Source organism: Benincasa hispida, chromosome 1 (assembly GCF_009727055.1).
Source record: "Benincasa hispida cultivar B227 chromosome 1, ASM972705v1, whole genome shotgun sequence".
NCBI lineage: Eukaryota > Viridiplantae > Streptophyta > Magnoliopsida > Cucurbitales > Cucurbitaceae > Benincasa > Benincasa hispida.
Window position 1 is genome coordinate 66,203,101 of NC_052349.1, and position 72,089 is coordinate 66,275,189.

A 72,089-nucleotide genomic window follows, 5' to 3' on the forward strand; every position below is an offset into this window, starting at 1 on the left:
TCCTCTTCAGCAAATGGTTCAGGGCTTCAAATGTTTTGTTGCAAAAATGGTTTAAGAGGAGCCTCTGGTTGGAAAATATAAGAAAAATTTGCAATAACTGTGAGATTGAAAGGAAGAAAAAAAAAAGAGAGAGGGTGCAAAATAACAATTAAAAAAAAGAAATCAAATCTTATGAAAAGCTTAAGTATACTCAACACTATCAAACCAAATCTATCCTTCAACTCAGATCGATCAATACAACTACAAATGGAAAACGACGTAACGATTTGAAAGAAACTCAATACTAAATAATGTTTTTTTGTGTGAAACCTAACTCGAAGAAGAACCTATATCGCCCAGAACCACTATGTTCGAAGAACAATCTTCGCCACCCAGAACCACTCGGTTGGTACTAGATCTGTTGTCTAGACCAACTCTTCTCCGTTGTTCGTCACTTCCTCCATTAAGCCGCTGTAATATCTACATTGTCTCCTGTCGCTGAGAGTCCACTGCCACCAAATCAGATCTGCAACTGGTCTCTACCTTCCGTTCACCGTCGTGGATCTTCATATCTCATTGTTTCAAAAAGTACCCAAATTTTGATGCTATGAAACAAACATTTTTAGATCTAACAAAAGACAGAGTTAAAAGAAGAGAAAGAAATGGAGAGGAAGGGGAGAGAGAGAGAAAAAAAAATGTAGGGTAAGAGAAACAGAGAAAGCAAAAAAAAAAAAAAAAACAAAACAAAACAAAACAAAAAATAGAATTTTTTTTTTCCTTTCAATTTCATAGTCTAGTTTGAAAAAGGCTATATCCAAAGGCTATAGAAAGACTTTTTCTTGTAGCGTTCATCTTTGTCTTCTTCACCCTTTTTTTCCTCTTATTTTCTTTAAGGGTGTCATGTATATAAGATTTTTAGTTGACACCTCTTTTTGTGGACACAAATGTTTGGTAACTTCGAGTTGATGACCTATTTTTAAGGGCCAAACAAAAAAGACAAATTTTTTTAAGAAAAGCATGTTTTCTTTTCTTTTTTTTATAAGGTAAAATTATCATAACAATCCTTCGAAGCGTGCATGGTATCCCTTAATGCTTGATTCTCGCTACTCACTCTCGATGACTCAATACTTACTCGCTCTTGTTACTCATTCTCGATTCTCGCTCTAATATAGAGAGAGTTAAAAGATGAACAATCAATAGAGGAGAAATGAGTATCGAAGTGAGCGAGTGAATAGCAAGAATCAAACATCAAGGGTCACCTCGCATGCTTCACGTGATTGTCATAGTAATTTTATATGATGATGCAAGCCAAATGTAAAAAAATATATGTACGTAGTTCTGTAAAAAGATTGTCTTTTCTCATTTTGGCCGTGAAAAGGGGGTGTCGGTACAAAAATCCCAAAGGTTCTTGAATTGCAAACTTGGAGAATCTGAGAGGAGAAAATATGGGGGAATTGTTGCGGAGCTTTGCTGTAGAGGAAGTGTTGAAGAAGACAGTAAAGCTTGTAGCACAGCAAATGGGGCTGGCATGGGGGTTTAAGAAGGAGCTTTCAAAGCTGAGGGACTCTTTACTCATGGTAGAAGCCATTCTACTTGATGCTAACAAAATCAAGGCAGAGCATCAAGACTTGAAACTATGGGTGGAGAAGCTTGAAGATATCATTTTCGAAATCGATGTCTTACTCGACGAGCTCTCTTAAGAAAATCTTCGACACAAGGTGGAAACCGGGCTGGTACGCAGTTTCGTTTCATTTTGGAAACTCTTGATAAAAATTGTGGTGGCTTAGACAATAAGGAAGCTATACTTCAAGCGCTCCAAAAATTGTTTAGGGACAAAAAGTATTTTCTCATGGTTGATGATGTTTGGAATGAAAATCCCAATCTATGGAATGAGTTAAGGGCTTTCAATAAAAAAAATTTGGAAGTGTTATTTTGTGAGTACTAGGAGTGATGAAGTTGCTAATATTGTAGAGACAAGTCATCATAAAATTATCAAATGATCATTGTTGGACTTTTTTTCAAAAATGTGTATTTGGAAGTGGTTTGCCAATGATTCCAAGAATTGATCATGTAGTTCAAGAAGAGCTTGTTAAAAAATTTGGTGGCATACCATTGGTTGTGAAATTGTTTGGAGGAATGGTGAAATTAGACGATACTTGTGAAGAATTTCAATCAACTTTGGAAAATCTAATAAGAATTCTATTACAAGATGAAAATCATATTTTATCTATCATAAAATTGTGTGTGTGGACTGTCTGCCATGATCCTCATTAAAACAATTATTTGCCTATTGTTCAAACTTTCCACTCTTATTTATAAGAGAAGCACTCGTTCAAATATGGATAACACAGGGGTTTATTAAACTAACTAGTGGGAGCAATGTGATGATGGAGGATATTGGAGCAAATTACTTCAACATCTTGTTGTCTCGCTCCTTGTTTCAAGATGCCGTCAAGGATAATGGAGGGAGAATTATATATTGCAAGATGCACGATGTTATACACGATGTTGCATGTGTTATTTTAAATGCTCAGAAATTGAGGTTGGGTTATTCTATGGATGGAAATTCTCAGGGACACGAGGTTCTTTCAATCGGCCATGGAATACGAACACTTTATTGAAGTGAAATGATAGACCTTCCTACAAAATTGAGAAAATTGGTCAATTTAAGGTATCTAGGATTCTCTCTTTCAAGTTCAAACTAAACAAATGCCTCAACATTTGAGTCGATTGATTCAACTTCAAAAATTTTTGAGTTTTATAGTCGGGTTCAAGGAAGGATTTAAGATAGGAGGAGCTTGGTCCATTGAAAAATCTCAAAGGTGAATTAAGCCTTTCTCGTCTTGAGCGTCGGAAGTAAAATCGATGCCATGGCTGCAAATTTGGCAGAGAAGGATAACATTTCTGATCCATATTTTCAATAAAGCATTGTTTGTTGTTGGAAATTGGTGAATGTTCTTCCTTTTTTTAAGGTCCTCCAAAGCTTCGATCTTTAATATTTTTTTTTAGTGTAAATATTGGTTAATGTTCAAGGTCCTTCAACCCCTTTTCATCTCGATCTCTAAAGGGTAAGGAGTGGAACTATGAACTTCATGGAGTTATGACATCTGAAGAATTGTGAACTCCTGAGACTCACAATGTAAAGAGTTACTAGAGATAAAATAATTGATGTTTTTAGTATTCAGACTCAAACTCCTTAGACCAAACACCCTCTAATTGTGTGCAAGAAACAAAGAATTTTTGTGTTGAGACCTACTTTTGATTGAACCACGGTTAATCCTGGTTCCATTCTTCTTTCTCTACACATTTTATGATTGTTACTTTCTATTCAACTTATTGTCTATGGTATTGCTTGGTATTGTGTTGTTGCGGTTGATCTTAGGTTATTTTAAAGGTATTAATTGATTAACGACTGGTATTAAATGGAATATTATTCATCATTTATTTCTTTTTTACTTTTCTCATTATCAAGATGACAACGAAGTTTGAGGTGGATAGATTTATATAAGGATATTCTCTATAGTCGTGTTGATATTTCGATATCAAAACAATAATTACAATGGCAAATGTAGATACCATATTTTGTTCGACTTTTTCATATATTTATATTTGATATTTTCTTTCTTTTTTCTAATTTTCCTTCGATGACTATTATTATTGCTTGCAAAGTTGAGTAAAATAAAATAAGAAAACTGGTAAGAGAGTTTTGAATTCAAATAGAAGATATTTATTAAAAACAAATTATTTTTTAAATTAAGAAATTTTAATTGATCTTACAAAGATCTAATTTTTCACTCTTTTTTTCTCTCCCTGCTCTCTCCCTGCTCTCTCCACGTAGACGATAGCAATAGACAGATTTAATTATCAATAGACAATAGACATGACTCCTTGGATAGATAGCAAGATCAGGCAAAAAAAATATGGCAAAAATTGCATATAACCTAAAACTATTTGCAAAATAGTAAAATTAGTTTTTAAAACCCCTAAATTTACTAAAGTGCTCTCTGTACTTCACAATTTCAAAAAAAAAAAAATTAGTGATATAAAATTTGTGATTCATTGATATCATAGATACATGGATATTATTGATAACTACCTAAGTTTTATCATCGTTATCACTAATATCACTTATATCATCCATATACGGAAATCTTTGATATCTATACCTAAGTTTCATTGTTGATCTCACTGATATCACCGATAAACAATCATTGATATCTACCAAAGTTCTATCACTAATATCACTCAAGTTGCTTATATCATCGATACATGAATATCGCTAATATCTACCTGAGTTCTATCATCAATATCACTCAATGGCGGATCCAGGATTTTATGTAAAGGAGGCAGAAGTTCATATAAATATAATTTTAGATGTATCGATATAATATTCAAATTATATAATATCGTCAAAACGAAAATAATTAACTTATATAGGAACAATGGCATATCCAAAATTTTATGTTAAAGATCACAACTTTATATAAGATTAAAATTTTAGCCCATTAACTTCTCGATTTGTATCATATATAGTTTTGAACTTTGAAAAATATATACTACATCACTGACATCTCGATTGTGTTTCTAATATGTAGTCCCAGATTTAAAAAAAAATAAATAAATAATGCAACTATTGATTACAAAATTGATAATTTGAGGTGCAATTAGAAACAAAAACAATTTTTTGTCTAATACAATGGTTAATTTCTAAGCATTTTGTATATGTTATAAGATTCTTATTGTTGGGAATGTCTTAAAACTCACCGTTCGTAATATTAGAAACATATTCTACTTTGTAATAGAAGTATTATTGGGATTTCATTCAATAAAAGTGTTACTAAAATTGTATACTGTTATAAAATCCAATAAACGAACTCATGGCTATAGTATGAATACTTTAATTTTGTGTAGAGACATAAAGAAGGATCAAGTTATAGTATATAGCCTAAAAGGTCTATAAGTATATGGATGAGATTGGGTACCTCATCCTAGGGACATTATGGATGCGGCTCACTTTGTATATTGATACAAACAATGTGATCCCAAAATCGTTTGTGTGAAGACATGCGCGTAGAGGCATCCAATGCAAAAGACATTTGCATAAGACCTGACCACGAAATAGTCATTTTTCTTTATAACAACCGATTACTATTAAAACTAATTATTTCAAATTGATGACCTAAGGTAACTCGATTTTAATCCTAAGCTAACTATGAACTCCTTTTATTCTGGATTATCCTTTGATCTGCATAGGTGAGAGTGGTTCAACATCATCGCTCAATAAGCCTCCCATTTTAGGGATAAAATCGGATAGATAGTTAAGGACATAGTCCTGCAAGATAGAATTTACTCCTACCCAATTTAGGGTTAGCAGATAGGTTGTTCTCTTAAGTACGGATTCTTGGTCTTGAACAAAGGAGTCCCGCCCTCTCATGATAGAGAGGTACATGGTTTATTAGTTAGACTATAAATTAATTATTCAATTGAGAATCAATAGTGAATAAAAGAGAAAGATGTATTTATAGGGATAAAATGATAATTTTGACCTAGCTGTAAATACGAATGATCTATGAAGGATCGACTTACTGATCATGGTTAAATCAAGTGAACAAAAATATATCTATAGTGAGAAGAGTGCAACTATCGAGCTATAATGGTATGTCTCGGTAGTTAATGAATATTGATTAATTCGAATTAAATAGTTTAACCAATTAATTCAAATTGTTATGGAGCTCATGACCTGTAAGTTCATAAGGTCCCTCTACTAGCTCGTGAAAGATTAAACCTTGAAATATTCAAATTCAATTTTAGAGTTTGTATTTGAAATGCTCAAATTCAATTTTAGGGTTTTGATAATTATATTCGATATAATTAACCTTTAAATTTATTTAAATTAAACATATTTGGAGAGTTAAATATATTTAAATTATGATTTAAATATTCATTACATGTACAGGATTCATGTTTGAATTAGGTGTTTTATTAATTTTGTTGGGATTGGGGTCCTAATTCTCCCGGAGTCTCGTTGTTTATAATGATACACATTGTTTGATGAATAAAATAACTGATTTCATTCTAGCATTTACTCATATCCAATAAACAAAGTTTCATAGTTGTCTTGTGTAAACTTAAGCATGTATATGTGATATATAAGTGGATCATGCCTTAAGTGATAACCTAAATAGTCTGTAGTATAAAGATTAAAGTGGGATATCTGATCCTGGTGACACTACAGATACGGCCCGCTTTGTAGAGATTTGTAAGTGTTGTAAACTACTACAAATGGTAGATCCTGACCATTCATGTGNGTGACACTACAGATACGGCCCGCTTTGTAGAGATTTGTAAGTGTTGTAAACTACTACAAATGGTAGATCCTGACCATTCATGTGGAGACGTACGAGCGAGGGTGTCCTATACAAAGAGTTTGTATAAGACCGGACCACGAGATGACTAGACTCTGTATATAATATCGTTGATACTAGAGACTTGCATCTCACCTAAATGATCGTAGGTGACACGACCTTAATCCTGAGTGTTTTGGGAACTCCTGCCTTTGAGGGCGGTCCTTTGATTAGTATGAGTGAGAGTGGCCAGATTTTTCAACTCAACATGCCTACCTTTTTGGTGACTTGTCTAATCTAGGAGCTGAGAACTCACTTACACAAGATGGAATTCACTTCTTTCCCGAAGCAAGGATAAGTAAAGAGATTACTTCCTTAAGGTCTAATTCCAGGGCTTGAACATAATGGCCACAACTTCTCTTTGGAAGAGAGGACTCAGTCATAGTAGAACTATGACTTATGTTCATTAGAGGGATCAGTGGTACATAAGAAGTTAGATGTAACTAAAGGGTTATAATGATTATTGGTCGAGTTGTACTTACAAGCGATCTATGAAGGGTTGTCACACTACTGATTGGTTAAGATGAACACATAATATATCTATAGTAAGAAGAGTTCAGCTGCCAGTCTTTAGTGGAGTGTCTAGCAGTTAACGGATGGTGGATATGTGGCTAAAGAGTTTAATCAGTTATTCACATACTATTGGAGCTTCGAGCTACAGGTCCATAAGATCCTCTTAGTAGCTCAATGGATTCAATTGAGGATCAGTTCTTTGTTGGGTTTTATGTCCTAAAACTCGTGGTATATAAACAATGGAAATTATTCTGAAAATTCAATAAAGGTGTTATTGAATAGATCTATTGCTTGAATAGAAATCCAATAAACCTAAAATTCCCTTGACTATTGGATGAGTACTTGAACTTTGTGTGGAGATATAAAAGTGGATCAGGTTCGAATAAATAGTCAAAATGATCTATAGTATATAGATAAGATTGGGTACCTTATTCTGGTAACACTATTTGATATGGCCTACTCTATAATTGTTATAAGGAGTTGTAAAGTGCTACAAACAAAGTGATTCTAATTCGTTCATGTTAGACATGAGAAGTGGGGGTGTCCTTGTGCAAAAGAGTTTGTACAAGATCGGACCACGAAATGAGTCACTCTTACTTTATAACATTGTTTACTGTTTAAGGCTGACTATTTCAAAGCGATGACCTAGGTAACTTGACCTTAATTCTGAGCTAACTATGAACTCCTGTTTATCGGGATTGCCCTTAAATTTGCATAGGTGGGCGTTGGCTGAGCGCCGGTTCAATAAGACTGTCATTTCAGGGGTAAGACTGGATAGATAGCTGGGAACATAGGGTGCAAGAGAGAATTCACTCCTACCCGCTTTAGGGATAGTAGAGAGGTTGTTTCTTTAAGTACTGATTCTAGGGTTTGAACAAGAGATCCCCCCTCTCATTTGGCATGAGAGGGACTCAGTTTTATGATTGGAGCACAAAACAATAGTTCATTAGGGATTAGTGGGGATTTAAGAAGCAAGAGGTAATTTTGGGGGTAAAACAGAGATTTGACCCAACCATTATTACGAACAACTTGTTAAGTTTAATTATGGTTATATCAAGTGGACATAATATATCTACAGTGAAGGGAGTTCAACTATGAGCTTTAATGGAATGACCCATTAGTTAATGAATGGGGGTTAGATCGGTCTAATGAGTTTAGCTGATTAATCTCGGATCGTTAGAACCCATGATCAATAGGTCCATGAAGTCCCCGTACTAGCTCGAAAATAGATTAGCTCTAGAGTAGCGTGATAAGTTAATTTGAAACGTTCAAATTAGAATCAAATGGAATTGGAGAAAATATATTTAAATATATGAAGATGAATTTATGTAAAAATTAATTTAATATTAGATATTAAATTAATTAGAATTATTTAAATTGTTTAAATAATTATTTATTAATTTTATTAGAAAATTAATTTATGAAATTAATTTGTAAAATTAATAAATTTTTGATTTTAGAAATAAAATTTGTTTTTTTAAAATCAATTTTAGTTTTGGAAATTGAAAATTATCAAAACTTTGAAAAATGGGTTTTTTTCAAGTTCATCTTAACTAGCTTACAAGGAACCCATCACCTCTTCCTTGATTTACTCCAAGCATGAGTTGCATCTCAGCAGCTCATCTCTTTGCATGATAGTCTACAATATAATTGAAGAGATTGGAGTGAAGAAATGATTGATGAACCGATAGAATTTTTCAAAAAAAATTCTTGAGAAGAAGGTTTTTCTTCAATGGGTTGGTTCAGTGAGCTTTCTCCATATTCCCTTTGGTTTCAACTTATTTTGAGTCCCACAATTCAATCTAGAGCACCTAGAGGATAGTAGGGAAGATCTTGTGGTGGTCTACACAAGGATTCAGAGTATTAGCAGCTGGAAATAGAGATTTCGATGGTTCGGCCAAGGTTATGTTTTTGAAACCCATTAAACTCTGTTTTTTGCATGTTTTTTTTCTACCAAAAATTAAATCAATTAGAGTGCTTATGGTTCCTAACTCTTTTGCTACATGCTGGTTGCGATCCAACATTCCTTGATGTTGATTTGAAATGTTCAAATTGACAAGAGGTAATTTTATAAATTAATATGTATATATGATATGCATCGGTTTGAGTGTAATGAAATACATCTAGCAGAGGATTAATGTAAATTGGATTACATTATAGTGCCATGAATAGAAAAAATAGTAGTTTTATGTTATATTTCATCTGAGATGAAATATTAAAACTATAGGTATAAAATATAGTATGAATAAAGTTGGTTTATCATTTATATTTATAATAATATTAATTATTGGATAATTAACTCTTTTTCTCTAATAACCAATTAGTGGGAGGTTATTGGTGGTTCATGGTAACCCTGAGATTAAAGGAAAAATGCTTTCCTAATTTTAGTAATGCTGAATTTTGTTAAATTTGAGATTTTCCTCTCTCGAAAATATTCTCACAGAAATTATCAAATAAATAGGATTTACTAAGCGACAGCTTAGATAAGGTAAACGATCGTGGAGTGGTTGTAGGCGACAGGGGTACTTAGCTAAGCGATGAGCTAAACGATCGCATAGCTTTTGCTAGACGATTGTTTTAGCTTTTTGATCAACTCGACACCGTCGAGGTTCTGTGGAGGTTGTTCGTTGTTGTTGGGGTGTTCGTGACCTAGGCAATCGCTGAGTTCAAATGTGCGGTGTTTGTGCTCTGTAGCGATCATGATGGACGAATGTTCGTGGTTGCTATGTTGCTGTGATTGAGCATTCGTGATCAAAAAGCTTGGCGATGAGTCTACAAAAGTGTGTAGCTTTTGTCCTTGATCTTTTGATGATCATGCTGTAATTTCTGTACTTAATGCATAACCGTATGTTTCTCTTTGTGACTGTAATTGTAAAGTTCATATATGATTGTAATTTGGAATGATTTTTCCACTGCTCATGGAAATTCTCGTGTCCGATTTCCTTCAAATTTAATATTTGATATTAAATTATTATTATTATTATTTAATTAATTAAATTAATTTTAATTTTGAGAAAATTCAATTTTCAAATATTGAATTTAAATTATCTTTAATTTAAGTATAATTAAAGATTGGAAATTAATTTGAAAGTGGGTTAATCCAATTTCATCTTATGAGTGGATTTCTCCAACAAACAACACATATCTCACTAATTAAGTGCAATTTGAAGTGTCAATTTGCTAAAGATTGGTGCTTGCATGGTTAGTTTGAATATATACATCTAACTTGATCAGATTTATTGGCATGCAATCTGAGGATTTGAGAAATTGAATCTTTATATACTTATTAGACATTTTTAAGAGACTAATTAAATTGAAATTGAAATTGAAATTGAAATTAATTTTAAAATAATGGTAAAGTAAATTAAAAAAAATTATATATGAAATTGGTATTTATATTCCTTAATTTTAAAAAATTAAAAACCAAAAACTTAAAATATAAAAATTAAAAAAAATTATATAAAAACATGAACGAATATTGGGAAGGAAAAAATGGGTGGAATTTCGTTTTTTAACCGGCTATATATATATATTTAAAATTTTAAGCAACAAAAATTGGTTAAAAGAAAAAAACGAAAAAAAACTTACGTCCCAGTAGATTTGAGCTCTAATGCTAGTGAAATAAAGATCATCATTTCACCGTGAAATAAAGATCACCATTTTACCAACAAGAGCATAGTTCAAGTGGCATAATGTAATATATTTATATGTAAAACGACACGATATAAGGGGAATATGTGCTCTCCCTTGTCTTTTCATAGATCCACCCGAATAGTGAGCTCCATGTGGCTATGAGATCTAAGGAGTTATGATTGTAAACTCTTAAGGTCCATAGTATAAAGAGTTGATGAGGTATAAAATTAATGTATTTATAGAAATCACATATATACATATTAATGATATTATAAAATGTGCCTAATATCCGTAAAATATAAGGATCGCGATAAGATGCTTGGAGGAAAATACGTGGAAACTCCAACCAAATTGGAATTAATGAAAAAAATAAAATAAAATTATCAATATTGCCATATGTTTAAATTATTTGTTATTTTCTATTTAATTAAAAATCAAAATAAAATTATCATTTAGTACAATTCCCCAATAAAGTAGTAAACTTTTAGGACTTTCTCAATCATTATTTATTAATATTTCAATTTTTATTTATTTTATGACCATGATTGGAATGAACTAGTATAAATCCATCAGTCATTTAACAAAAATATATTGATTGAGATATAATCAAATTTAGGTGCTTTTTAAATATAAAAAAATATTTAAAATTATTTACACTTTACAACAAAAAGTTTCAATTGTTATAAAAGGTAAATATTTTTGGAATTTTTTATTTATAAAAATTTTTCTCAAATTTATGCTATTTGATTTTTTGTTCAGGTAAATATAAGCATAAAAAGATCATTTGTACCTTAGATATATAGATATATATTTCCACGTTTTCATAGGTTCGATAATTATATCGTAGAAAAAATCTACGAAATACAAAAAATAAGCATCTAAATGTCACTGATATAAATATAATATAAATAATATATATGTTAACTTGTTCGAAATTATAAAATGTTTATCTACTTATTTAAATTATTTGAATTTTTTGCTTTTGTAATTTTTTAAAAAATGTCCATCGAAATCGACATTTTATCGATATTTCTATCGATTTTTTTTTTGTAAAATTAGGATATCGATATTTACATCGATATTGACATTTTAAACCTTCTCAGTACTCTATGCTCCATCAAAATATCTAAGCTTAAGAAACAAAAATAATTTTTTAAAAACTAAAATATTAAGACATTTGGGTAATTATTTTAAAGGACAAAACTGTTTGAAATATTTTTAAAGAGCTTCTTACAGATTTCGTAATATAAGTTTCAAAAATTAGACTCATAGTCCAAACTTATTACTTTTGAAAAAAAAAAAAAAAAAAACTCAACCACGTGATACATTTGATATACTTATACTATTGATATGCTTGATACACTTGATACACTCTTGATATACACTTGATACATTACTAGTATATATCTGATACACTTTATATAATTTTGATACACGGTTGATAATGACTAATTATTTAAGTGTTTAAAAAATCATAAAAAATATTTTTTTTGAAAAACATTTTTTTCTCTAGTTATTTCAAATACGCACAAATTATCAAAATGGTATATTAAATTAATTGTTGGTGAGTTTTAAGTTGATCTCCCGACCTATTTGTACATTTGTACGTAAAAATGAAAGAAACAACATCATTTAAAAGGAAAAAAAAACTACAATAAAAAATGTAGCAAATACAAAAATCAAAGTGAATAATAACTCATATTGCTGCAAACAAAAAATACAAAAGTATATATATCAATAGAAAAAATTACACCATTGATATACTTTAAATGTGGTGCATTAGTTAACTGATATACCGAAAAACATGAGTTTGTTAAAAAGATAAAATTGAAATACGGAATAAACAAAAAATTTAAATTTGAGAATTTTACTATATCTATTATTTTCCATACGTTAAAAGAGGAGTTTTTTTTTAATATTGTGAATAGGAAAACAATTTAGGGAAATATAGTGGTTCTGAAACTATTTACAAATTTATGGTTGTTTTGGAGTTTTCAAGGGCGGGGATATTGTGTAAAATATTTTGTTGAAGGTTCAACCATCGACCTATTGGAGGAAATTAAAGAAGACGACAAAATTTGAAGAAGAGGTCAAGGGTTCACCCTCGACCTGTCGAAAGACCTAAAGGAAATTAAAGAAGAGGTCAAGGGTTCAACCGGTCATTCGGAAATATTTTATTTAGTTTATTTCCCCTGTACGCTGCATTAATCGCACACAATCGCTTAATAAACTATGCGATGTTTAGTAATTATACACGATCACACACAATCGTTTAGTAAATTAATATGCGATCGTTTAGTAATTATACACGATCGCACACAATCGTTTAGTAGATTATTATGCGAATGTTTAATAATTCTTTATTAACGTAACAATAGGTGCAAACTTCCAGAAAGAACAAATGAACGATCAACAACTTCTTTATTAGACGATAGAAATCAAACAAGATTAATCGGTCGGTTACGAGGCGCTAAACGATCGTTTACGATCTCTCCACGATCGCTTACTAAATCCTCTGTGATCACCCACAAACTCCTACACGATCGCTTAACTATTACTATTACACGATCGCCTTCTCAAAACCTATACGATCGTCTACCAAGTGCTACATGATCGCTGAGCTTTACTACACGATCGCCTAGTGGAAGAAGACGATGAGCGGCACGCTACGATAGCTTCTCCATGACAGCGTCTTCCGAACTCCCACTCTCGAGAGCTCTCTTTCCTCACTTCTGATATTCAGACTTTTCTATCTCTCTTTCCGTTTCCTTCTCCTTTTAAACCTCCATTTCTCCCAACATAATTGAAAAAGACATTCTTAACAGATTCAACCACCTCTCCTCTATTCTTTCTTTCTTAATGTTGCCATATAATTAGGATCCTATCATTATTAACGTAATTATCTAAATGATCGCTTATTATTAGGACATTGATTCTTGAATTCTTTATTAACGTAACAATAGGTGCAAACTTCCAAAAAGAACAAGTGAACGATGAGCAACTTCTTTATTAGACGATAGGAATCAAACAAGATTAATCGGTCGCTTACGAGACGCTAAAAGATCGTTTGCAATCTCTCCACGATCGCTCAGTATGACTAAATGATCGCTTACTAAATCCTCTACGATTGCCCACAAACTCCTACACGATCGCTTAGTTATTACTATTACACGATCGTCTTCTCAGAACCTATACGATCGCCTACCTTTTACTATACGATCGTCTACCAAGTGTTACACGATCGTTGAGCTTTACTATACGATCGCCTAGTGGAAGTAGACGATGAGCTGCACGCTGTGATGGCTTCTTCACGACAGTATCTTTTGAACTCCCACTCTCTAGAGCTCTCTTTCCTCACTACACAATCTCCTTCTCAAAACCTAAACGATCGCTTAGTATTATCTAAACGATCGCTTAGTATTAGCCTCATACGCCGCATTTAAAAAGAAATTAAATCGATCACGCGCGCGTCAGAGTAAGTTGAACCCTCGACGTCCTTTAAAATGAATCTGAATCTCTGCAGCGTGTCAGCATCTTGTCCCATCCCATCCATTTAATTTTCCCAACGTTGAACGCCCGTGGGTCAAGGTATTATGGTGGTTTGTCATCATAAAAAACGGGGGAGATTGTTAGCTTTAGGGCTTCAATCAAACCAAGTATTTTGATGATAACAAACTCAAATTTTTTGTACTAACATTTTCAGTATTTTAGAGTCACTATCTTGTAGAGCTCGGAAAGACGATTCCAATGCAATTTGAATCACTCAAATCGGAGTTCAAACGAGAAAGTTACAAGCAAACGAAGACTGGAGAGGGAATCCAACGTGGCAATGACACGTGGCACCTTGCTGACGTGGCATCTGACGTGGCGGCTGAGTGGCACACAAAAGATCAATATTGATGATGTGGCAGATGGCGTGACGCTCCAACCGGTCACTTTTTTGCGGACATGGCACATGATGTTGGCAATTGACGTGGCGACCGTGGACGAATGAGATAATGACAAGTGGCGGTCACCCAGCTTCATGCGCGTGCGCCATACGTGCCTGCAGTTTCTTCACAGAATGTGGCGCGTGACGCTCAATCTCCTCTCTATGGTGCTTATATCATCCGGGCTAATTTTTTATTTTCATTTTTATTTTCTTATTTTCCTTTAATTTCCTCAATCCATTTTTCTCAATTCTCACAAATTTCAACCTTTTCAATTTGATTTCCTTCCTAAATTGTCATCCTTCAAATCCTTTTATTCTCAAAATCTCAATAATTCTAATCTTTCAAAATTCCTCTCTTAATATTACAAATCACCTTTCTTTTTCTATTTTTATTCAATCTTCACCTTTCATTTGCATCATATCCAATGGCAAAAGTTATCCTTTCGCTTTATAAATTCGACTTGATTTTACTCTTTATAGACACACACCAAAAACTATTCAAGTCTTAAGCTCTTTAAGTTCTCTCTACTATCAAATTCTTGTCCTCCTTGCATCCTAAATTGGCCTAGCAGTTATTTTTTAATGAGTTTTTTTTTTAGTGCTCAATTAATTGTGTAGTTTAGCTTCAAGGTAATATTGTGGAAGTTTTCTTTTAATTTTTTGGGAATTGTTATTTAAGGTATTGGATACACCTTGGGTTGTGAGAAAAATGAAATTGGTTTGATCCTTGAACCTAGTAAAAAAGATCTTGGGTGGTTCTTTTAGTCTAGGAAAAAGAGGGTCTGTGTGTCGGTTTGGTCCTCACCTGCAAGAGGACCACTTAGTGAGAAATACCCAAGAAGGACGTCCTTAAGAGTGGAGTAGGCAATTTCCACACCACTATAATTTCCGGTGTTTTCTCTTCCTCTCTCTCTTTTATTTCTTGTTTTCAAATTTTTTGCTTCTTGTCTTAATTATTTTTTTAATCTTTCCAAATTGCATGATTTAATTTTTAGTGTGTTATTTAAATTTAATCATTGATTAAATTGTCTTTAAATTTGAAGTTATCATAGCTTGCATGATTGGAGTTTTGTCTTGCATAAATTTTCTTTAATCAAATTAGTGAGTTAACTTATTAAGCATTGTTTGAAGATAAATATTATTTTTAAAAAAAAATTGGTAGTCAACCCTATTCACCCCCCTCTAGGTTGCCTTTAGATCTTACCGTAAACATTATTAGATGCGGCCCACTCTGTAGTTGTTACAAGAAGTTGTAAGGTGCTACAAATGATGTGATCCACAAATCGTTCATGTTGAGACATGAGAGTGTGGGCATCCTATGCAATGAGTTTACATATAAATTTGGACCACGAAAATAGTCATTTTTCTTTATAACGACCGTTTACTATTAAAACTGACTATTTCATTTATTATATAACCTAGGTAACTCGATCTTAATCCTGAGCTAGCTATGAACTCATGTTTGTTTGGGATTATCCTTTAATCTACAAACGTGAGAGTAGTCCAACAGCACTGCTCAATAAGCTTACCATTTTGGGAATAAGACTGGATAAATAGCTAGGGACATAGCCTTGCGAGATGGAATTCACTGCTAGCCTAATAAGGGTTAGTAGATAGGTTGTTCTCTTAAGTACTAACTCCAGGTCTTGAAGAATCGGGCCCCGCCTTCTCTAATAGAGAAGGATTTTGATTCATAGAGATTATGAATCAGAATTATTCATTAGAGGATCAGTAGGAACTTAAGGAACAAGATGTGGGTCACAGGGGTAAAACGGTATTTTTGACCTAGCTGTGATTACGAACAACCTGTGAAGGATCGACTTACTGATTATGGTTATTAGTGGACATAATAATAATCTAACAATGAGGGAAGTTCAACTATGGGCTATAGTGGAGTGTCCCATTAGTTAACGAATGAGGGTTAGATTGGACTAATGAGTTTAGCCGATTAATCTCGAATCGTTAAAGCCCATGATCTGTAGGTCCGCGAGGTCCCCTTACTAGCTCGCAAATGGATAAGCTTTAGGGTAGCTTTAAAGATTAATTTGAAATGTTCAAATTAAACGGAACAAGAGAATAAATATTTAAATATGATTTAAATATATAAAGATGATTATTGTGCAAAAATTAATTTAATATTTGATATTAAATTAATTATTTTTTAAAATTAATTTAAGAAAATCAAATTATGAATTAAAATGATTTAATATCATTTTTTGTTTTAAAAAGAAAATAGAATTTCGTTTGCATGTTGCACAAAAATGGAAAATGGGTTTTTTTCCATTACCATCATCTCTATGTTCACAAAAAAAACATTATCTTCTCTACTTTAATTCTCCAAGCATGAGCTGCAAGTCATGCACTCCATCTCTTTGCATGTTTATCAAATATATACAAAGAAGATTGGAGTTGTTGAGAAGTGATAATACAGAATTTCGAGAGAAATTTTTTCTGAAGACGAAGATGTCTTCTTCAGTCAAGCTGATGTGAGTTTCTCTGGTTTCTTCACATCTTCAAGTTGTTCTTGAGTCCCACAACTCTGCTTAAAGCTCCAAGAGCATAGTAAGGAAGGCTTTGAGGTGGTTCACGTTGATAACAAGTGAAGACCGCAGCTGAACAGGCGTTTTCTTGGAGAGTTCATCAAAGATATGTTCAGAAAACCCACTTTTTGAGACTTTTTGAGAAGAGCATGCTTTAGTTTTTGCTAAAATTAGTGAATAGAAAGCTTATGGATCCTTGATACTTCCGTTGCATGTTGTTTTACTCTTTCAGTGTTAATCTTATTTATATTATGTTATATCAACATGTTAATCTTATTTATATTTTGTTTGTTTGTGTTTGTTTTTGTTTGTATTTAAGTATAATTTATTGTTATATTTAAAAGTTGATGTTTATGCTTTAATATTTTTAGTTTAATACAAAATTATCATGATTTTTTGAACTATATTTCTTATGATATTTTATTTTTTTAGTACTAACTTTGAAAATATAGTTTAAAATAGTTTGAAAAAGTTTAATTTGTTGTTATATTTAAAAATTATTATAAAAAGTTTAATTTATTGTTATGTTTAAAAAGTTGATGTTCATAAACCTTAAAAAGTTGATGTTTATAATTTAAAAAGTTTAATACAAAATTATTGTGATTTTTTTAATATACTTCTTATAATATTTTACTTTATTTTATTTTTGTATTAAATTTGAAAAATTAGTTTTAAAAAGTTTACCTAATTGTAATGTTTAAAAAATTGATGTTTATAATTTAAACTTTAATATTTTTAGTTTAATACAAAATTATTGAGATTTTTTGTGTAAATTTCTTATGATATTTGAAAAGTTAATTTATTGTTATGTTTAAAAATAAAAAGTTCAATTTATTGTTATGTTTAAAAATAGTTTTAAAAAGTTTACCTTATTGTGATTTTTATTATGATTTTTTAAATATATTTCTTATATTTCTTATATATATTTCTTATTGTGATTTTTATTTTGGTTTGTTTTTGTTTTTTTTTTTTAAGTTTGATAATTAGTAGAACAATTAGTAATGTATTGTTTGTCTTTTTTTTAAAAAAAAAAAAAATGGGAGACAAATACTTGGGATTTATGTTGTTTACAAATGGTAATATGATTGATGGTATTGATGGAGTTGACTATCACCAACCACCAAGGGGGTTTTAGTATAAATGTGAACAGTGTAATTATATTTGAACAATTCATTGAAATGGTTGGGATGTCACTTAGTGCAGATATGAGAACAAATCAGTTAGAAATAATATATAGACATTCTAACCTAGAACCATCGGATCAATAAGGTTTACGTCATTCCCTATTCCGAATGCACAAGCTATGAACTTGATATTCTCAATCACGATGTCACTGCTGAATTTAGTGCATTTATATGTAAATGTAAATAGGATAGGGTTGGATATAAACTTGAAATGTATATGTAAATGTAAATAGGATGGGGTTGGATATAAACTTGAAATGCACCATTTCGTCAGTTTGAAGATCCAACTGATGTATGGGATATAAACTAAAGTTGTACATTATTCTTCTAATTGAAAAATAAATATTCTTTTAATTGAAAAATAAATATTTTTTTTTCTTTCAGATCATGGCTTTAAACCCAGGACCTGTTGATCCCGATGTTTTGTACGACTAGTCCATCCATTGATCATCTATTGTATGGCGAGATCGTACTACTGGAGAAATATCTTGCAGGCGTCGAGAGACAGTTCTCTAGCGCACTATCCCACTCCACCCTCGAATACTACCGCTACTCCGCATATCTGGATTCTATGGGATTGCTAGATTGGGATTTATTCAGTTGGACTGGCATCTGATCACAGCCTTGGTTGAGAGATGTAGGTCTGAGACGAATACATTTCATATGTCTGTTGGAGAGTGCACTATCACTCTACAAGACATAGAAGTGTTGTTGGGGTTACCTGTTGACGGTGAGCCGATCACCGGAGTGATGTACGATGACTGGTCACAAGTTTTTCAACTATACCTCGGTGTGACCCCACCTGCCGACAAAATTAAAGGATCGAGGTTAAGTTTAATATGGTTAGGAACACAATTTCGTGAGCTCACAGATGATGCAGACGAGGAAACCGTCATAAGATATGCGCGAGCATATATACTACAAATGATGGGTGGAAGTCTCTTTTCCGACAAATCAAGTCATTTTGTTTACTTGATGTTCCTGCCACTATTAGCTAACCTCTATGATGCGGGGCGGTATTCGTGGGGTGGAGCATGTTTGGCATGGTTGTATAGACAACTATGCAAAGCAACAAGACCTGAGGTTCGTGAGATAGCTGGGCCTCTCATACTTTTGCAACTATGGGCTTGGGAGCGATTTCCAACAATGGCTCCATAGCTACAACATGTCAATGACGCTTAGTTAGCTGGACGAGTCTACAGTTCTCGATATATTATTTTTATTCAATTTAATTTTTATATCAACGATCTAGTTCATTTAGAATATAAATTATCAATTTAAAAATTTAGGTGAAGAGACAAATTTTGTATAACTAGAACAACCACACATGTAGTCAGCTAGTACAGATACATGTTTGATCTGCTTCAACCTGATCAGGTACATTAACACTGACCAAATTGATTATTTTATACATATGTTTATTGTATTTGTCTTTAATGTTCTCAAATATAATATTTTGTGTTTCAGGTTATTTGGGAGCCGTACAAAATTATTATGTATACTTTGCCCAATTTCTGTACGAATGATCAAAACATATGGTAGATGATGACTTCTCTCATGTGTTTTCACATTGGTGAGTGGCATCTTCCTGACAAGGTGATGAGACAATTCGGTTTTTAGCAGGATGTCCAATCGCCTTGTAATACTGAACCCCTACTACATGATATCGATGTAAGGACGGTAGATTGGTCCGAAAAGTTGCACATTTGGTAGTGTGATGGCATTATCGTGCAAGGTTTATTACAGTGGAGGTTTCTATTGAACAGTTTGATAGGGATGTCACTCAAGACTATATTCATTGGTATAATAATATCATAAGGCGCTACATCACTCGTCCGAGAGCAGCTATGGGTCATCTGGTAAATGAATGAATATTATCTAATTATTTTTAATTATTTTATTTTAAATATTATCTAATTGTTTTATAATTCACAGAGATCGAACAACAGTAGACTCTGTGATGTTGTAAATGATCCGAATCAAGTTCTTGCTATATGTAGTGACAACCAAAGCTATATGAAAGAGATACATTAGATGTACAATATACCTATTGTTCCTCCAACAACTCCTAGACGTAGAGGATCTATTCGGGAAGAGGATGATTGATGAGGTTGCCCATAATGTGGAAGAGTTGTCTCATGTGATGCAGATGTAGAGTCAAACTAATTATGTTAGTCTGATGATGATGATGCTAGCTTTGGTTCAAGACATTATGACTCAGAGGCTGGTCCTTCGTCTTCATACGTGCATGGACATGGTCGGGGTCGTAGAGAGCATAATGAATATTTATATTATGAAGCGCCTGTAAAGATACTAGAGTAACATCAAGAAGAACCAAAACAACCTCAAGTTCGAAGTGGACGACGACAACCAACTCGAAATCGACGACGTCCGCCTTGTGGGACACATTGACTTTTGTAATTATTTTTATATAAATGAGATATTTTAATTTTCACTTCTTTATTTTTATGAGATATTATTATTTTTTTAATTTGTTCTTTTTAGAATTAAGTTAAATAAAATAATAAAATATTTTTAGAAATTGCTTTTATAAAATGGAAAATTTAAAAAAAGGTGAAAGATTCGACCTTGATTGATCGACTTTTGAAGACTCGACACGTTAAAAAAAACAACCATATTTTTATAAAGAATTTCAAAACAACAATACTTTTATAAATTATTTTTAAAACAGCAATATTATTTAAATTTTTCCGTTAAAAGACACGCTCGTAATTTTGGATTTACGACTTATTTTATAATATTTGACCAAACATTTTTTTAAAAAAAACATATTTTTGGACTTTTTCTATAATTGAATGTAAAGACGGAATAACTGACCGATCTCGTGCACAAATATCCTCACTGTTTGAAAATGGACCTTGTCTCCTTCTTCGGCTGCTGACTTTGGAGAGCCGAAGAAGATAACTATGGTGGAATTCCTGTGGACTTTTGCTGTACAAGAAATCTTGAAGAAGACAGTCAAACTTGCAGCAGAGCAAATCGGCTTGGGATGGGGTTTCAAGAAGGATCTCTCGAAAATGAGAGACTCTTTACTCATGGTTCAAGCCATCCTTCGCGACGTCGACAGAATAAAGTCCGAGTATCCTGACGTGAAGCCATGGGTGGAGAAGCTTGAGGATATTGTTTTCGAAGCCGATGTTTTACTCGACGAGCTTGCTTACGAAGATCTTCGACTCAAGGTGGAAATCGGAAAAGATCTCGGAAAGAAGGTACACAATTTCATTTCAGCTTCTGAAAATCCTCTTTTTTTTCGTCTCAAAATGGCAAATCGAATTAAAGCCATTTCTAGAATGTTGCAAGAGCATTATGCTGCTGCTAGTGTTGTTGGACTTGTTGCTATAACATCCAAAGAAATTGAACCTGATCTTAGTCAGGTTCATGAGACTGACTCATTTCTTGATGAGTTTGGAGTTATTGGAAGGGATGAAGAAGTTTTGGAGATCGTGAATAAGTTGATTGAACTTAGCAATGGAGAAATGCCTCTGTCTGTTCTACCCATTGTTGGGATGGGTGGATTAGGGAAAACAGCTTTGGCTAAGGTAATCTTCAATCATGAAGTGATAAAGGAGAATTTTGATAGATTTATATGGGTGTGTGTATCTGATCCTTTTGTCATCAACAAGATTTTGAGAGCAATTTTAGAAACTCTTAATCCCAATTCTGGTGGATTGGAGAGTAAGGAAGCTTTACTCCAAGAGATCCAGAAATTGTTGCATGACAAAAATTATTTTCTTGTGTTGGACGATGTTTGGAATGAGAATCTTAGTCTATGGAATGAGTTGAAGGCTTGTTTGTTAAAGGTTACTCGGAAATTCGGAAATGTTGTTATTGTGACTTCTAGGAGTGATGAAGTTGCAAAAATCATGGAGACACATCCGAGGCATTATTTGAAAAAATTATCAAATGATCATTGTTGGTTATTATTTGAGAAATGTGCATTTGGAAGTGATTTGCCAACAATTCCAAAGCTCGACAAGATCCGGAGAGAGCTTGTTGAAAACTTTGGTGGCATACCATTGGTTGTAAAAGTGTTGGGAGGAACGGTGAAATTAGACAAAAATTATGAGAGATTGCAATCACCATTGACAAATTTAATGAGAATTCCATTGCAAGATGAGAATCGTGTTTTATCCACAATAAAATTAAGTGTGGATCGCCTACCATCACCTTCTTTAAAACAATGTTTTGCCTATTGTTCAAATTTTCCTCGTGATTTTGAGTTTAGAAAGGATGCACTTATTCAAATGTGGATAGCACAAGGATTCATTCAACCATCTGAAGAAAGGAATATAACAATGGAGGATGTTGGGGACAAATATTTCAACATTTTGTTGTCTCGCTCTTTGTTTCAAGATGTTGTCAAGGATAAGAGAGGACGAACTGTACATTGTAAGATGCATGATTTTATACATGACGTCGCATGTGCTATTTCGACTTATAGAAGAAGAACATTTGATTATAGTGACAAAGCTGCTAGAAAGTTGCACATGTTAACATTTAGCAGACGTGTGTTTCACCATGAGATTGCAAACTGTATCTACCTGCGTGTTTTAATTGCAGATTCTTATGTTATATGTGAATTACCAAATTCAATTGCTGCGTTGAAGCATTTGAGGTACATTGACATTTCAAATTCTTTAATAAGGAAGCTCCCAGAATCTATTGTTTTGCTTTATAATTTGCAAACGTTGAGGCTTGGAAGATTTGTCGAAGACCTTCCAAATGATTTGAGAAAATTGGTCAGTTTAAGACATTTAGAATTTTACATTGATCGTTCAAATCAATTTAAGCAAATGCCTAAACACTTGGGTCAATTGATTCAACTTCAAACGTTATCTAGTTTTGTAGTTGGGTTACATGAGGGATATAAAATAGAGGAACTTGGATTCTTGAAAAACCTCAAAGGAAAATTAAGCCTTTTCTGTCTTGAAAGAGTCAAAAATAAAAAGGAGGCCATGGCTGCAAAATTGGTGGAGAAAGAGAATATTTTTCATCTAGATTTCCAATGGGGTTGGAAACATGTAAGAGAAGGTAGTAGTTACAATGATTTGGATGTGTTGGACGGGCTTCAACCACACAAAAATCTTCAAGCCTTGACTATTCAAAACTTTGCAGGTGAACTTCTACCAAGTAGAATTTTTGTTGAAAACTTGGTTGAGATATATTTACAGGACTGTGAACGATGTGAAACTTTACCGATGCTTGGGCAGTTATTAAAACTCGAGGTACTTGAAATTCGTAATTTACACAGTGTAAGAAGTATTGGGGATGAATTCTATGGGAATTATTGCAAAGAAAGGACTTTGTTTCCGGAATTGAAAACATTTCATATTTTTGAAATGAAAAGTCTAGAGCATTGGGAAGAAATAGCAAGTATATCAAACGGCATCATGTTCCCTCATCTTGAAAGCTTGAGCATTATTTCTTGTGTGAAATTAATGAACATTCCAAACATTTTTGCATCTGGTTGGAAAAGGTTGGAAGTTGATGCTGATTCAGTGTCATTTTCGAGTTTCCGAAGTCATGGAAAGCTTAGATCTCTAAAGATTTTGGGATGCGAAAAATTGACAAAACTACCGTGGTTAGAATTCTGCAGCTCTCTTGAAAACTTGTGGATAAGCAGTTGTTCAAATCTTAATTTGCAGAATATGCATAGCTTGTCTTGTTTAAGCATAAGAGATTTGCAGAAGTTGCCAAATGGGATTGCCAACCTCCTTAACTTGAAAGACTTGAGCATTCATGGGGACTTGCAAGTTTATGATTGGAATCCTCTCATCCATCTCGGATCACTTGAAAGTCTTGTGTTGGTCGACTCAGGAAGTGGTGCAGCACAACTTCCTCAACAACTTGAGCAACTCACAGGTTTGAGATCGCTGCATATTTCTCATTTTAACCACATTGAAGCTCTACCAGAGTGGTTCAGAAACTTCACATCTTTGGAAATGTTGAACCTTTACAATTGCAGAAATTTGAAAAACTTGCCTTCCCAGAAAGCCATGTCAAATCTCGTCAAATTAAGCAGTCTACGAGTTTATGGATGTTCACAGCTAGAACTCGGCAATGGTCGTTTTAAGCCGGTTAAAACTTCCAATGGGAGCATCCAGTTTCTTCATGAAATTCATACCCCTTTTTACTGGTAGCTTTTACTTGGGAAAAAAAATTGTAAATATTTTGCCGTTCTTTCAGTTATTTAAACATGTTAGGATGTGACCTCTTTATACGATCATTAATGTATGTAATGGAATGAGTTATTTATCTGGGGCTTTGGCATATTTTATTTGAGCACATTTTGTATTCCCTGGGAGCTTCCAAAATCAATAGTTTCCGTTAGATGTTTTAGTACTCTGTAGCTTGTGTTATTTCTTTAAATGTGTTTTGGTGAAGGTTCAACTGATAGTTTTTGATAATGACTAAGAACATTCTGACATGTCTCGTGAGAAGTAGAGATCTCTGGACTTCACATTTTTGTTTTAGGACTCAAGAATTTGTTCATACTTAAATTTTCATTCTTATAATAATGGACCTGACTATACTCTAGTTAAGCCATGTAAGATTGAATATTCATTTTGGAAAAATATGAGCTATTACACAACTTAACGTTGACTTGCAGTTGCCAAAAGCTGAAGTTGATCATTCGATTGTATTTCTCAACAACAAACATCAATTAAGCTTATAAATTTGACATATTTACTTCATGCTCCTAGCATGTAGCAAATCTAGGAATATTGAACAAGGTTATATTCACCACACTATAGCTTGTTTCAAGAAGTCTTTTTTATGTAAATATTCATACAATGTTGCAACGGAAAAGCATACAAAGATTTTGAGAAACTACAAATCTAAAAGCTCTAATACTATTTGTTAGGAACAAATCTTCCAATTCTATGATAGGAATAAAAAGAAAATAACAATTACCAAATAACACAAGAATTTATGTAAAAAATTTCTAACACAGAAAAATACGATCCATCCAAAAGAAACTCTACTATGTGAAAATTAATATAATTACATGATTTTTCCAAATTAACTTTCTCAAAGCTTTTCTCCTAACTTGCTCATTTCCGAAATGGGTTTAATCAATGAATGATATGCTCTTTACTATGGAAATAAATAACCAATTTTACTATAATTAAAACTCCAATATATCCTGCCAAAGTAAACATAACTCAATGGCAATGGATGTATACTGAATCTCTTAAGATCAAAAGTTCAAATCTTTCCTACCTCATTTGTTGAACTTTTAATATATCCTTTTCATAATTTTGAAACGTAGACTAAATCAAAATAGAGGTTTTCCCCCATATAATTTAGCCTAGGGATGAAAATAAATTTGCTTGTAAATAATCAATGAAATAGTTAAGGAGGAAAAAAAATCACTTTTTTCACATTAAAGTATAGACCTTTGCAAATAAATTGTTCATTTTTGTCAACAAATTGCAATAGAATAGAGAGTTGGAGCCTTTAAATAATACAGTCGGCAAATGGTCCAAACACTAGACGATAAGTTAGTCAGATTTGAACCCAAAAAAATGGCAAGGAGTTATGAAAAGACAAAGAGTTATGTGTTTAAAAAACAAAGAAAAACTATGAATCGTTACATTAATTAAAAAAAATTACAATATGGATGAACATGTCTTTAGAAATAGGAAATTTGTATATTACAAGATCTACTAGAATGCATTTGACTAATCTCTTTGTTAGAGTGCCTTAATCTATTATCTGGTACTTCAAACGATCAAGTATGGGGTCTCGCTAATAAAATTGTTCTCCCTCTATTTTGTGGACATAAGCAACACACTGTTAGTAAACCATGTAAATTGTGGGTTGATTTTTTATTATTTTATGCTTTTTACATTCTTTGTTTGTCGATTTTGCAACACTAATAGAAAAATCTCTATTTTCCTCAAGAAACGACGACTGCAAGCTTGGAGAGTCTCTTTTAAGACAAGAATGGCAGAATTCTGCCATTCTTGTGGATTTTTTCTATGTAGGAGTGGTTGAAGAAGACAGTGAAACTAGCAGCATAGCGAATTCGACTGACATGGAGTTCCAAGAAGGAGCTCTCAAAGCTGAGGCACTCTTCCCACATGGTTGAAGCCATTCTACGTCAACAACTAAACCCTAATCTTAATTTACCACTCAAATACAATTTTCCTTTTTCAAATATTATTGAAAAATGAGAAAGGAAAAAATAAACATCAGGTTTACGTAGAAAACCCTAGTTCAGGGAGAAAAAACCACGATAGGAGAATTTTTATTAATTTTTGTCATACTTACAAGCACCAAAGACTTAGATATAAATAGATTTGTAGAAACCTAAAAATAGCAAGAACACGTAAAAAGACTAAAACTCCCCTAAGACAAATACTCCTTATTTCAACACTCCCCTCAAGTTGGGGCATAAATATGAATAAGACTCAACTTGCTAACACAAGTGTCGAAGCTCTGTCTTAGTAACCCTTTGGTGAGAATGTCAGCAACCTGTTGACTTGAAGGAAGGTAGGGAATACAAATGTTGCCATTGTCTAGTTTCTCTTTAATAAAGCATCTGTCAATCTCCACATGTTTGGTTCTATCATGTTGCACTGGATTGTTGGCAATACTAATAGCTGCCTTTTTATCACAATAAAGTTTCATGAGACCCTGATTGTCCTGGTGAAGATCAGACAAAACTTTCTTCAACCATATCTCTTTGCATATTCCCAGACTCATAGCCCTGTATTCTGCCTCAGCGCTACTTGCAACCTCACCTTGTTTCTCACTTCGCCAGGTAACAAGATTACCCCACACAAAGGTACAATATCCTGAAGTCGATTTTCTATCTGTAACGGACCTTGTCCAATCTGAGTCAATATAAGCTTCAATGCACCTATTATCACGTTTTCTGAACATTAAGCCTTTTTCCAGGAGTAGACTTCAAATACCCCATAATTCGAGTAATAGCTTTCATATGTTTCTCGTATGAAGCCTGTATGAACTAACTGATCAAGCTAATAGCATAAGATATGTCCAGTCTAGTATGAGACAAGTAGATCAATTTCCCTACGAGACGCTGGTACCTTTCTATATTCACTGGAACTTCTTCAACAAAATCTCTTAGTTTAATATTGACTTCAATGGGAGTGTCAACAAGTTTACACCCCGTCATCCTTCTTTCCCTCAACAGGTCCAGAGTGTATTTCCATTAAAACACAGATATTCCGTCCTTCGATCCTGCTACCTCTATACCAAGAAAATATTTTAGACTACCAAGGTCTTTAATCTCGAATTCACCTACCATTCTCTGCTTTAGTCTGTCAATCTCTGTTATATCGTCTCCTGACAAAACTATATCATCAATGTTACAATCAGAACAACAATTTTTCCAAATTCGGATCTCTTCATGAATGAAATATGATCAGAATGTCCTTGAACAAACCCTTGGGACTCAACGAAGGTATTGAATCTGTCGAACCACGCTCTCGGAGACTATTTTAAACCATATAAGGACTTCCTGAGTTTGCAAACTCGATTGCCAAAATTTGCTTCAAACCCAGGAGGAGAGCTTATATAGACCTCTTCTTCTAACTCACTATTCAGGAAAGTATTCTTTACGTCAAGTTGATGGAGGAGCTAGTCTATGTTAACTACAACTGAGAGAAGGACCCGAATTGTATTCAGCTTTGCTACTGGAGAGAACGTTTCTGAGTAATCAATCTCATATGTCTGAGCGAACCCTTTAGCAACCAGTCTGGCCTTGTATTTATCGAAAGTCCCATCAGAATTATACTTGACAGTGAACACCAATTTGCATCCAACTGTTTTGTGACCCTTGGGAAGAGTAACAAGATCCCATGTCTCATTTGTTTCGAGAGCTTTCATTTCTTCCATGACAGTAGCTCTCCACTCGGGAACTTCCATGGCCACATGCATACTAGTTGGTATTGTTACAGTATCCAAATTGGTGGTAAAAGCTTTAAACCCAGGCGACAAGTTACTGTAAGATAGAAAACTATGTATAGAATGTTTGGTACACGATCTAGTCCCTTTTTGTAGGGCAATTGGTATATAAAGAGAGGCATCATAATCTCCTTTTTTTCCAGACTCCTCATTAATACAGGGATGGTGATCATGCTTGCTTATTTATGGCAAGACCTCAATCTCTTGAGTTTCTCCTAGTGACTTATTACAATCTGTAGGTTTGTCCTCATATGGAATCAACCCATTAATTTCACCCTTCTATGTTATATCACCTTCAATATACTCATTTTTACTTCCAAAAGCATCATTAGAAACAGGGGACGCTTGAATTTGAGCAGGTACTGGTTCCGATTCTTGGACATTTCCCAGTGAAGTAACATGAGCCACTATTATCTTTCCAAAATTCTTCTTGTAGTATGTTATCCAAGGTACTTGTTTTGTAGGAAGGATCGGGTCAGACACAAGAGGGATAGGGTTTATATCAGGAACAGGCTCAAAGTTTATAGGGATAGAGTAGGTAGATGAGTTAGCCTCTTCGTTAGAGTTCTCCCCTTGAAGAGGACTAACGGGAAAAAAGGGTTGATCCTCAAGAAACATAACATCCATAGTGACAAAATACTTCCTTGATGATGGATAGAAACACTTATAGCCCCGTTGGTGAAGAGGATATCCCACAAAGATACACTTTTGAGCATGAGGGGCAAACTTTGTTTGGTGAGGGTCGTGGCTATGAACAAAGGCAGGGCACCTGAACACACGAAGATGGATATCTGGAAAGAGACGCATAGACATGAAAAATTATTTAAAGTAATTTAGAGGTGTTTGAAACTTAAGGACATTGGATGACGATTGATAAGGTGAGTTGCAGTAAGAACAACGTCTCCCCAAAGGTACAAAGGAAGGGATGCCAGAAGCATGAGAGATCGAGCAACTTCTATAAGGTGGCGATTTTTCCATTCAGCTACTCTGTTTTGCTGAGTGATGGATAGTTCCTTTTCAATTCAAGAACTCACGAAGGGTGTTATTAACAAACTCCCGCCTATTATCACTCCGAAGGATAACAATCTTAGTATTAAACTAGGTTTTGACTGTAGTATACAACTCTTGGAAAACTAATGATACTTTGGACATATTAGCAAGAAGAAATACCCATGTAAGATGGGTGTGGTTGACAATGAAGGTGACAAACCATCACTTGTCGGATAAGGTAGTAATGTTCGATGACACCCAAACATCACTATGAACCAAGTGGAAAGGTTGGGAAGATTTATAAGGTTGTGAGGGAAAGGTTACCCTGGGTTGTTTAGCACGTATATAGACTTCACAAGACAAAGAGGAAATATCCACATTAGAAAATAAATGGGGAAACAAATATTCATATATTGAAGTTCGAATGACTAAGGCGAAAAATGCCATAACAAATTGTAAACGGCGATAACAAACTAGTTCTAAACGAGCTTCTAGAGGTAGTATCTTCATAAATGAAATAGAGCCCCCTATCATGTCGGGCAGTGCCAATCGTCATCCCCGAGCTCAAGTTCTAAAATAAAACATCATCATGTGAGAAGATAACTTTACAGTTCAAATCCCTCGTTATTTTACTTATAGACAACAAATGATAAGAAACTTTAGCACGTGTAGAACATTTTGTAAAACCAACCCTGGAAAAGACAAACGACTTTTTTCAACAATCGGAGCAAAGGACCCATCTGCAATTTGAATCCTCTCATTTTTAGTGCACGGAGAGTACGAGAGGAATCGATCATATGAGCCAGTCAGATGTTATGTCGCTCTTAAATCTAGTATCCAAGTATCTTTTCCCTCAATAAGAAAACTAGAAGATTGAGTGGTACTTGATTGAGCAACTGTACTGATTCCAATAGTACCTAGGTCACTTGAGACTGGGAGGCATCATCAGCAGTTTCACTCACAAGGGCTCGGCTAGACATTGATTTGTCATTGGAAGACCGATGTTTGCCATTCGGGGGTTGACCATGTAGTTTCCAACATTGATCCTTCGTGTGCCATGGTTTCTTACAATGTTCACATATCGGAGGCGATTTTCCACCCTGCTTGTCATTCTATGATCTGGATGATTTTGCCCCAAATGCAGCAAAGTCCACAGTTGTAATCACAAAACCGTTCGTGACACTTGTCCTGTCTTCCTCCAATCGAACTTCAGAGCAAACCTTCATAAGGGACAGTATTGGCCTCTGTCCCAGTATTCTACTGCGAACTGCATCAAATTATGAATTCATCCCAGCAAGAAAGTCATAGACACGATCGGTCTCCTCAATCTTTAAATACTAGACCCCACCACATGAGCAATTCTAGACAATCTTCCGATATAAATCCATCTCTTGCCATAATAAAGACAGCTTATTGAAGTACAAGGTCACGTCCATGATTCCTTGTTTGTATTCATACACTTTTTTTCGCAATGCATATAGAAGCGAGGCATTCTATCTTTTTTAATATAGTTTCTGGACCGCATCCCAGATGTCTTGAGCAGTGGTAGAATATAGCAAGGGCTTTCCGATCTGAGATTCCATGTTGCTAATCAACATCGAGCGAAGTAGGGAGTCTTCACCCTTCTAAACCCATTCTTGAGGGTCCCCAGGGTTTGGCCTTGGTATTTCGCTAGTTAGATATTCGAATTTATGTCGTCCTTCGAAAACCATTTGTATAGATTGAGACCAAGAAAAATAATTTTGAGAATTTAGTTGCTCTACTGTGATTATTCCTGCAGAACTCCTTACAGACCCAAATAAAATGTTTGTAGTAGGTAAATTAGGGAAGGCTATTACCAGAGTTTTCGCGTATAAAGGAAAACTTGAAGACAAATCTGGATTAGGATTTGTCTGTGGGTTGGATGTGGTCCCAAAAAATTACCCAAGTGTTGCGATCTGTTGTTGGAGACTAGAATATTTGTTGTTGAATTCCAATCGAAGAGACACTCATTGGTCCTAAACCTCCATAACTAATCGATCCATAAGTTGTAGGAGATTGCTACCTATTTGAACTTAAAGAATGAAGCTGACCCATAGGCTCAGTGGCTTGGGTGCGAGGCTGCCCGATTGGAGGCTACACGGGTCGCGGCTGAAGCCCTATATGAGCCGCTACTTGGAGGGCGTTAAGCATGGTAGGGGTTGCACTGGAACTTGAACTCGATGCTCATTGGGTTAGAGTTGCGCTGGTGGACAGGTCGGCCTGCCCTAAGTAATGCCCAATCGGCTCGGCGCTGAGCGGCTGCACGATCGGCAGCTGAGTCTGGGTCAACTCGGTCGCCGACTGGGTCTGAGTCTAGATCGACGGTTGGAGTTGTTGGGTCACGAGGCTAGCATACTGCCCTCTGAACGACTGCTGGACATCAATCGACTGCTGGGCAAGTTGGGTTTGGAGTTGAATCGGCTGCTGGATACCGAAAAGTGATTGAAGGACACACAGTACAAGATCACCAAAACAAATCAAGAAAAATTGGTTAAACTCACATATGGCTTAGAAAAGGTTGGGTCTGGAGTTGGGTCTAGTGAAGGACACACACACCTAATTCATTCTCGAAAGACAATCCTAGGTTTCCCTAAGACTTTGAAATCTTCTTATTCAATGGTGATTTTCACGGCGAATCTAAAAAACAAAGACAACTCTTAATCACACTGTAACAAACAACCTCCACATGCAGCACAATATCACCAAAACAAATCAAGAAATACGGCAACCCCAATAAAACAAGAACTTCCAAATAAATAAGCACGGCGAAGAAAAAGGAAAAACATCCCAACCAAAATCGACAGGCCAATAAGAAAGGAAAAAATCCATGGAAAACATTCTACAGAATATTCCACATAAGGAAAAAAATAATTTTGCAGAAGTAGCAACTTGTGTGACATCTTTTGTAAGTTCTGTGACACCACCTGTTTATCATAAAAAACCAAAGGCCTTAAATAAATATTCAGCCAACAAAAAAATCTCTAACAGTGAACAAAGTGATTCAGCTTAGCAATGGGAGGTTTATCTGTTCTACCAATTTTTGGTATGGGTGGATTAGGGAAAACAGCTTTGGCTAAGGTAATCTTCAATCATGGACTGATAAGGGGGAATTTTGGTAGAGCTATATGGGTGTGTGTCCCAACCTTTTCTAATCAAGAAGATTCTAAGAGCAATTCTGGAAACTATTAATCCAAATTATTGTGCCTTGAAGACTAGGGAAGTTATTTTAGAAAAATTTAAAGTATTTGACAATCATTCAAAAAAACTTTTAAAACACTTTCAAAGTATATTTTGAACAAATTTTACCAAAAGAGTTCGAATACTAATAAATTTTATTAAAAACTCTAGTCAATCCAAACGGCCCTTAGCCTATGGAATGATTTCAAAGCTGGTTTGTTAAAGATTAATCAAAATTTTGAGAGTGTTGTATTTCTGAGTCTGTGACCACTAGAAGTGATGAAGCTACAACAATGATGGAGACACATTCTAGGTACTATTTGAGAAAATTACCAAAAGATCACTGTTGGTTTTTATTTAAGAAATGTGTATTTGGAAATGATCAGCCAATCATTGGAAAGTTCGATAAGGTTCAGGAAGAACTTGTTCAAAAGTTTGGTGGCAATGGCATACCATTGGTCCTAAAAGTATTAGGAGGAACAATGAAATTGGACGAAAATTATGAGCAATTGGAGGTACCTTTGAAAAATCTAATGAGATATCCATTGCAAGATAAAAATGTTGTTTTATCCAAAAAAAAAATTAATTGTTGATCGCCTATCATTATCGTCATTGACGATGTTTTGTCTATTGTTCAAATTTTTTTCAAGAATATGAAGGAAATGAATACTTCATCCTACAGCAGAAGCATTTGTTTTTATTTAGAATTAAACATATTTTAAAAGAGTTAAGCAAATAAATACGTCGAAAAAGGTTTGCACTCCAACTTTGTGAGGTTGAATCTTCATCTCCTTACCACAAATTCTTTCTTGGCCTTGGAGAATTCTATAGAGAACTCTTCTATGCAGTCTTGGGTTATGATCAACATCAATCTACTTCACCTCATAAATATCTAACCTAAATAGGGCAACCCTAACCAATAATGTATTTATATTTTAATTTCTTATATTAAAATGAATATATTAAATTATTTGAATCATATTCAAATATTTTAAATTTTCTAATATATAATTTTTATTTGAATCTCATATATAATGGTACCATTTTTCCTCATCTCAATAAAGCTCAAGCATTGTCAATTTTGGGGATTTTTTCAATATTCCAAATTTATTTGCATCTTTTTGCAAGAGGCTGGAAGTTGACAATGCAAATGTTTCTCCAAAGTTACAATCTTTTAAGAGGCATCTATGGCGGGTTGGTTATTATAGTTCGAGTCTGTATTTTGGGTGCAGATTATTTTAATTTAGATAAAAAATAGTAAACACTATAACAAAAAGGAAGAGAGAGGATGAGTAATAAATAACAAACATTGTAACAAATATGAAGTAGGTTATAAATAGTTATACTAGTTAACAAATATGAAGTAGGATTTCAAGTAATACTAGTTAATTATAGATTATAAATAGTTATATATGTCATTATTATATTTGGAGGTCTAAACATAAAGTAGGTTATAATAGTCCACTCCACCAATTTCCAGTCGGAGGTCCAAACAGCCCTAAAGATCTTGGAATATGAAAAATTGGTTAAACACACATATGGGTTAGAATTCTGCAAAGCTAGCTTGTCTTGTTTAAGCATAAGAGATTTCAAAAGTTGCCAAATAGGGATTGCCAATTTTTGTTTTAACTCACTACTACATCGTTTCACCTTTCGGTTTTCGTCCAACATTCCAATGTATATCTATTCTAAGAGTGGTTTTAAACCGTTTATAAAATGTTGAGGACAATGTTACAACTTTTGAAAGAATGTTAATATTTTTTTTAAATAAATGAATAAGAATGAACGTATCATAATTTTTGTATTGTAAGAGATTTGTTGGCTTTATTCACCTGCCCATATTTCATGTAGACTGGATCATGATCAAGTCCGAAACAAACAAAATTGTCAAAAGACTTGATCATACAAAAAAAAAAAATTAAAAAAATCATTTTTATTTAAATTCTTTTGATAAAAAATTTTAAATTCACTTTGAAATGTTTCAAAAGTGGTTATCAAACACTTCAATTTTTTTTAGAATGACTTATTTTCAAAATTAGACACTTGAAAAGTTAAACCAAACACACCCTTTGTAGAAGGACCAAAATGACTTTGGTTCTAATACTTTCTTTAAAAAAAAAAATTAGTTGAGATTGGAATTTAATTGATGGTAGGTACATGGGAAATGTTCACCCACTCAAAGTCACCTTCATTAAGCTCGAGCTGCGAACATCCATAAACTCGTAGACTCTTTAATCTGGTGAGCTTTGACATAGCTTCTTTCGATGGCATGTTTTTCAACTTTACACAATTGTAAAGCTTCAATACTTCCAAAGACGTAAAGTTTCCGAAACATTCTGGTAAATCTTCAACGCCATTAAAATGCGAAATATGCAGTGATCTTAAAGAAGTGAGTTGTGCGAGTTGTTGAGGAAGTTGTACTGCACCACTTCCCTCCAAGTCAACTAACATAAGATTTTCGAGTGAACCGAGATGTACGAGGGGACTCCAATCGTAACCTTGCAAGTAACCATGAACACTCAATTTTTTCAACTTCCGAAGCTGGGCTAACCCGTCTGGCAGCTTTCGAAACTCTGTCATGCTTAAAGAAGTTAAATTCTGCATATTCTGCAACCTTGGAGGGGAATTCAACTTAGAAGAGTTGCTTATCCTCATGTTTTCAAGGGAGCTGCAGAATTCTAAGTCATTCGGTAGTTTTCGCAAATTTTCACATCCCAAAATCTTTAGAGATCGAAGCTTTGTCGAACCTTGAAAGCTTGGGAATGAACTCTCGTGATGAGATGCAAAAAAGTTTGGAATATTCGTTAATCTTGGACAACAAACAATGCTCAAGCTTTCAAGATGAGGAAAGATTGTACCATTTGATACAACCATTATTTCTTCCCAATTCTCTAGACTGATCATTTCATTGATATGAAATGCTTTCAATTTTGGGAATAAAGTCCTCTTCTCACGGTAATTCCCATAAAATTCTTCTCCAATACTTCCTACACTATGTAAGCAACGAAGTTCAAGTACTTCGAGCTTTGATAACTGCCCAAGCATCGGTAAAGCTTCACATATTTCGCAATCGTGTAGATATATTTCGACCAAATTTTCAACAAAAATACCATTGGGCAGAAGTTTTCCTAAAAAGTTATGAATTCTCAAGGCTTGAAGATTTTTATGTGGTTGAAGTCCTTCTAACACATTCAAATCATTATAGTTGCTTCCTTCTGATCTTTCACATCTCAAAGTCCAATGAAAATACAGAAATGAAATATTCCCCTTCTCCACCAAATTTGCAGCCATGGCTTCTTTTTTACTTTTCACTCGCTCAAGACATAAAAGATTTAATTTACCTTTAAGGTTTCTCAAAGGTCCAAGCTCTTCGATCTTACATCCATCATCAAACCCAACTACAAAACTGGACAACGTTTGAAGTTGAATCAATTTACCCAAATGTTGAGGCATTTGTTTAGTATCACAAGGATCGGCGAAAAATTCTAAATGCCTTAAACTAACCAACTTCCTCAAATTTTTTGGAAGGTCATTAAGAAATCTTGAAAGCTTCAATGTTTGCAAATTATAAAGCAAAAAAAGGGATTCCGGTAGCTCCCTTATGGTAGAATATGAAATGTCAAGATACCTCAAATGCTTCAACTTAGCAATTGAATTTGGTAATTTACATATAAACCATGAATGTGCAATTAAAACCCGCAAGTAGATGAAGTCTGTGATCTTATTGTGAAACACATGACTATCAAATGTCAACATGTGCAACTTTCTAGAATGATTTTCATTACAATCTGGTGTTCTTATTTTATGACTAGCAGAGCAAGCTTCACGTCTCCAAGGTTCTCCATCCAGCAAATCTAAAGGATCCAATATCAATTCTTGAGAATTTGAAATAGCCAATGCAACATCATGTATAAGATCATGCATCTTACAGAATACAATTCTCCCTCTATTATCCTTGACGATATCTTGAAACAAGAGGCGAGACAACAAAACATTGAAGTACTTCTCACCAATATCCTCCATCATTTCATCACTTCCCTCAGGTGGTTGAATAAATCCTTGTGCTATCCACATCTGAATAAGGGCTTCTTTTCTGAACTTGAAGTCTTTTGGAAAATTTGAACAATAGGCAAAACATTGTTTTAACGAGGACAATGGTAGGCGATCCACAGTTAATTTTATCGTGGATACAACATGGTTTTCATCTTGCAATTGAATTTTCATTAGATTCTCCAAAGTTTGCTGCAATCCCTCGTGAGTCTCGTCAAATTTCACAATCCCTCCCAACACTTTAACAACCAATGGTATGCCGCCAAATCTTTTAACGAGCTCTTTCTGAACAATATCCAATTCAGGAATTCCTAGAAATTCATTTCCAAATGCATATTTCTTGAATAAAGACCAACAGTGGTCATCAGATAGTTTTGTCAAATGGTATCTAGAATGTGTCTCCATGATTTCAGCAACTCTACCACTCCTAGTAGTCACAACAACAACATTTCCAGATCTTTGGCTAATCTTTAACAAACAACTCTTCAACTCATTCCAAAGGATAGGATTCTCATTCCAAACATCATCAAGAACTAGAAAATACTTTTTGTCATTCAACAACTTTTGTAGCTCTTGAAGTAAGGCTTCCTTACTATCTAGGCCACCAAAATTAGGATTAAGAGTTTCCAAAATTGTTCTTAAAATCTTCTTGATAAGAAAAGGTTCGGAGACACACACCCATATTGTTCTATCAAAATTTCCCTTTATCAATTCATGATTGAATATTACCTTAGCCAAAGCTGTTTTTCCTAATCCACCCATACCAACAATTGGCAAAACAGACACAGCTTCCCTGTAGCTAAGATCAACAGATATCTTCACTATCTCCAAAACTTCAGCTTCTCTCCCAATAACTCCGAACTCGTCAGGAAACGAGTCTGTCTCTTGAATTTGGCTAAAATCAGGTTCAATTTGTTTAGATATTATAGCAACAAGCCCCACAGTACTAGCAGCAGAATAATGCTTTTCCAACATCCTAGCAATGTTCTTGATTTTATTGGCCATTTTGAGACGAAAAACAAGAGGGTTTTTGGAGAACGAAACGAAATTACTTACCGTCACCTCTTTTTGGGGTTCAGCCTTGCGGCGAATATCTTCGTAAGCGAGCTCGTCAAGTAGAACATCAGCTTCGAAAACAATATCTTCAAGCTTCTCCACCCATAGCTTCACAGCTTGATGCTCTGCCTTAATTCTGTCGACATCGCGAAGGATGGCTTCCACCATGAGCAGAGAGTCTCTGAGGTTTGAGAGCTCGTTCTTGAAACCCCACGCCAGGCCGATCTGTTTTGCTGCGAGCTTCACTGTCTTCTTCAACAGTTCTTGAGCTGCAAAAGTCCAAAGGAATTCCGCCATGTTTAAGTTTTTGGGATTCTTCGTGTTCGAGTTGTTGGGTTACAGAGATGAGTGGAGTGGTTGCTTCCTATTTTTCTGTGTTTGAAAAGTCACGCGGGTTGGTGGATCTTCTTGGTTGGCAATAAATTTTATATAAGGCATTCATTTAAAATAAAAAATTTTATTCGTCATATTCAACGATTGACATTCGAATGTGATAGTAATCACGAGAGAGACTCATTGATCGGAAAGAGATTTTTTCTATTGATTTTTTATTTCGGCCTTATCTTTAAATAAGGTGTTCTTCTCTTTCTCCACAAGGGAAAGCACTTTCTCGATGGATTAGTGCATCTCTGTCTTGAAAGCCCGTCCTACAAACTTTATGTGTTTTTATGTGTTTGATAATATATTCAAAATAAAATAAAATAAAATAAAGTTTTCTTTCATGTCTTTTTTTATGTGTTTGATAATATGTTCAAAATTTAAATTTTAATTAAAACAATATTTCAAAATATGTTTGATAAAATATTTAGACCAATTATTAGGTTGTATCTAATCTCATTAAACAATTACTAAAAAAAAATTGTCACGAAATAAATTTTATTTGACAATTATTTGGGTTAAAAAAAATAGACGCAATCTAGTTAATTTCCAAGTTTTTCTCTAATATATTTATAATCCATAAGACGAATTATAGTTCATTATTCACTAATATTAAATATTAGATTGAATATAAACTAATATAAACTATTACTAATTAATTTATCAATATGTTTTATGTTTAAAAGTTTGTATAATTAGTATTTTGTAATATTATATAATACATAATATATTACACATTACACATTTTAATTTAACAAACATAATTGAGTTTATTACATGAAATCATGTTTTATTTTTTTAAATATAATTGTGCATTTTAAAATTTCAAATTCAAATTTTGAATCAATTGAAAACATAAAAATATATTATTTGCACTATTTGGATCACATAATCAAAAAACAATTTTCAGAAACAAAATCCAAACTTCCTATTAGATGCATGTTCGCTATACTTAATGAATCTGAATACATAAGACAGAATCTAAGTTGCATACAACTCTAAAAGATTTATTTTAGCTCAATAAGACTTTTTGTTGTAAAGTTAGGAACAAATAATTTTGTGTCTACTTATTTATTACTTAGGTGAACAAATCTAAATACACGCGAGAAATAAATTTTGTATTAGAGTTTAGAGGTGTTCATGGGTCGGGTTGAATTAAGTTGAAGGACTTTTTAGACCAACTCAATTGTTCGAGTTGTAACTTTCTTCAACCCAAATAACATGAAATATTTTGGTCGGGTTACTCGAGTCATTTATTTAAAATTTTGTTCTAAAATTTAATTTAATTATCTTCATATAGTGAATTAAGAATAACAACTCAAATTCAATTTATATAATAAAAATTTTCTTTTCAAAATGCTAAGAAACTATTTTTAAAAGTTGTTCGAAAATAAATTATTAAAAAAAATAATGAAATTAAATAAAACTAAAATCAATATATGTATAAATAATTGTATTATAAGTAACAAAAAAAATATATATATATTAAAGTTAATAATAGGTTCGGGTTGGTTTGGGTAGTTAGATTAGGTGAACCCATGAACTAATTGGATTGAGTTGGGTGGATCGATTTTTTCGAGTCGATTTTTTGAACACCTCTATTAGAGTTAACAAAAACATCACAAATGAAGGATGCGAAAAGAAAAATTGATGTAGAATTGAAAGAGGAAACCGACAACCGTTATGGTTCACAGATACATCACATGCATTTAGTTTTTCTTTTCTATGTATGTCTTCAAATTTATTCAGATAAACAAACATTTTAGTTTGTAAATTTATGTTTAATAGCAAGTCTTTGAGTTGGAGTCAGTCTCAACATATCAAAAAGTTAACATTGACTTAGAAGGTTCTATCAATTAGTTTTGAATCTTAGATTCTCATTGTTTATTTTTGGAAGAGAGGGCTACATGTTCATTACAGTTGAATTTATTTAGGTATGGTGATACTTTGTAAACAATAAATTTATAGTTTAAACCAATAAAAAATTTCAAGTTCACATACATAATTCTTTTTAATACACACTACAACAAAAACAGATTTGACTCCAAAAAACTATCATATATTGGTTTTTTACTCTCTCTTTTTTTTTTTTTTTTTATCATTAATCCACCATCAAGAAAAGTACATTGATGATACATGAAAAACCGTCATTATTGATTATTTTATGACTTTTCAATGCAGTCAACAATAAATATTTATTGACATTTATTAAAAGTCATGGTAACATTTTCTATGACAAATTTTCATTAAGTAAAATGACCCAAAAATTGACTTTTTCTATCAATTAAATCTTTATATAGATATTTAGAATCTATCACAAAAACATGAATAATATCACGTTTTTATAGTGCAATAATGTTTTAATCGTGAAACTACTAGACGTCACAAAATTACATATATTGACACTTGTTTTATAGTCATTGAAGTTCAATCGATGACAATATTCCAATGTCACATAAATACATTTCATGACATCTATGAAATATCAAAGAAATGTTTGTGATGATGGATAATTGTTTGTTTCATACCTGTCATTAACCTGTATTTCCACGAATTTTGATACAAAATACATACAAACATAAATATGAACCTTTATATATATAACAATAAATTACTAATGAGATATGTTCATAGGATATGTAAATTACTGATGAGATATCTTCATGATGGCTATATAGACCTTAATTTATTATTCATTAAATTATCAAAAATACCTTTAAACTATGAAGCTCGTATCTATTCTATTCGAACTTTGAAAAGTTTCATTTAAACCTTTGAAATATGAAGTTCGAAGTTTTTTTTGAAAAAAAAACCTTGAAGATTTTTGCAATCAGATTTATAGATCGAAAATTTTTGTGTCTACTTATGTGTTACTTAAATGAAGAAAACTAAACACATACAAAAAGTAAATTTTAGGACATAGGTTACACAAAAAATCATAAACATAAGAATATAAATTTGTGGACTAGTGGAGTGAAAAAGATGAAGATGACAAATGATATATGTGCCGGGTTAAAAAAAAATCTAACGCGGCAAAAAAAAAAAAAAAACAAGATCCAATTCGTAATTATTTTAGATTTCAAAATACCAATACACTAAAAAAAAAAAGGAAAAGAAAAGAAAAAATATCACATAGACCTAAAAAGTAAAATTTTTAGGTTAAAAATACTTTAAAAATTTAGGAATTTAATCCTATAGAGAAAAGAAAGTCACTTACTTTTGTTGATGACTCGAATGAAAAAACGTCAATTCTCCTTTGGGATGGATTTCTCGAACACCACCACTTGGGAAACTTCCTATTCTTTGATTAATTGTAGTATTGGTTTGTGCGAACTAATTTCAAGAAGGGAAAGGAAAATCACCATAATTTTGTGATTTTTCTGAGAGAAGTTTAAAGAAAATTTCCCACGTAACCTTTCTGTAAAAAAAAAACGTTCTAAAAAGAATTCATTTTTTTTATACTTTTTGCAGGTTCTATCAACCAATGGAGAGAGAGGAAAACATGGAGCTAACTCCCCTACATGAGAGTTATTTATTTGATTTAATAAAATCAAATAATTAATTTCATTAATTAATTTAAAACAATTAACAATTAATTTAATCTAATTTAATTAAAATTTCTTTAAATCATATTTAAATGGATATTTGTAATAGATAATAGAATAAGAGAAAAAATCTAAAAATATATTATATCTTTAAAATATTTGCAAATATGGATAGTTGACTAGTCAATTTTTGAATTTTTTTTTAAATTTCAAATTTCGCCCTCACTTGTCTTGTTGCACATTTTTTTTAGTCTTTTTATTTTCTTTATTTTCTTTGATTTTTGCTTCTTCCCTCCATTTTTTCATTTTTTCATTTTCTTTTCTTTCTTTAGTTTTTGCTTTTTTCCCTTTCTTTTTTTTTCTAATTTTATTTTTTCCATCTTTTGGTTTTTTCTTCTTTCCTTTATTTTTTATTTTCTTTCATTTCCTTCTTTTTTTCCTTTATTTTTTTTAATTTTCTTTTCTTTCTTCAGTTTTTGCTTATTCCTTCCTTTTCTTCTTCCCTTTTCTTTTTTTTTTATTATTTTCTTTTCTTTTCTTTCTCCGATTTTCTATTTCTCCGATTTTCTTTTTCGACTTAAAACCAACGAGTCAACCATCAAGTTTGATTATTATAACAAATAATAAATATAAATAGCAAATGAAAGTCTATCGGTGATAGTCACTAATATTTTCTATCATCATAGCTTAATCTTTGATTATATTTTTATAGTTAATAGCCACTTATAGAATTTTATCATTGATAGCCAACTTAGTGAATTTAATTAATAAAGTTGAATCTTGAACTAAAATGTAAGTGGAATGCCTAGAAGTTATCACTAATAGCATGTTTATCAGTAATAGAAGCTATCATCGAAAAGAAAAAGTGACTTATAAATGTTTAGGAAGGACAAGAAATGGGTAAAAAGATGTTCAGTGGCTATGATTGATAGAAGCTACTACTGATAGCATGTTATCAGTGATAGAAGCTAATGCTAATAGCATGTTATCGATGATAGAAGCTACCCGATAGCACGTTATCAGTGATAGAAGCTACCCGATAGCACGTTATCAGTGATAGAAATGAAGGAACTCTTATTCAAGAGTACCTACAAGCAGAAGTGGATCTTTCCAATTCATTGTTACAAAATTTCCATATATACATTCAAACATACTAAAATGCATTCATAATGCTAAAGAGATCGAAAGATCATAACAGTTGAAGACTTCTTCTTCACAGCAAATCTCGCTTTTGTTGAGACGGTAAGTTATTGCTCAACAAAACCCAATCGTCTACCTCGAACAGTCACCACACGAATAGAAGAAAACGGAGATGATACCACCATTCAGAGCCCTCAGTATTCTTGGAGTGAGAATCCAAAGGGTGGGTTTTGTTTGGATTTAGTAGAGGGAAGGAGGAAGAGAGATCGTATACAACGATCAAGCAAGTGGGAGATGGGCTTGTCTATTGTATAGACAAAATGCTTGATTGTTTAGGTAAAATATACGATCGTGTAGGAAAAAGGTAAGCGATCGTCTAAACGATCGTGTAGGAAAAGGTAAGCAATCGTCTAAATGATTGTGTAGAAAAAACTAAGCGATTGTCTATATTATTGTTTAGTAAATATCGGGCACTAAACGATCGCTTACGAAAAGGTAAACAATCGTTTAGTAAATAGTGCGCGCGATGTAATCGTTAAGTGATCGCTTAGCACGATCGCTCTTAGCACTATCGTATAGGTAAGCGATTGTGCAGGCACTATCGTATAGGCACAGATTTTCTAAGCGATGACACACTTCAACACAATGACCATGCATATCCCATGTTTAACACACCGTGAGCTATTTATGCGTCTCAAAATGATCTTTCATCTTACTCATCCGTTATTAAAACAGAAGAGACGTCGTCCCATTACCCTTTTAACCGTCCAATGAATGTGATCACATCATATTCATAACTTATGAATTAATATCATATATTAATCATATTATTTTTTCTCCACTAGATATAAATCATATTTATATCCAATTTTCCTCCAAATTAATGTATCTCATACATAAAGTTAATTATATCATATATAATTAACTAGTTTAATTATATCATATATAATCGAACTCCCTCTTGTCAATTTGAACATTTCAAACTGACCTCAAAACTTACTCTCAACTTGTATCCAAGCTACCAAGGGGACCTTATGAACCTATGGCTCGAAGCTCCAACGGTACTTGAATAGCTGACTAAAATCTTTAGTCACGATATCCACCTTCCGTTAACTGCCAGGCATTCCACTAAAGACTGACAGTTGAACTCTTCTTGCCATAGATATATTTCTATGTCCATTGCATATAACCAATCATCAATACGATGACCCTTCACAGATGTTCATAATTACAGTAGGCCAATTTACCGTTTTGCTCTGTAGTTACATCTTACTCCTTAAGTACCACTGATCCCTCTAATGAACAATACAACATAGTCCTACGATGTGTGAACACCTCTCGGGCCATGAGAAGGTGTGTCGCGCCACATCGTTCAAGCCCCGGGATCAGTCCTTAAGAGAACAATCTATTTACTTACCCCTACTTCGGGGAAGGGGTGAACTCCATCTTGTGAAGCTGAGTTCCCAGTTTCCAAATCAGACGAATCTCAAAAGTGGTAGTTTTGAGTCGGCGCTCTGGCCACTCGCACCCATGCAAATAAAAGAACTACCCTCAATGGCAGGAGTTCCCAATTCACTCAAGATTGAGATCATGTTACCTATGGTCATCCTAGTGAAGTGAAGTCTCAGTCATGAATGAAGTTATATGACGAGATGTTAACACTTCGAGGTCAGGTTTTATACAAACTCTTTGTATAGGACGCACCCGCTCGCATATCTGTTACACGAATGATCAGGATCAGACCATCTGTGACAAGTCACAACACTTGTAACAATTCCACAAAGCAGGTCGTGTCCGTAGGGTTACTAGGATAAGGTTTCCCTCCTATATCCATATACTGTAGACTATTTTGGTTATCACTTAAGACATGATCCACTTGTTTGTCACTACATACATGCTTAAGTTACATAAAGACAACTAGGGATATTAAGTTTATTGGTTTGTGGTAAAATAAAAGCATCTAAATGTGCAAAGTCAAGAAATAAAGTAAATATCATATATATTATACATCACAAGCGTTCTTACAAAGTTGTTTACAAACTACAGGACACGAGACTTTAAGGCACATACCCCAACAAGAAGCTACCACTAATAGTACGTTATCGGTGATAGAGAACTATCATTGATAACATGATATCAGTGAGATCATTGATAGCATCTTATCAGTGATGTTATTAGTGAAAGAAGCTATCACTGATAACCACAATATGAGTGATGTTAGTGATATCGGTGATAGAACTTAAGGTGATATCTATATATCGAGTTTCTTTCAAAAGTAATAACCAGTTATAGAAGTCTATCATTGATAGCCTTAAGTGTTAATATTTCAAGGTTGATTCTAATTGATGAAAATCTATCAATCATAGCGACTAATAGTTGCTATCAATGATAGCCATGATAAAAGATTATTAGTGATAGCTACTGTGGTAATCAAAGTTGTTGGTCTTCTTTCAAAGTTGATCGCTATTTATAAATCTATCATTGATAGCCACTGATAGCCTTAAGTATTGATATTTCAAGGTTGATTCCAATTGATGAAAGTGAATCAATGATAGCTACTGATAATTGATAGCAAATTTAAATCTAATATTTTAATATTGTATTAATTTTTCTCAAATTGAAAGTTATCGCTGATAGCAACTATCATCGATAGCAATTGATAGAAGCTATCAATGATAGCAGCTGATAGCAGTTATCAGTGGCTATCACAGATAGCTACTATTAGTGATAGCTTTTAATTTAAGAAAACTGGGAAGAAGCAAGCAAAATGGTGGATAGGCATGGGTTTTTTAGTCTTTTACCATTTTTTTTATTTATATATGCAATTATTTTATCCTTGTACCATATATTCTATTATTTTGGGCTTGAATTCTATTTATGCAACTAGCCCTATTTAAATAAACATCTCTCACATAACCTATAGTTTTAGTTCAATTAATTAAATTAAATTAAATTAAATAATCAATTAATTCTTCAATTGATTAATTTTCAAATTAAATATCTAATATTCAATTTAACCTACATTTGAATCATATTCAATTGCATTTCTCTCATAACCTATAGTTTTAACGTGCATCTAATACGCAATAATTTTAACCTATAATTTTAATATGAATCCAATTCATATTAAATTAGTATTGAACTCTTTAAAATTTTTAATTCTCTCATAAACTAATTTTGAATCATATCCAAAATTAAATGTGTATTATAAAATTTAAGTAAAATATAAACTTTTGTATTATAATGTATTATAATATAATACATTATACTATTTTCCAAAATGAATTTGAACCTTTCAAACTCTATTCAAGACATAATTACTTCAATACCCTTTAGAGCTAGGAAGGGGACTTCATGGACTCACAGATCAAAAGCTCCAACGATATGAGATTAATTGGCTAAACTCGTTAATCACATTAGTCAGTACTTGTTAACTACGGGTACACTCAACTAAAGACCCACAGCTGCACTCTTCTCATTGTAGATATACTTTTGTGTCCATAGATATAGACCAATAACAGCAAGTTAGTCCTTTATGAGTTTTCGTAACATTAGTTGTGATAAGAATCAAGGTATTCTGCACATTCCGGTTGGACCAATTACAAGATCCAAGGTAGCAAAGATTTAACAATCATTTATTCTTCATGTACAAGATCAGATAGGGCCAGTTCATCCTCTATTTCATGTAGAAAATGTTGATCTAATAGATGAAGGACCATTTGAAGTTGAAGGTTAATGTTTGCTCTGTTGAAGTGGAATACAGAATAGACATTAAGTTTCCATAAGTTCAAGCACTTTGAAAAAATTTTGTATTAAGTTCACACACATTGTAATTTCGGCTTTAATTTTATTTCTTTGACTAGTCAAAGATGGAGCTTGACATTAATGATGTTACATTAAAGATGGTGGTTGGAAGATGGAGAACTCTTTTAATGTTTTATTTTGACTTTTTCTACTTTACATTAAATAGGTTTAGAATCTCTACAAGGCTATATAAAACCTTCTCCCCATCCATTTGTAATAAGACTAAGATTTTGATAAATGAAATTTGAGATCTCATATTTGAAACTTTTCCTTAGAGTTTTGAAATTCTTGTGATAGAATACATGTGAGTCATTCAATCTAACCTTGATCAAGTTGATTGTGGAGTGACTCAATATAGAACAAGATTTTCCAATCTTGCTTCTAGATCTTCGATCAAGAGATAATCTAATTCTAGCCTTTTCTCGGGGTTGAACTAAATCGTATAGGGAGATGTTAATTTCTTAGATTCAAAGGTTTTGCTATATAATAGCTTGGGTCTTTAGGCTGAGGGTTAAGGTTTTCTTATCATTTGGTATCAAATCATAGGTTGCATCTTGTGGCCTACTCTAAAATTGATTCTATCTTTCTTTGTTGTTTTTGGATTTTCATTCAAATTTCTAATTTTGTACATTTGGTTCTTTGTTGTTTGTTTCATCCTTTATTGTTCATCTTTTTACGCTATTTTCATCTTATTGATCAATTTTAGATCTTAAAAAAAGAGAAAAAAATAAAGGAAAAAAGGGGAAAGATAGAAGGAAAAAAAGTTTTTAATAAAATGTGACAAGAAAAATCAGAATTTGTTCTTACAATTATTCATAAAAATTGTGTGTTTGATCTTTGATATTTGAATCAATTTGGCATAATTGAGTTAATACATTAACTTTCTCTATTTTTTGTCAATTCCAAGATTAATGCATGTTCATTGAGTGCCTTTTGAGCTTCCGGTCATTAAATGCTGAAAATTAATTCAAATATAAAATTGTTGACCTATCTTCTTATCTTTCGTTTTCTTTCTCAATGCAAATGACTTAATTTGATTAAGTGTCCTTCAAAAAAGTTTTACAAGCCTCGTACTTGAATTGTTAAGAAGAGCATTTCGTCAAATGCATTGCGTAATACCCTTTATTTGCAATTCCATTTTTGTGTTCAATTTTATCCAGAAACTGTATTATGCTTTCCTTTATTTGTTTTTTTGTTCGTTTCATTGTTTTTCTTATTCTATTTTCTTGTTATTTTCATAACCATCTTGTCTTTCTTATATTAAATAGCTTTCTATTTCAAGAATTGATTGTATAAGCCTATCTAATATCATAATTTAGCCACTTTCCCAAATAGCCTACCATTTTGTGTGCAAACATGAGTGTTTCTGAATGAACAATTAGTGAATTGAGTGTGTGAGGTCCTTTTAAAATATTACTATGAGTCAAGGGGAGGGAGATCGTGTGGAGACTAGTGAAGCTCGGTATAGAGAAGCACAAGTTGGTGTTATAACTCGATTGACCAAAGTAGTTAAATCCTTGATAGATCGAGTAGAAAGGATGGAGGTAGCTTTAAGGAATCCTCAACAAGGGGAAATGGGTTGCAATGAAGAATTTGACAATGAAGAAGACGATGATAATGAAACTCTTTTAGTTGGGCAAAACTCAAGAGGAATGGGAGTGTTAGGCCGAGGAAGAGGAAGAAGAAGGGAAAGGAACATTTTACAACCAAGAATGGTAGAAAGGGAGTACCAAAATGAGAGAGGAGAGGAAACAGGAATCGGGGGAGTGAAGCTTGCAATTCCTACCTTTCATGGGACAATGGATCCAAAAGGGTATTTGCAATATGAGAGCAAAATCAAGCATGTTTTTTATTGCCACAATTTTAGCGAAGAAAGGAAAATGAAGCTTGTTGTAGCTAAATTTATTGATTATGTAAGTGTATGGTGGACATCCTTGAAACTCGAATGGAGAAGGAATTACGAAGAGCTAATTGAAACTTGGGAGGAGTTAAAGGCCCTAATGAGAAAAATGTACATTCCTAAGCACTACATTCGAGAACTCAAGCAAAAGCTTTATTCTTTACAGCAAGGATCCAAAGGTGTGGATGACTATTATAAAGAAATGCAAACTCTTATGAATAGAGAAAATATTGATGAAGATGAGGAGGATGCAATGGCTAGATTTCTTGGAGGAATGAACCGAGAATTGACCAATCAAATGGACAGGCAAGCTTACTTTGACATGAAAGAATTGTTACACCTTGCTGTCAAAATTGAAGGGCAATTAACTTGGGAGAAGTCGCACATCAAGAGGTATGCTTCTTCTAAATATACTTTTATTTCTACTAACACTTGACAAAAGAATGCAAATATTGGGAAAGTTGATTTCAAGCCTAGCGGAAATTTTAAGTTTGACAAGAAGGATAAGGCTGAGAGCTCCAAGGGGATGGAAAAATTGGAGGGATCAAAGGAGGTTCGAGAAAAGAATCGAGATATCAAATGTTGGAAATGTCAAGGAATTGGTCATATTAGCCATGATTGTCCAAACAAGCAAACCATGATCATAAAAAATGGAGAAGTTGTCACCAACGGAGAAGAAAGTGACCAAGATGTCGAAGATGGGAGTAGATTGACACTTGTTACAAGGAGACTTCTTAGTATTCAAGTTAAGGAGAATGATGTCGAAGACCAAAGAGATAATATTTTCCACACTAGATGTTTAGTTAATAAGACTCCTTGTAGTCTTGTTATCTACAATAGAAGTTGCACCAATGTCGTAGGTATATTTATAATCAAACAGTTGCAAATTCCAACTCAACACCATCCTAAGCCTTACAAGCTTCAATGGCTCAATGATAGTGGAACACTGAGGTAGTTTCTTAGGCTTTAATTTCTTTTATCTTGGGAAAGTATAAAGATGAGGTTTTTGTGATTTGTTACCTATACATGCAGGAGATATATTATTTGGTCGACCTTGAAAATTTTATAGGAAGATCATGTATGATGGATACTTGAATAGGTATTCTTTAATAAAAAATAAAAATAAAAAATAAAAAAAGAAGAAGAAAAAAAACTCTTGTATCTCTGTGTTCTAAAGATATATTTTCTAATTAGTTGAAGTTAGAGAGAAAAAGAAAAGAGTTTGAAGAAAAAAAAGTTGAGAGAAAAAAAAGATGTGAGTGAAAAACTTGAAAAAAAAATCAGCAAGAAAAAAAGAGTGGAGAAAAGAAAACTAAAAAAAAGAATGAAATTGAAAGAAAAGAAAAGAAAGTGAGTTGTTTTGGCAAAAGTGGGAGAAATGAGAAGGGCAATGTTTTTCCAAAAACCAATCTTTGTGCTTATGTACAAGGAAGGGTATTTGGCCTCTAATGTAAACAAGCTGTCTTTGTCTAGTGTTTTTCAATCTCTTTTGCAGGAATTTAAAGAGGTGTTTCAAGATGAAGCTCCTAAAGGATTACCACCTATTATAGGTATTTAGCATAAAATAGATTTCATTCCTGAGGCTATCGTTCCAAATAGGCCAACCTATAAAGCAAATCAGACTGACACAAAAGAAATTCAGAGGCAAGTGGAGGAGCTCATGGAGAAAGGCTACGTTCGAGAAAGCTTGAGCCCATCTTTTGTACCGGTCTTATTGGTGCCAAAGAAGGATGGGACTTGGCACATGTGCGTCGACTGTAGAGCCATCAACAAAATCACTGTAAATTATCGTCATCCTATTTTTAGTCTAGATGATATGCTTGATGAATTGCATGGTTCATGTTTATTCACAAAGTCTGATTTGAAATCTGGATATCATCAAATTAGAATGCATAAAGGAGATGAATGGAAAACAGCTTTCAAAACTAAATTTGGATTGTATAAATGGCTTGTTATGCCTTTTGGTTTAACTAATGCTCCTAGTACATTTATGCTCTAATGAATCATGTTCCGAGAGAATTTTGGAACAATTTGTTGTTGTTTATTTTGATGATATTTTTATTTATTCAAAGACTTTGTTTTAAGATGAGAAGCATGTTAGGACTGTTTTGATTACAATTGGAAAAGAGAGGCTCTATGCTAATTTAGATAAGTGTAATTTTTGTATGGAAAATGTTAACTTTATTGGCTTCATAATTGGTAAAAATGGAGTAGAAGTAGATGAAAAGAAAGTTAAGGAAATTAAAGAATGGCCAACACCAAAAAATGCAAGTGAGGTTAGAAGTTTTCATGGTCTAGCTAGTTTCTATAGAAGATTCATAAAGGATTTTAGTACCATAGCTACACCATTGAATGATTTAGTGAAAAAGCATGTTATCTTTGAATGGGGGAAATGCAAGAAAGCTTTTAATGAACTTAAGGATAAATTAACCAATGCACCATTACTTGTCTTGCCTAACTTTGATAAGACCTTTGAAAGTGAGTGTGATGCAAGTGGTTTGGGCATAGGTGTTGTTTTGATGCAAGATGGGAAGCCTTTAATGTATTTTGGTGAAAAACTAAATAGGGCAGCTTTGAACTATCCTACCTATGACGTGCTTTGCAATTATGGCAACATTACTTATGGCAAGAGAGTTTTTGATCCATACTGATCATGAAAGTTTGAAGCATCTTAATGGTCAAAGCAAACTGAATCGTATGCATGTAAAGTGGGTCGAATTTATCGAAATATTTCGTATTTATCAAATATAAGAAAGGTAAGAAAATGTGGTGGCTAATGCTTTGTCAAGAAGGTACAATCTCTTTACCTCTCTTAGTACAAAAATTCTTAGATTTGAGCATGTTAAGGAGTTAAATAGAGATGACATTGAATTTGGAACAATTTATTCATCTTGTCTTGATGGAAAAACTGCAGATGATTATTATGTTTTTCATAAATTTTTGTTTAAGAAAAGTAAGCTTTGTGTTCTTAAATGTTCTGTAAGAGACTTCCTTGTGAAAGAAGCCCATGGAGATGGATTGATCGGGCATTTTGGGATTCATAAAACCTGAGCACTTCTTTTGGCCTAAAATGAAGCATGATGTGCATAAGGTTTGTACTTAATGGTTTAAATGCAAAGAGGAATCTAGATCACAACCAAATGGATTATATACTCCTTTGCATGTGCCGAATGATCGTTGGACTAACATATCTATGGATTTTGTTCTTGGTTTGCCTAGGACTAAGAAGGGTAAAGATAGCATTTTTGTTGTTGTGGATAGATTTAGTAAAATGGCACATCTAATAGCATGTAACAAAATTGATGATGCCATGCACGTGGCTGACTTGTTTTTTTAGAGAAGTAGTAAGGTTACAAGGAATTCCTCAAACTATTGTTAGTGATAGGGATGTTAAGTTTTTAAGCACTTTTGGAAAGTGTTGTGGGGTAAGTTGGGAAAATTTGTTGTTTTCTACTACTTATCATCCTCAAATTGGTGGACAAACTGAGGTAGTGAATAGAACATTGGGTGCTTTACTTAGGGTCATTATTTCAAAGAATATTAAGTCTTAGGAAGACTCTTTGCCATTTGTTGAATTTGCATACAATAGGACAATTCATAGTACAACTCATTGTTCTCCTTTTGAAGTTGTTTATGGATTCAGTCTACTTACTCCTCTTGATTTGCTTCCCATTTCTTCTAGCGATTTTGTGAGTGATGCAACCACAAATAAGGTATAATTGATCAAAACCTTGCATAAAGAAGTGAAAGAGAGGATTGAAAAAAATAATTCTAAAGTTGCTTCAAGAATTAACAAAGGAATAAGGGAACTCATTTTTAAATGGTGATTGGATTTGGGTACATTTCGCAAGGAGCGATTTCCATCTCAAAGGAAGACAAAGTTACATCCAGGGGGGGGATTGATCTTCCAGGAGAACTTTTGGTAAGTTCTACATTCAATGTTGCTGACTTGAGTCCTTTTGATGTAGGTGATGAATTTCTTGATTTGAGAATGAATCTTTTTTAAGAGATGGAAGATGATAAGAATCAGAGTATTCTGTACGTTCCGGTTGGACCAATTATAAAATCCAAAGTAGCAAAGATTTAACAATCATTTATTCTTCATGTAAAAGATTGTATTGGGTTGGTTCATCCTCTATTTCATGTGGAAAATGTTGAGCCAATAGACGAAGGACCATTTGGAGTATTGAAGGTCAATGTTTACTCGGTTGAAGTGGAACATGTAGTAGACATTAAGTTTCCATGAGTTCAAGCACTTTGAAGAATTTTTGTATTACGTTTGCAAACATTTTATTGTAATTTCAGCTTTAATTTTATTTCTATGACTAGTCAAAGATAGAGGCTGCCATTAATGATATTACATTAAAGATAGTGGTTGAAAGATGGTGGATGAAAGATGGAGAACTCTTTTAATGTTTTATTTTGACTTTTTCTACTTTACATTAAATAGGTTTAGAATCTCTACAAGACTATATAAAGTCTTCTCCCCATCCATTTGTAATAAGATTAAGATTTTAATGAATGAAAATTGAGATCTCATATTTGAGACTTTTCCTTAGAATTTTGCAATTCTTGTGATAGAATGCATGTAAACCAGTCAATCTAACCTTGATCAAGTTGATTGTGGAATGACTCAATCTATAATAAGATTTCCTAATCTTGTTTCTAGATCTTCGATTAAAAGGTAATCTAATTCTAGCTTTTTCTCGGAGTTGAATTAAATTATATAGGGAGTTGTTATTTCTTAGATTCAAAGGTTCTTGCTACATAATAGCATCGTTCTTTGGGCTGAAGGTTAGGGTTGCCTTATCAAGCTAGGTCAAAATTACCGTTTTACCCCTATGTTACTTCTTTATCCTTAAGTATCAGTGCTCCTCTAATGAACAACCTGTTTATGTTCCAACCATTAAACAGAAACCTCTATCAGGCCAATGAGAGGGTAGGGCCCTTTGTTCAAGTCTCGAAGACACCACTTAAAGGAACACTCATTTACTTATGTGATAGTTAGAAATGAATGAAATTCATCTTGTATTATTATGTTCTTAGCTCCCCGCTCGATCTTATCCCCAAAATGGTAGGCATATTTAGTCTACGAACTGACCACTCTCACCCATCCAAATCAAAGGGCAATCCCTCATGAACAGAAGTTCATAATATACTCAGGATTAAAACCAAGTTGTCTAGGTCATTCTATTGGAATAGAAACCTAATTAGGCAATGAAGTTACATCTAGTAATTATTATTTCACTATCTGGTCTTATGCAAACTCATTGCATATGATACCCCCAGTTCCATGTCACCTATATGAATGTGTTGGATCATTTCGTTAGTATCAAATACAAAGTGGGTTGTATCCATAGTGTCACAAGGATAAGGTACCCAACCTTATCCTTATACTATAGACTCTTTAGGCTGTATCTTGAACATTGATCCCCGTATGTTTCCACATACAATTTAAGACTCATAAGATAGCCTAGGATGTTAATTTATTGGATTTAGGGTTATTAAGATAGAACAAAAATGACACAATCAATAACACTTATTGAAATAACATTGATAACTCTTTACTGATGACAGACAATTATTTACATTTTTTATCTAAGAGTTTTAGGGCATAAAACCCAACAAACTCCCACTTGAACTGAAACTCTAGTTAGTGGCATGTATATAATCGGATTCCCAAGAAGCTTGTAATCGTCTTGCACTTTGAAAAATGATTTTATAAAACATAAAAACAGTGAAAAAAACTCTCAGAAAATAAGATAAACATTCAAATAAGCCTAAGCATGCTCCTAATGAAGAGGAAGAGAAGAAATGGAAGAAGAAATCTCACCCTTGAAGATTCCCCTTTCTTCTTATTTTCCTCTCCTTTGCAACCAACCAAATTTGAATCTCTCACCGAACAAAGACACCACCGCAAGAGCTTTCCATTATGCTCTAGGATTCCAAGGAACAAGATGTGTGGGCTCTAACACCTTAAAAGAGAGAATGAGAGGTAGAGGAATATTCTTGAGAGAATAGAGAGAATTTAAGAGTTGAGGCTAGGTTTTCTTTTCACAAAATGAAAAACCATTACCCTAAATGGGTTATAATGATGTATCTATAAAGGGAAAGGGTAACCCCTTCTCCAAGTTTTTCCCATTTTCATCATTTGTTAATTGATTAATTAACTATTAATTAATCAATTAACATGTAAATTAAGTAACTATATATAATCATATTTAATATACAGTTAATTAAATATCACATATTTATCCTAATCTTCATTCTCCATCATTTTTAATTAATTAATTAACTATTAATTAATCAATTAACATATAAATTAAACAACTATATAATAAATCATATTTAATATAGGGTTAATTAATTAACATATAAATATCACATATTTATATATGCATACATTTCTTTATGAATCCAATTAAAATAAATTTAATATTTAAACCTCATTCAAATACATCTATCTGATACTGTAATTCTATATGAATCCATTCATATGAATTAATATTTGAATCTCATTCAAATACATCTCTCTTATGTAGTTTGGATTATATATCATATCTATAATTAACCATATTTTATAATGTATCAGAATACACTATATATTAATCATATTAATATAAAATTTCTTTAAGTAATTTGAACAATTCAAATCATTCCTCATTACTATCCTTAACGAGCTAACAGGAAGACCTTATGGACCGCAGATTAGAAGCTCTAATGATATGAGGTTAATTAATTAAACTCTTTAATTAAAATAATCAATATTCATTAACTACTGGTCACTCCACTAAAGACCGATAGTTGCACTCTTCGCACTGCAGATATATTTTTTTGTGTCCAAGGATATAACCAATCATCTCTCCTTCATAAATTGCTCATAAATTGGATCAAATTACCATTTTACCCCTGTAGTTACATCTAACTCCTTAAGTACCACTAATTCCTCTAATGAACAAATACTTTATAGTCCAACTATAAACTAACACCTATCCGACTAGTGAGAGGTTGAAGCCTCATTGTTCAAGATGTGCAATCACCTGTTAAGGGAGTAATTTATCTACTTTTTCTATAATCAGGAAGAAGTGAATTTCTTTTTGTGTAGGTGTGTTCCCAGCTTCTATTCGGACAAATCCCCAAAATGATAAGCTTGTTGAGTCGGCTAACTTGGCCACTTTTACCCATAAAAATCAAAGGAATGCCCTCATAGACAAGAGTTCACAACTCATTCAGGATTAAGCTTAAGTCACCTATGGTCATCATAGTGAAATGTTGGTTTCTTCAAGTAACAGTATTATAAAGAGAAATCAATCATTTCGTACTATGGTCTTTTAAAACTCTTTATACAAGATACTTCCACTCACATGTCGCTAGATGAACAATATGACTCATATTGTCTGTGACATTTACAACTCATGTAACAATTACAAAGTGGGTCGTATCCACAGTATTACCAGGATAAGGCACCCAACCTTATTCATTTACTACAGACCTTTTCGGTTATAACTTGAACATGAACCACCTTTTCGGTTATAACTTGAACATGAACCACTTGTATGTCTACCACATACTGTTCAAGTGACATCACATAACCTTGGATCTTAATTTATTGGATTGAATTAATGCAGTCTGAATATTAATAAAATACCTCTAGTATATATATATATATATATAAACTACATGATATATGAGACTTTAAGACACCAAATCCAACATTTGATGCTACACCATACTACAGCTTCCTCGTTCACAGTGAATACTGATCTTGATGTGGATTTCCTAGAATCCTTATCAGTTTGGATATCAGAATCAGTGTACCCCGTAAGGATCAAATCCTTAGCTCCATACACCAGCATGTAGTCCCTCGTTCACCTAAGATATTTAAGGATGTTCTTAATCGTTGTCCAATGATCTAACCCTAGATTAGACTGGTACCTACCAACTATTCCCACTGCATAACAAATGTCTGTTCTAATGCAGAGTATAGCATACGTTCAGCTGTCCACAACTGAGGCATAAAAAATACGTCTCATATCCTTAACTTTTTTAGGTGTCTGAGAACACTGTTCCCTAGACAAGTAAACCACGTGCCTGAAAGGCAATAAACCCTTCTTAGATTTCTGCATCGAATATCGGGTCCATATTTTATCAATATAAGTTGCTTGAAACAGAGCCAACATTCTATTCTTATGATCCCTAATGATTTGGATCCAAAAAACATATTGCGCATCTCCCAAATCATTCATTTGGAATTGGGTTGCTAACCATTTTTTAACATCGATAAGGTATTCTACATCATTTCCAATGAGTAGGATATCATCTAAATAAAGTATCAAGAAAGTTACTTTACCGTTGATGATTTTCTTGTAGACACAAGGTTCATCAAAGTTTTGGTCAAAACCAAAAGATTTGATCACAGTATCAAATATAATGTTCCAAGATCTCGATGCCTGCTTCAACCCATAAATGGATCAATTCAGCTTGCAAACTTTTTACTCCTGACCTTGGGCTATGTACCCCTCGGGCTGAGACATAAAGATGCTCTCTTCAAGATTCTGATTCAAAAAAAGCAGTCTTGACATCCATCTATCATATCTCATAGTCGTAATATATTGCTATGGACAAGAGAATTCTTATAGACTTAAGCATATCAACAAGGGAAAAAGTTTTTTTTATAGTCAACCCTTCCCTTTGGGTATAACCTTTTGCTACAAGTTTAGCTTTGAAGGTTTGTACCTTTCCAACTGAAGGGAATTGAATTCCCGCGAAAACGTGAGATCACCTTGCATTTTATTTTTCAGTTTTTAAGGAATAAAAAACAGCAAAGAAAACAGAAATAATATCGGATAAACATTATAGGAAGCATGCTTTAAAAGAATAAACAAAGGGATAAAGCAACAAACCTTTGTCGAATCCCGAACTTTTCACATTTTTCTTTCTGTCCAAATTCTCTATTATTCTTCCTCCTTTATCACCTTAGAGGAGGAAGAATAATAGAGAATGGTTTAGAGGAAAAAATTGAGACGGAAGCTAGATTGGAGGCTAGGGTTTTTCGCGATGAAATCTCTTCCCCTAAATTGGCCATAAAAGGATACTTATATGGAGAAGGGTTTATCCCTTCTCCAATTCTTTTCCAATTTACTCTTAAGCTCAATTAATTAAATAAAATTTATTCAATTAATTAACATACTAATTAAATAACTATATATATTAAATCCAATTTAATATATATAGTTAATTAATTAATTAATAAACATCTCATGTTTATTTGCCTTCACCTCTCAAAATTAATTAATTAATTCTTCATAAATCTAAGTAATAAGAATTTTATATTTATATCTTATTCAAATATTTCTCTCTTAATTATAGATTACATCTATAATTAACCGTATCATATTAATCTCATTAATATGTTATTCCATCAATTAACTTGAACAATTCAAATCATTCCTCTTATCTATCCTTTAGTGAGCTAACAAGGGGATCTTATGGACTTACAAATTAGAAACTCTAGTGATATGAGATTAATTAATTAATCTCTTTAATTAAATTAATCAATTTTCATTAACTACTGGTCACTCCACTAAAGATCAATAGCTGCACTCTTTGCATTGTAGATATATTTCTGTATCCACGGATATAACCAATCAACAGTGAGTTGACCTTTCACAAATCGTTCATAACTACAGCTGGGCCACATTACCGTTTTACCATTCAGTTACCTCTAACTTCTTAAGTACCACTAATTCCTTTAATGAACAAATAGTTTATAATCCAATTATAAACTAACACCTTTCAGGCTAGTGAGAGGTCGAGGTCTCAATGTTCAAGACTCGAAATCAGCTATTAAGAGAGCAATTTATCTACTTTCCCTAAGGACGGAATGAGTGAATTTCATCTTGTGTAGTTGTGTTCCCAGCTCTCTACTCGGACAGATCCCCAAAATGTTAGGCTTGTTGGGTCGACTAACAAGGACATTCTCACCCATGCAAATCAAAGGATTTCCCTCATAAACAGAAGTTCACAACTCACTCAGGATTAAGGTTAAGTCACCTATGGTCATCCTAGTGAAATGTAAGTCTCTTCTAATAATGGTGTTATATAGATAGTCATTCGTGGTTCGATCTTATACAAACTCTTTGTATAGAATACCCCCGCTCGTATGTCTCCACATGAGCGATCAATATCTGATCATTTGTAGTACTTTACAACAATTGTAATAACGACAAAGCGAGTCGTATTCGTAGTGTCACTAGGATAAGGTACCCAGCTTTATCCATCTACTACAGACCATTTAGGTTATCACTTAAATATGATCCACTTGTATGTCTCCACATACATGTTTAAGTTTCATAAAATATACTTGGATCTTAGTTTATTAGATTGAATTAATGCAGTCTAAACGTTAATAAAATACCTCTTATTTTATTAGATATCTGATTTGTATTTACAAACTACAAGACATATGAGATTTAGGACATCAACTCTAATACCAGCTATATCTCTCTTTCTCTAATGAGATTTAGGACATCAACTCCAACACCAGGTATATCTATCATTCTCTTATAGATCCATTTACACCCTATGGGTTTAACCCCTTCAGGTAGATCTACAAGTTCTCATACTGAATTGAAGTACATAGACTCCATTTTAAAGTCCATGGCTTTGACCCATTGGTTCTTGTCTACATCATTCATTGCCTGCTTATATGACAATAGATCCTCAACACCATCATCTGGTATGACAACTTGAATTTCAGTTAATCCAAGTAACGATCAGGTTGTGATACAACCCTCCCACTGCATCGAGGCACTCTCAATGATTGAGAAAGATGATACTGACTTTAAGTGTTAGCTTCTTCATTAACTCTTGATGAAGAACCAACTTCATCAACAACTCTTGTTGACTCTTCAGTAACTTTGTTTAATACTAATTTGCTTCGTGGTTTATGATATCTCATGTGGTTTTCCTCCAAGAATGTAGCATTTGTCGATACAAACACCTTGTTTTCTTGTGGGTCGTAGAAAAGACCACCTCTCGTTTTCTTAGGGTAACCGAAAAATTGGTAAGAGTTTGAACGAGATTCCAATTTCTTAGGATTTGTTACTAGTGAAAGAAATCAAAACAAAGATCTCCATGAGCAGCGGAAGTGGATCGTTCCAAATTTCATTCAAAATGAACACAACAATTACAATCTTAAACAGAAACAAACAGATTATGCATAAACAGAAATTACGACATGCTACAAGATGATAGAAGGGATAGAGTGTGTGAACCTTTGAAAAACTATTCTTCAAGTATCCCTCGATTTTCCAATGCGTCCAAAATAGCACTCGAACGCAACAAACAGAACATGACTAATAACTAATAGAAATGCAAGTTATTATAGCCTTTTATTTAGAATTATGAGGGCTAACAAGTATAATATGCGGTGATTATACTAAGAATTCATGTGAAAAGTGAGCTTGTGTCGATCAGCATCGAAAATCTCGGCTAACCCAATATTATGTGTTATTCTACGTCAAAATGTCTATCTTTTGTAGCTATCGCAGGAATTGATCGTATATGGAGAATCCTGCCATCGTAAAGGCGATCGCATATGTTTGTCGCATGGATGTTGCGACCATTAACTGCATGCGTCCATCGTATAGAGCTTGCGGCTACAGAGTAATAACCATAATAGAGGGATGAACGCAAGGGTGGTAGAATGCGATGATACTTCGGAATCCAAGCATGAACGCATACCTTGGGAGTATCAAAAGATGATGTTGACATTTCACCTACCACGCCGTTAGTGGCAGAGATTCAGAGCAGGTCCATCATGTCGTTAGTAGCAGAAATTCAGAGCAGGACCACTAATGTTGTCGACGATTGAGCTCTATAAATATAGCCTTAGAGCCCAACTTCAAATCATCTGAGCTTCTGCCTTAGGGCAGATCCTTGTGATCACAGATGAGAGCATGAGAAGATATTCTTTGAGAGTTCTTCATTCCTTCAATCATTTCGAGTGATGACCGGAGCTTCACCGGAGATAGATCTCGAGAGAGCCTACTCCACTACCCATCCATGGCACCACCGGCAGCCTTGACATACATCTGATGGAAGCAAGACATTGCCTACATCTGGCTCTCCATCTCTCTTCTATCTCTGTATTGTATTACATTTTGGCTTAAGACATTAATATATTTTGTAACCAATGCATCTCTATATTTCCTTCGATTCCATCTTCATTTACCTCTTCTTTATCATCCTTTACTTTCATTGCAACGACTAAGTAAGATTGCTAGAGTATCGCATACTTAATCATGCGGCATAAACATATGAAGCATGTAGCAAACCATCGAAAGGTGTGCGTTTCACGAGTATAGTGAGTAAATCCTCTTTGCTTAGTGTGAGGCTGTAGCAACGCTTGTCTATGAGCAGTCACAATGCTTGTCTATGAGCTGATCAGCGACGACTAACTACCCGAGAGGGTAAGTAGTGGAACTCACTGAGCAAAGTAAGCAGTGTTTCTAGAGATAGAAATAATCCTATGTCAACCATGCTTTATGTGATCATCTTGTCTTATGAGTGCATCATTCATCATTTGAACATACTTGAGAGAGTAGTCTAAAAACCAAATCTAGGCTTGAGAGAGTCAGATTGAATCGCATGAGCAAGAGTTGAGGCTTAGGAATATGTTCTATTTGCTATTACACAGCGCATGCACCCTAAAACAAGGATATGGTGATATGCGGTCACCTTGTCTTATGTGTATTAGCTCGCATAAGAAGGAATAGAGACTTAGACATAAATCCTATCGACATTATCGCATATGCATCACATGCATCCTAGACAATTGTGTATAGCATGATCGCATAACTTGTGCTGGCTGGGGTTACTCTTGCGATCAAGCTTAGTGATGTGGTGAAGTCATCCCCGCCACCATTTTATCTATTTTTCCTTGCATCTTATCATGCGTTAACAGTTATCGTGTCTCTACAAACTCTCATAGTCTTAGTTCCATTACTTAATCTATTTAGTTAGGAGTAGGAGTAGCGCATAGTCCTTAAACTTCATTATTCTTTTATTCTTCGTGCAAACACATCATTTCACAACATTTAGCTACAAGTCCCTAAGTTCGATCTCAGATCACCCCGAGAAACTTGCGATCTCGTTATACTTGGCGAGAGAGCAAAAAAACTTATGGCAAGAATGCATGGTCATCGCATAGGTTCTTAGACATATATTGCATATCCCTTAGTCCAACGCATGACCAGCGACGCATGGAGAACGAATGCATAAATTTACTCTCGATTTTCCACGCATCAACGACCTCCACGAACCTCTGGATATACCTCGAACCCAATCGAGTCTAACTCAATGATGAACGAAATTAGAACACTACCACAAGTGTTACCTTGGTATTCTCGGTGTGAGAATCCAGAAGCTGTGGGCTCTGTATGATCTTAGATTAAGAAAGATAGTAGGTATACGATCGAGTAGATGATTGAGTAAGTGGGAGATGAAGACTGTCTATCGTATAGATGATGTATTCAATTGTTTAGAAAACGGAAGCCTATCCTATAGACTTTACTACTAGATCGTGTAGCAATGATCAATGAGTAACTATCATATTGTCAACTCGTAGCTTGATCGTGTATGCTCTCAACGGCTATCGCTTAGTAAAAACTCTTTTTACTTGATAGCCTTTTCCGTGAGATTTTTCCGATGAATCAACTACTAATTTTGGAAAACAATTTTCCTTTTATCTCACGGTTACCATAAAACTTCCAATAACCTCCCACTCAAATCGGTTATTAGAGAAAAAGAATATGATAACCAACTTATCATATTATATTTATAACCTATAGTTTTAATATTTCATCATATGAAACATATAAACCATAGTTCTTTTTCTATTTTATGGTACTTAATATAAATCATATTTATATTAATTCCTCCAATTGATGTATCTAATACATCATATCAATTATATCATATATAATTGAATTTCCTCTTGTTAATTTGAACACTTCAAACTAACCCAAAATCTGATTCTCAACTTGAACCCATTGAACTACCAAGGGGACCTCATGGACCTGTAGCTTGAAGCTCTAATGGTACGTAAATAACTAACTAAACTCTTTAGTCATAAGATCCACTATCCGTTAACTGTTGGTCACTCCACTAAAGACCCACAGCTGTACTCTTCGCACTACAGATATGCTTTTATGTCCATATAACCAATCAACAGTATGATAACCCTTCACAAATCGCTCGTAAGTACAGTTGGACCAATTTATCGTTTTGCCCCTGTAGTTACATCTAACTCTTTAAGTACCATTAATTTCTCTAATGAACAATAAATCATAGTCCTACTCTGATTGAGTCCTCTCTTCCAAAAAGATGATGTAGCCACTATGTTCAAGACCCGGAATCAGCCCTTAAGGGAGCAATTTATCTACTTACCCCTACTTCGGGGAAGAAGTGAATTCCGTCTTGTGTAGCTGAGTTTTCAACTCCCTAATCAGACGAATCCCCAAAAAGATAGGCTTGTTAAGTTGGCAATTTGGCCATTCTTACCCATACTAATCAAAGGACCGCCATCATAAGCAGGAGTTCCCAACTCATTCAGTATTAAGATCATGTCACCTATGGTCATTTTAGTGAAATGTAAGTCTCAATTATCAATGGTGTTATATAAAAAGACTAATCATCTCGTGGTCCGGTTTTATACAAACTCTTTATATAGGACACCCCCACTCACATGTCTCCACATGAATGGTCAAGATCAGACCATTTGTAGCACTTTACAACACTTGTAAATATCTACAAAGTGGGTCGTATCCGTAGTGTCACTAGGATAAGGTATCCCTCTTTTATCCTTATACTACAGACCATTTAGGTGATTACTTAAGGCATGATCCACTTGTTTGTCTCACATACATGCTTAAATTACATGAAATAACCATGGATCTTAGTTTATTGGATATGAGTAATTGCAAATAAAATAACATTTATTTTATTAATAACAATATGTACAGAAAGATTACAAACTACGAGACCATCGAGAGAATTAGGACACAAATCCCAATAACTAGCACATGTGCAGGACAACCCCAGATTCTGAAGTAGTGCAAACTAGGTTTACACCCCCTCCATAACTCGAAAGGTGTTTCTTAAACACTTTTCGAGGGAACATTGTTCAAGATGTGAACTGCAGTCTCAACTGCATACCCCCAAAACAAGCTAGGCAATTGAGCATAGCTCATCATAGGACGAGCCATGTTTAATAAGATTCTATTTCTCCTTTCTGATACACCGTTCTGTTGAGGTGTACCATGTGTTGAAAGCTAAGATTGGATTTCATTTTTTATCATATAATCCTGGAATTTTAAATCCATGTACTCTCCACCTTAATTAGATCGAAGTGTTTTTATCATTTTTCCTAACAGGTTTTCAACTTCAGCTTTATATTCCTTAAACTTTTCAATGGTTTCAGACTTATATTCCATTAGATATAAGTAACCATACCTTGAATAATCATCTATAAAAGAGATGAAGTATTTGTACCCTCTTCGAGTTTTTACATTCATTGGACCACAGAGATCCGAATGTACGAGCTCTAAGGGTTCTTTACTCATAACCTTTTCCACTAAAAGGTGTTTTAGTCATATTTCCATCAAGTCAGGATTCACATGGAGGTAATGAATCATCTTCTAACTTGCTTAGAAGTCCATTTTTTACCAATCTCTCAATCCTATCGAGATTTATGACCTAATCTCAAATGCCAAAGATTGATATTATTGTTACTTGGAGAAATTCTTTGCCTTTTTGTTTGAGTGTTAGCAGTTTTAAACATTTCATGATTTAACAATGCTTTTGCTTCAATTGGTCTTAACACATATATTTGTTTATAATTTAGCTAAATAAATAAGTACACCATTTTTCATAATGAACGCTTCATTAATTGAAAAAAAAACTGAGTACATTTTTTCAATTAAACATGAAATAGATACTGGGTTCCTTTTGATTTTAGGAACAATATATAAGTTTGCAAAAAACAAATATCTATTTTCAAAAGACAACTTTGCAGCTTCCACTGCACGAGCTGAAATGGCATCTTCTTTTCCAACTTTGAGCGTATTTTCACCCTCATCGAGTTTCTGGAAGGAACTAATTCCCTGTAAAGAAGAACAAACATGATCAGTGGCTCCTGAATTAAGTATCCAAGTATTATGGTCATTTTCCACTAACAAGTTTCTAAAACTAATGAATCATATTTACCTTATTTTTCTTTCTTCTTCTTATCGAGGTACTTGAGACAATTGTGTTTTCAATGACCATTCACATTGCAATGGAAGCACTCCTTATTGGCCACTTTGTCTTTTCCCTTGCCTATCCCAGTAGTGGGAGCCTTCCCTTTCCCTCCTTTCTTCTTCTGGATCTTCTTAGAACCAGACGATGAGGGAACAGACTTAGTTCCAAAGAGGATGAACTCTTATGGAACTTTTTGGAATGGGCAACGTTTACTTATCCTTCTATCGGTCCCTTACTCTTCATAAGAGGTTGATAAATCTGTAACTCATTTAAGAGGGTAGTTATGATGTACTCTATTTTATTCATAACCGCATTACTGCGGAATTGGTGGAAACTCTTCGAAAAAGGTTCTAGAATAAAGAACACCTGACTTTGCTCGTCGATGATCGCGTCGTTCATCAACAGATCATCAGGTCAAGAGCATGTTCTCTCACTGATTGGCCTTCCTTCATTCGCACGTTATAAATGTACTTAAGGGCCTCATGCCAGATCCGAGAGGTTAGTTGTTCAAACATCTCCTATAGGGACATTATGATCTGACATGTAGTGATCATGACTCATGCTTCTTGGTAAGAACGTCAGATAGACTTGCCAAGATATAGACTGGGCCTTGTCATTGGCCTTTGTCCAATGGTCATGAGCATCCCTCATTGTTTGGGATGCATTTCGAGCAAGGATTGGAGGATACTCCTCCGTTAAGACGAACTGTGAATTATCTATAACTAGAATCGTATTCAAGTTAGATTTCCACGTCGCATAGTTTTCACTGGTTAATTTTTCGTACTTTAGTAAGGAAATAATTATAGAAGACATACTTAAAAGAATAACAAATAATTGACTGTATCAGTTATGTTTTCCTTAACCTATTACACAAAAAACAAGCATCCAATTAATTCAGCAAAAAAAAAAAATCAAAGAACCCTAATTAAACTATTTATTTAGTTTTTGCAACAATACTTCAGAGGTTTAGAGTAACGAACACCGAACGGTGATTACCTACCCCTCTCCTGAATTAAGACAATCTCAGCTAATTGCTAATAGTAGAATACTTATTCTTATAGTTCTTAGCTACCATTTTTTTCGGTAAATGATTCATTAACTAGCTTAATTCATCCCGTAAGTGTGACCCTACCATTTTTTTATCCCAAAGGTACGCTTCAACAAGCTACTATAAGGAAAGACAATTGTTGAAGATTAATCTAAGAAATTCTATCCATTACTAGAGTTTACGTTGTTCCAAATCCTATGATCAGACCCTTCGAAAGGATGGTCGTTCTAGGACAACATGTAGGCAGATCATAGAAATCTCACGGTGCAACCTAATGGAGGAGACTGTAGGATAATTTGATAAACGTCCTTCTCCCGTTTACTATGAACGCTTTTCCTATTCACCTTGCTATTGACTCATACAAACACGTTCCTAAGGGAGACCGCGCCTAGGGCGACACGAAGCTAAGAATGGATCTCATGATATGAACTCTTAAGGATATGAGAGCTACAAACTGATATATCATATATACCATTTTTGTCTCCCACTAAAATGCTCTACCGGTTTAGGTTTTATTACACTTAGTTAAATTCTGGCTAATAAATCTATCTAAGTTTATGCCTATTATAGGCTTATAATAAGGTCTTTACTCTGATGATCTAAGTGAATTAAACCATTTAATTAACCTGGTGATATTGCATGCTAACAGGACTAAATTTAATTCAACTCAAGTTTCGGGTCAGTTCCCAAGTAGGAGGTGTTCCGTGAACCTTCATCTTAAATACCCCCAGTCGAGACAGAACTGTAGGGATCAGGATCGAATCCCATCGCAGAGGAAACGTTATACTAGAACACCTTGCATCCCGTAAATTGATTTTCACATTAAACAGAATCCTTGTACTAGATAGAATAGATAAACACATGTAAATTACCATGCATTAGGGAAAAGATTCTAATGATTCTTACATTTATAAGTTCCCCAAGTGCCACGAACAATCCTCTCCAAGGTTTCAACGAACGGATCTTCAAACGGTCTTGATCACGAATAACTCCTTGAGCGATCTTGAATACTACCACGAGAGTTGCCTCGTTATTCTCTAGGATTCCAATAGAGGGATACGTGGTATCCAACTATTGGGAGAGGGAGAGGAGAATAAGATTTTGGAGAGTATAGATGATTTATGGCTTAGAGAAAATTCTGCACAATAACACTTATGAGCTGTGTATTGTCAGGGTTTCTCTACAATGAGAATTGTGTATTCAGTGTCTTCCTAAAGGGACACGTGGAGGTCTTTATATAGAGAAGGGCTAAGCCCTTTCTCAATATATTTTCCTTTTCTATAATAAATTAAATAACATTTATTTAATTAATTAGCCCATTTAATTAAATAAATTATTTAATTAACTAGTCTAATTAAATAAGGGGCCTTTTTAAATATGAAAAAATATTTAAAAATATTTACATTTTATAGCAAAAAGTTCCAAAAGTACAAAGCACTTTGGAACTTTTGCTATAAAATGTAAATGTTTTTGGGATTTTTCTATTTATAAGAATTTCTCATTAAATAACACTTATTTAATTTAAATTTGCACAATAAATAAATAACATTATGTAAGAGTTAAATAGCATGTAGCAGAAGTATCAAGGATCATAAGCATTCAAATTCACTAATTTTGGCAGAAACTAAAGCATGTTTTTCTAAAAAGAGGGTTTTAAGATCATACCTTTGAAAAACTCTCCAAGAACTTGATTGTACAACAGCAGTCTTCACTAAAGATCACCGTGAACCACCTCAAGTTCTTCCCCCACTATCCTCTTGGAGCTTTAGACAGAGTTGTGGGACTCAAGAACAGCTTGAATCGATGAAGAATAGTGAAGAACTCACAACAGCCCAATTGGAAGAACTCTTTCTTCTCATAGAGATTTTCTCTTAAAATTTTTGTATTAACTCATACCAAATCACTCCAAACTTCTTTATTTATTGCAGATGAACATGCAAAGAAGTGAATTGCATGGCTTGCAGCTCATGTTTGGAGTATTAATGATGGGAAGGAGATGGGCTTTGTGAGCATGATAAAGATGATAATGGAAAAACAACATTTTCAATTTTGTACCATGCAAACCAATTTTCAATTTCTTTTTAAAATAAAAATTTGATTCCAAAACTATTTTGATTAATAAAACTGAAAAGAGATTTTCTAAAATTAATTTCATAAATTAATTTAAAATATTAATTAATTAATATCAAATATTAAATTAATTTTTGCACAATAATCATCTTCATATATTTAAATCATATTTAAATATATATTCTCCTGTTCCATTTAATTTGAACGCTTCAAATTAACTTTTCAAGCTACTCTAAATCTTATCCATTTACGAGCTAGTAGGGGGATCTCGCGGACCTACAGATCATGGGTTCCAACAATTCGAGATTAATCGGCTAATCTCATTAGTCCGATCTAACCCTCATTCGTTAACTAATGGGACACTCCATTATAGCCCATAGTTGAACTCCCCTCACTATAGATATATTATGTCCACTTAATAACCATAATCAGTAAGTCGATCCTTCACAGGTTCTTCGTAATCATAGCTAGATCAAAAATACTATTTTACCCCTGTGAATACATCTTGTTCCTTAAGTTCCTACTGATCCTCTGATGAACAATTCTGATTCATAATCTTTATGAATCAAATCCTTTCTCTATCATGAGAAGGCGGGGCCCCGATTGTTCAAAACCTAGAATCAATACTTAAGAGAACAACCTATCTACTAACCCTAAATAGAGTAAGAGTGAATTCCATCTCGCAAGTCTATGTCCCCAGGCTATTCATCCGGTCTTATCCCCAAAATGGTAAGCTTATTGAGCAGTGCTATTGGACTACTCTCACCGTTTGCAGATCAAAGGATAATTCCGAACAAACAGGAGTTCATAGCTAGCTCAGGATTAAGATCGAGTTAACCTAGGGTACATAATAAATGAAATAGTCAGTTTTAACAATAAACGGTCATTATAAAGAAAAGTGACGTTTTGTGGTCTAGTCTATATGCAAACTCATTGCATAGGATGCCCCCACTCACATGTCTCAACATGAACGATTTTTGGATCACATCGTTTGTAGCACTTTACAACTTCTTGTAACAACTACAGAGTAGGCCACATCCAATAGTGTTACCAGGATGAGATGCCCAATTTCATCCATATACTTATTAGACCATTTAGGCTATATACTATCAATTTGATCCTGTTTATGTCATTACATAAAGTTACAATTTATTGGATTTCCATAATAAGATGCAAAATCAACAAGTCATTATTATTGATAAATAGAATGTTTAACACGAACTACGAGTTCAGTGACATTCTTATACACATTAAACCTATTATATATATATATATATTATATATATATTATATATATATATTTAATTATCATATACATCCCATGTATATGGTGCAAAAATCTCTATTAATTAATTCTTTGTGAATCAAATTTATTTTCATTAATTCGAATCTTATTCAAATATTACTCTCTAATTTAATTATAGATCATATTCATAATTAATTATATATTAATCATATTAATATATAGTTTCCTCAAATTAATTTGAACAATTCAAATTATCCTTTTTCAGTATCCTTTAGTGAGTTAACGAGGGGACCTGGTAAACCAGTAGATAAGAAGCTCTAACGATATGAGATTAATTGCTTAAACTCATTAACCAAGTTAATCAATATTTGTTAACTATGGGTACACTCCACTAAAGACTCACAGCTACACTCTTTTCACTACAGATATATTTCTGTGTCCATAGATATAGACCAATACTAGCAAGTTAGTCCTTCACAAGTGCTCGCAACTCCAACTAGGTCAAATTACTGTTTTACCCTTGGGTTACCTTTGGTTTCTTAAGTACTAGTGCTCTTCTAATGAACAACCTGTTTATGGTCCAACCAATAAACATAAACCCCTCTAAATGAGATGGTAGAGCCCTTTGTATAAGTCTCGAAGACACCACTTAAGGAAAAACTCATCTACTTATCCTTGAGGAGGGAAGGAGTGAATTCTATTTTATATTATTATGTTCCAAACTTCCCACTCGGTCTTGTCCCCGAAATGGTAGGCTTATTGGGTCGATGATCTGGCCACCCTCACTCATACAATTCAAAGGACAATCTCTCGTGAACAAGAGTTCATAACATACTTAAAATTAAGACTAAGTTGTCTAGGTCATCCTATTGAAATAGAAACTTAACTAGTTAACGGTGTTACATCTAGTGGTTACTATTTCATAGTCCAGTCTTATGCAAACTCATTGCATAGGATACCCCCCACTCGCATGTGACCTACACGAACGCGTTGAATCAATATGTTTTTATTAAATACAAAGTGGGTTGTATCCGTAATGTTACCAGGATAAGGTACCCAACCTTGTCCCTATACTATAGACCTTTTAGGTTATATCTTCAACATCGATCCCGGTCTGTCTCCACATATAGTTCAAGACTCATAAGACAGTCTTGGATGTTAATTTATTGAATTTAGGGTTATTAAGGCAAAATAAACAATAATACAAGCAATAAAAATTTTTGAATTAAAATCCATACCTCTTTATTGATAACGGTCAATTAATAACATTTATTATCTACAAGTTTTAGGGCATAAAACCTAACAAGAACTTCACCAATAGAGTTTCTTTATAACCTAAAGTCTTGTTTGTCCTACTTAGACATATTTTAAATCTATTAAAAAAATAGGATTTAATTCTATTCTTATTAGAATTAATTTGATCTAAGGTCTAAATTAATTTTAAACATTTTAAAATTAATTTCAATTTCCTAAGATCTTAAGTTTGCATGCAACTCTTTATTATAGGTTGACGGTTACTAAATATTAATTTTATAACTATTACAAAATTAATTATTAGCCCTATAATCATACTTTCTAGGGTTTAATTTATTAACAATCAAATTCTAATTAATTATAGAACCATATTACATGCATTACATGACTTTAATATAACAATTATATTATACTATGGATGTGTCATATTCAATGCAAATTGACTTTCAAATTTATTAATATAACACGTATATCAATTAGTTCATGAAAATCAAACAAGAATACACAAGACATTAATAAATATAACTCTTTATATTTACATAAGTAATGTTATGCATCATGCTTTTCCAAGTTCATGTATTTAACATAACAAAATACATTAAATAACTCATGAAATCATATATCATACATTAATAACATACATTATAACTCTATAATATATTAAAATGCATGAACATACTTAACCTATGATGGGATTTATCTAAATGACATCCATAAAGTATTTAAACAGAAAATGAACTGATAATTTGACCCTTGGAATAAAATAAAGCAATAAATTACATTAATTTTGTAAAATTTATTCTAAAACAACTTCCGCTGCTCCAAAAATAAACCATACCAAACTGAACCGATTCGAACCAAACCAAAAAACCGTGAACCAAGCCAACCCAGCACAAAATCAAACCCAACCAACTTGAACCACTCGAACCGAACAAGACGATCCTAGACCACAGTCGAACCGGACGCGTTTCGTTAACTCTCACGAAATCGCGTCAACGTTGCGATGCTAAGGAGCAACTTTTCAACGCTATGATGTATAGAGACAGATTTGGGCAGATTTGCGACTGTTCTTCCGATTTGGCCAAAATTGATCTCAATCTTCATCGTTAACACCCTAATTCTAGACACATACTTACATAAGGCTCGATATATGATAAAACGTCAAAAAACGCAGGGCTCTTTACAAACTAATCAAATCAAATCATTTAAATTTAAGGCCAAATAATATCGTAAACATTCATTCACAAACCACATTCCAGAATGTAATTCAACCTACCAAACCAGTGCAGATTTTGAAAATTATAAATTAATTATACGAGTTGCTCTTATACCAATTGCAGGGATAAAAACCCTAACGAAGTAGAAAAAATCAAGACCCAACTCGTAATTATTTTAGATTTTACAATACCAATACACTGAAGAAAAAAAAAGACATAATATCATAGAGACCTAAAAACTTAACCTACTATAAAATTTTTAGGTTAAACATACTTTAAAAAATTAGGAATTTAATCCTACAGAGAAAAGAAAGTCATTTACTTTCATTGATGACTCGAATGGAAAAACGCCAATTCTCCTTTGGAATGAATTTCTCAAACATCACAACTTGGAAACATTCCTATTCTCTGAGTAATTATGGTATTAGTTTGTGGGAACCAATCTTAAGAAGAAAAAAGAAAATCATCAGAATTTTGTGATTTCTCAAAGAGAAGTCTAGAGAGAATTTCACACAGAACCTTTCTGTTTTCTAAAAAAATTTATGTTTTGATACTTTTTGCAAGTTTTAACAACCAATGGAGAGAGAGGAAAACGTGGGAGCTATCCCAAGTTTTCTGATAACACCCCGATGTGGGAGTTAATTATTTGATTTAATAAAATCAAATCATTAATTTATTAATTAACTTAAAATAATTATTAATTAATTCTAACTTAATTAAAAAAAAATCAGTTAAATCATATTTAAA

General features: G+C 33.4%; 3 protein-coding genes and 1 long non-coding RNA gene across 4 annotated transcripts in view; 2 read left to right on the forward strand and 2 right to left on the reverse strand.

Annotated features, from left to right (window-relative positions):
* Positions 1-872, reverse strand: part of LOC120081322 — a 3,165-nt gene extending 2,293 nt beyond the window's left edge. The window contains exon 1 of the long non-coding RNA XR_005482793.1: positions 1-872. This exon is cut by the window's left edge and continues 46 nt beyond it. This is a non-coding gene — a long non-coding RNA (uncharacterized LOC120081322).
* A 20,155-nt stretch (positions 873-21,027) lies between these two features.
* On the forward strand, positions 21,028-24,489 carry LOC120067295 (putative disease resistance protein RGA3). The gene has a single exon (XM_039018837.1). The coding sequence runs from the start codon at positions 21,112-21,114 to the stop codon at positions 24,343-24,345; it is 3,234 nt and encodes a 1,077-aa protein (XP_038874765.1). The 5' UTR covers positions 21,028-21,111; the 3' UTR covers positions 24,346-24,489.
* Positions 24,490-34,400: 9,911 nt separating this feature from the next.
* LOC120087190 (putative disease resistance protein RGA3) lies at positions 34,401-37,848 on the reverse strand. The gene has a single exon (XM_039044101.1). The coding sequence runs from the start codon at positions 37,733-37,735 to the stop codon at positions 34,472-34,474; it is 3,264 nt and encodes a 1,087-aa protein (XP_038900029.1). The 5' UTR covers positions 37,736-37,848; the 3' UTR covers positions 34,401-34,471.
* A 9,875-nt stretch (positions 37,849-47,723) lies between these two features.
* LOC120078660 lies at positions 47,724-50,856 on the forward strand. Its single transcript, XM_039032955.1, has 4 exons — positions 47,724-48,598; positions 48,683-49,156; positions 49,805-50,187; positions 50,291-50,856. The coding sequence occupies exons 1-4, from the start codon at positions 47,724-47,726 to the stop codon at positions 50,854-50,856; spliced, it is 2,298 nt and encodes a 765-aa protein (XP_038888883.1).
* The last annotated feature ends 21,233 nt before the right edge of the window (positions 50,857-72,089 follow it).

What these genes read in the sequence shown, in the direction of transcription:
- LOC120067295 (XM_039018837.1), top strand. Translation starts at nt 21,112, where the DNA reads ATGGTGGAATTCCTGTGGACTTTTGCTGTACAAGAAATCTTGAAGAAG.
- LOC120087190 (XM_039044101.1), bottom strand. Translation starts at nt 37,735, where the DNA reads ATGGCGGAATTCCTTTGGACTTTTGCAGCTCAAGAACTGTTGAAGAAG.
- LOC120078660 (XM_039032955.1), top strand. Translation starts at nt 47,724, where the DNA reads ATGAGTCAAGGGGAGGGAGATCGTGTGGAGACTAGTGAAGCTCGGTAT. An exon ending in GAGAAGTCGCACATCAAGAG is followed by an intron (nt 48,599 to 48,682) that starts GTATGCTTCTTC and finishes TTTCAAGCCTAG; the next exon opens with CGGAAATTTTAAGTTTGACA. An exon ending in TGGTTTAACTAATGCTCCTA is followed by an intron (nt 50,188 to 50,290) that starts GTACATTTATGC and finishes CTTTGTTTTAAG; the next exon opens with ATGAGAAGCATGTTAGGACT.